The sequence below is a fragment of the Oncorhynchus keta genome, chromosome 32 (genome assembly GCF_023373465.1).
Source record: "Oncorhynchus keta strain PuntledgeMale-10-30-2019 chromosome 32, Oket_V2, whole genome shotgun sequence".
NCBI lineage: Eukaryota > Metazoa > Chordata > Actinopteri > Salmoniformes > Salmonidae > Oncorhynchus > Oncorhynchus keta.
In genome coordinates this window covers 10,547,322-10,600,899 of record NC_068452.1, presented here as the reverse complement: position 1 = coordinate 10,600,899, position 53,578 = coordinate 10,547,322, and the positions used below count along the sequence as shown (strand labels likewise).

Sequence of the window (53,578 nt, the reverse complement as noted above, 5' to 3'; positions counted from 1 at the left end):
CGGTAATGTGTAGCCGTACCAGGTTCCTATACAAGTGGATGGTTGATCATATGACTCTTCACGGTGCAGCGCGGGGAAGCAGAGAGGGGGCATGTTGTTTCATGACCCCCCCCATATATTATGGGAAGACTCAGTCATCCACATGAGATTGATGTTTGAAAAACATTGACAAGGCCGATTTGAGAGACACTGCCACGAGAGAAAGATAACCTCAACAAACTGGATTAAGCTCCATTTCATTCAAGTATTACAGATGTTGGATCTTTTTATTTTTTTTATTTCACATGTATTTAACCAGGTAGGCCAGTTGAGAATAGGTTCTTATTTACAACTGCGACCTGGCCAAGATAAAGCAAAGCAGTGCGACACAAACAACACATGGGTTACACATGGGATAAACAAACATACAGTCAATTACACAATAGAAAAGTCTATATAGTGTGTGCAAATTTAGTAAGATTAGGGAGGTAAGGCAATAAATGGCCATAGTGGTGAAATAATTACAATGAGCAATTAAACACTGGAGTGATAGATGTGCAGAAGATGAATGTGCAAGTAGAAATACTGGGGTGCAAAGGAGCAAAAAATAAATATGGGGATGAGGAAGTTGGGAGGGCTATTTATAGATGGGCTAGGTACAGGTGCAATGATCGGTAAGCTGCTCTGACAGCTGATGCTCAAAGTTAGTGAGGGACAAATAAGACTCCAGCTTCAGTGATTTTTGCAATTCATTCCAGTCATTGGAGGCAGAGAACTGGAAGGAAAGGAGAGCCAAAGGAGGAGTTGGCTTTGGTGATGACCAGTGAAATATACCTGCTGGAGCACATGCTATGGGTGGGTGCTGCAATGGTGACCAGTGAGCTGAGATAATGCGGGGCTTTACCTAGCAAAGACTTATAGATGACCTGAATACAGTGGGTTTGGCAATGAATATGAAGCGAGGGCCAGCCAACGAGAGCATACAGGTTTGCAGTGGTGGGTAGTATATGGGGCTTTGATGACAAAACGGATGGCACTGTGATAGACTACATCCAATTTGCTGAGTAGAGTGTTGGAGGCTATTTTTAAATGACATCGCCAAAGTCAAGGATGGCTAGGATAGTCCGTTTTTACGAGGGTATGTTTGGCAGCATGAGTGAAGGATGCTTTCTTGCGAAATAGGACGCTGATTCTAGATTTAATTTTGGATTGGAGAGCTTAATGTGAATCTAGTAGGATAGTTTACAGTCTAAACAGACACCTAGGTATTTATAGTTTTCCACATAAGTCAGAACCGTCCAGAGTAGTGATGCTAGACGGGCGGGCGGGTGCGGGCAGCGATCGGTTGAAGAGCATACATTTAGTTTTACTTGCATTTAAGAGCAGTTGGAGGCCACGGAAGGAGTGTTGTATGGCATTAAAGCTCGTCTGGAGGATTGTTAACACATGGTCCAAAGAAGGGCCAACTGTATACAAAATGGTGTCGTCTGCGTAGAGGTGGATCAGAGAATCACCAGCAGCAAGAGCAACATCATTGATGTATACATAGAAAAGAGTCGGCCCAAGAATTGAACCCTGTGGCACCCCCATAGAGACTGCCAGAGGTCCGGACAACAGGCCCTCCGATTTGAACTCTATCTGAGAAGTAGTTGGTGAACCAGGCGAGGCAGTCATTTGAGAAACCAAGGCTGTTGAGTCTGCTGATAAGAATGTGGTGATTGCCAGAGGCGAAAGCCTTGGCCAGGTCGATGAACACGGCTCCACAGTGCTGTCTTTTATCGATGGCAGTTATGATTTCGTTTAGCATGGCTGAGGTGCACCCATGGCCAGCTCGGGAACCAGATTGCATAGCGGAGAAGGTCCAGTGGGATTCGAAATGGTCGGTGATCTGTTTGTTAACTTTGCTTTCAAACATTTTAGAAAGGCAAAGTAGGATAGATATAAACTCAGCAAAAAAATAAATGTCCTCTCACTGTCAACTGCATTGGTTCTCAGCAAACTTAACATGTGTAAATATTTGTATGAACATTACAAGATTCAACAACAAGTTCCACAAACTTGCGACTAACAGAAATGGAATAATGTGTCCCTGAACAAAGGGGGGGACCAAATCAAAAGTAACAGTCAGTATTGGGTGTGGCCACCAGCTGCATTAAGTACTGCAGTGCATCTCCTCCTCATGGACTGCACCAGATTTGCCAGTTCTTGTTGTGAGATATTACCCCATTCTTCCACCAAGGCACCTGCAAGTTCCCGGACATTTCTGGGGGAATGGCCCATGCCCTCACCTTCCGATCCAACAGGTCCCAGACGTGCTCAATGGAATTGAGATCCGGGCTCTTCGCTGGCCATGGCAGACACTGCCATTCCTGTCTTGCAGGAAATCACGTACAAAATGAGCCTTATGGCTGGTGGCATTGTCATGCTGGAGGGTCATGTCAGGATGAGCCTGTAGGAAGGGTACCGCATGAGGGAGGAGGATGTCTTCCCTGTAACGCACAGTGTTGAGATTGCCTGCAATGACAACAAGCTCAGTCCGATGATGCTCTAACACACACTGCCCCAGACCATGACGGAACATCCACCTCCAAATCGATCCTGCTCAAGCCTCGGTGTAACGTTCATTCCTCCGATGATAAACGCAAATCCGACCATCACCCCTGGTGAGACAAAACTGCGACTCAGTGAAGAGCACTTTTTGGCAGTCCTGTCTGGTCCAGCGACAGTGGGTTTGTGCCCATAGGCGACGTTGTTGCCGGTGATGTCTGGTGAGGACCTGCCTTACAACAGGCCTACAAGCCCTCAGTCCAGCCTCTCTCACCCTATTGCGGACAGTCTGAGCACTGATGGAGGGATTGTGCGTTCCTGGTGTAACTCAGGCAGTTGTTGTTGCCATCCTGTATCGGTCCCGCAGGTGTGATGTTCAGATGTACTGATCCTGTGCATGTGTTGTTACACGTGGTCTGCCACGGTGAGGGAGATCAGCTGTCCACCCTGTCTCCCTGTAGCGCTGTCTTAGGCGTCTCACAGTACGGACATGGCAATTTATTGCCTTGGCCACATCTGCAGTCCTCATGCCTTCTTGCAGCATGCCCAAGGCATGTTCACGCAGATGAGCAGGGACCCTAGACATCTTTCATTTGGTGTTTTTCAGAGTCAGTAGAAAGGCCTCTTAGTGTCCTAGTTTTCATAACTGTGACCTTAATTGACTAAGCTGTTACTGTCTTAATGACCGTTCCACAGGTGCATATTCATGAATTGTTTAGGGTTCATTGAACAAGCATGGGAGACAGTGTTTATCTTTGAAAGACAGGGTCCTGATAAAGGGCCGTTTCTTTTTTTTGCTGAGCTTAGGTCTGCAACAGTTTGGGTCTGAGTGTCTCCCCCTTTGAAGAGGGGGATGAACGCGGCAGCATTCCAATCTTTGGGGATCTCACACGATACGAAAGAGAGGTTGAACAGGCTAGTAAATAGGGGTTGCAACAATTGCGGCGGATAATTTTAGAAAGAGACGGTTCAGATTGTCTAGCCCAGCAGATTTGTAGGGGTCCAGATTTTTCAGCTCTTTCAGAACATCAGCAATCTGGATTTGGGTAAAGGAGAAATGGTGAGGCTTGGGCAAGTTGCTGTGGGGTGTGCAGAGCTGTTGACCGGGGCAGGGGCAGCCAGGCGGAAAATGCTTATTGAAATTCTCTATTATCGTGGATTGCAAAATTGCAAATTTCTGTTTGAAAAAGCTAGCCTTTACTTTCCCAACTGCCTGTGTATTTTGGGTCCTAACTTCCCTGCAAAGCTGCATATCGCGGGCGCTATTCGATGCTAATGCATTACGCCACAGGATGTTTTTGTACTGGTGAAGGGCAGTCAGGTCTGGAGTGAACCAAGGGCTATATCTGTTCTTAGTTCAATTATTTTTGAATGGGGCATGCTTATTTAAGATGGTGTGGAATTCACTTTAGAAGAATAACCAGGCATCCTTTACTGATGGAATGAGGTCAATATCCTTCCAGGATACCCGGGCCAGGTCGATTAGAAAGGCCTGCTCGCTGAAGTCTTTTAGGGAGCGTTTGACGGTGATGAGGGGTGGTCGTTTGACAACGGAGCCATTACAGATGCAGGCAATGAGGCAGTGATCGCTGAGATCCTGGTTGATGACAGCAGAGGTGTATTTAGAGGGAAGGTTGGTCAGGATGATATCTATGAGGGTGCCCGTGTTTACGGATTTAGGGTTGTACCTGGTAGGTTCCATGATAATTTGTGTGAGATTGAGGGCATCTGGTTTAGATAGTGGGATGGCCGGGGTGTTAAGCATATCCCAGTTTAAGTCAACATACAGTGAGGGAAAAAAGTATTTGATCCCCTGCTGTTTTGTACACTGACAAAGAAATTATCAGTCTATAATTTTAATGGTAGGTTTATTTGAACAGTGAGGGACAGAATAACAACAAAATAATCCAGATTTTAATGAGGGAAATAAGTATTTGACCCCCTCTCAATCAGAAAGATTTTTGGCTCCCAGGTGTCTTTTATACAGGTAACGATCTGAGATTAGGAGCACACTCTTAAAGGGAGTGCTCCCAATCTCAGTTTGTTACCTGTATAAAAACACCTGTCCACAGAAGCAATCAATCAGATTCCAAACTGTCAACCATGGCCAAGACCAAAGATCTCTCCAAGGATGTCAGGGACAAGATTGTAGACCTATACAAGGCTGGAATGGGCTACAAGACCATCGCCAAGCAGCTTGGTGAGAAGGTGACAACAGTTGGTACGATTATTCGCAAATGGAAGAAACACAAATGAACTGTCATTCTCTCTCGGCCTGGGGCTCCATGCAAGATCTCACCTCGTGGAGTTGCAATGATCATGAGAACGGTGAGGAATCAGCCCAGAACTACACGGGAGGATCTTGTCAATGATCTCAAGGTAGCTGGGACCATAGTCACCAAGAAAACAATTGGTAACACACTACGCCGTGAAGGACTGAAATCCTGCAGCGCCCGTAATGTCCCCCTGCTCAAGAAAGCACATATACTTTCCGGTCTGAAGTTTGCCAATGAACATCTGAATGATTCAGAGGACAACTGGGTTAAAGTGTTGTGGTCAGATGAGACCACAATGGAGCTCTTTTGCATCAACTCAACTCGCTGTGTTTGGAGGAAGAGGAATGCTGCCTATGACGCCAAGAACACCATCCCCAAAGTCAAACATGGAGGTGGAAACATTATGCTTTGGGGGTTTTTCTGCTAAGGAGACAGAACAGCTTCACTGCATCAAAGGGACGATGGACGGGGCCATATACCGTCAAATCCAGCATGACAATGACCCAAAACACATGGTCAAGGCAACAAGGAGTGGCTCAAGAAGAAGCACATTAATGTCCTGGAGTGGCCTAGCCAGTCTCCAGACCTTAATCCCATAGAAAATCTGTGGAGGGAGCTGAAGGTTCGAGTTGCCAAATGTCAGCCTCGAAAACTTAATGACTTGGAGAAGATCTGCAAAGAGAAGTGGGACAAAATCCCTCCTGAGATGTGTGCAAACCTGGTGGCCAACTACAAGAAATGTCTTACCTCTGTGATTTCCAACAAGGGTTTCGCTACCAAGTACTAAGTCATGTTTTGCAGATGGGTCAAATACATATTTCCCTCATTAAAATGCAAATCAATTTATAACATTTCTGTATTTTTGTTGTTGGAGACCCATGCCGGTACCCCCTGTATACCCCCTGTATATAGCCTCGTTATTGTTCTGTAAATTTAAAGTGTTACTTTTGATTGATTCCCAAAAATATATATACAGTACTTTAGTTTATTTAGTAAATATTTTATTAACTCTATTTCTTGAATTGCATTGTTGGTTAAGGTCTCGTAAGTAAGCATTTCACTGTAAGATTCGACCTGTTGTATTCGGCGCATGTGACAAATAACCTTTACAGAGTTTAATGGCTGTGATTGGAGAAAACTGAGGATGGATCAACAACATTGTAGGTACTCCACAATATTAACCTAATTGACTGTGTGAAAAGAGGAAACCCTACAAAGAATACAAATATTCCAAAACATGCGTCCTGTTTGCAACAATGCACTCAAGTAATACTGTAAAACAATTGGCAAAGCAATACATTTTTTGTCCTGAATGCATAGTTTTATATTTGGGGCAAATCCAATCCACCAGATTACTGAGTACCAATCTACATATTTTCAAGCATAGTGGTGGCTGCACAATGTTATGGGTATGCTTGTAATCGTTAATGACTGGGGAGTTTTTCAGGATACAAAATAAACAGAATGGAGCTAAGCACAGGCAAAATCCTAGAGGAAAATCTAGTTCAGTCTGCTTTCCACCAGACCATGGGAGATGAATTCACATTTCAGCAGGATAATAATCTAAAACACAAAGACAAATCTAAACGGGAATTTCTTACCAAGAAGACAGTGAATGTTTCTGAGTGGCCGAGTTACCGTTTTGTCTTAAATCTACTTGAAAATCTATGGCAAGACCTGAAAATGGTTGTCTAGCAATGATCAACAACCGATTTGACAGAGCTTGAAGAATATTTTAAAGAACAGTGGTCAAATGTTGAACAATCCAGATGTGGAAAGCTCTTAGTGACTTACCCAGAAAGACTCACAGCTGTAATCACTGCCATTGGTGCTTCTACAAAGAATTGACCCAGGGGAGTGAATACTTATGTAAAATAGATATTTCTGTATTTCATTTTCCATAAATGTGCAAACATTTCTAAAAACATGTTTTCACTTTTGTTATTATGGGGTATTGCGTGTAGATGGGTGAGAAAAATAATCAACTTAATCCATTTTGAATTCAGGCTGTAACAAAACAAAATGTGGAATAAGTTAAGCGGTATGAATACTTTCTGAAGACATTGTAGCTAATTCAGGTGGCCCCAGGCACATTTGTCACCAGACATTCAAACAATCTCCCTCTGTTCATGAGCAAGCTAAACCAAGAGGGACTGATGTCACACACTATGAAACACACATGCTTGGGACAAGATGGCGCTGGAGGAGATGGCCGCCGTTTTACGGTCTCCTAACCAATGGTGCTTAGCACCATTGGTTAGAGCCTGTAAGTAAGCATTTCACTGTAAGGTTTACACCTGTTGTATTCGGAGCACGTGACAAATAATTTGATTTGATAGAATAACTTCCAGCGAATAAACCCTTTTGACAACATAAACATTCACATAATTACTCATCAATATTCGGAGATGTATTACTCTGTGTGTCATGAATTCTGCTCCATGCACAAATAAGGCTTTTACACGCCAGTGGCAAACAGTCATACAGCAGCTTAGTAGCGATTTCAGTGTTGTGAAATTTGCATATGACTAATTAATATTCATTATCTCATTTGGATCTCCTTTTGTCAGATGAGAGAAAATAACACAATGTAAGGTAAACTTCTTTGCACAATGAGTGTAACGTCTGCTTCCAACTCACAACCTCAAACATGTAGATCCCCTGAACGCAGCTCACTTTCCAGCCCACACTCTCAAACACCTAGATCTCTTGAACACAGCTCACTCTCCAGATCCCAGTCACCTGAATTCTAATCACCTGGTCACACACCTGTATGTCATTATCACACACTATTTAGTTCAGTTCTTTGCACCACATCAATGTGAGGTATTGTTTGTTTTGTGACACACGGCTTTCAGCGCGCTGGGTTTCCTGTGATTTTACTCCTCCCGTGTATGATAGTTTTTGCCGCCTATTCCCTGCCTGTACTTTAGCCTATTGGTCTTCCTGTTATCTACCTATTGCCGGATCTCCCGGACTACGTTACTAGCCTTTTCCCTGCCTGTACTGTTACCCTTTTGGACCCCCTGTGTACGACCTTCTGCCTGCCCCTGGACCCAGCCGCCTGCCTCCTCCTGTGGTCCTTTGCAATAAACACCTGCTGCACCCCCACGCTTGAAATCAGCTCTCTGTCTCCCTTCATGTTCATTACAATGAGAACAGAAAAGCTACAGAATACCTTCAATAAACTATTCTTCAAACCAACCAATTGAATCATCTGATCACTTTGCCACAATGCAAAATGGTTGCTGCTTAGCTCAACATTATGCAATGGCAGGTTTGTCAAAAATGTATGGAATTATAAACTGAGTTGAGCAGGGCAGTGGGAGATTGGACTCCAATGCCTAATACCTGAGATTTGAGGTATCTGATTATATGCAAATCTAGATTGGGGGTGGATTTGGTTTTATATTACATTTTGGGGGATGGATAGAGCAACTAACACTGGATTTCAATTCAAAAAATGTTCGGAGTCCCCTTGTTGGTAAATGGTCTATCTGGACCAAAGCAGAGTAAGACAACAGTGCTCGGAATGCCAGATGGGCCCCCACCCCCCCCGTACATGCCCTCATTAGTTACGTATTGGAGCCTATTGAGGTAGAGATCCAAACAAGGAGCATGTTAATGACTGTGTCATCTCTCAGAGCTGCGGGAACAAAGCATCAAAAGGGATGTCTTCCAAGGCCTGTAATGACTTTGTAACTCATTAAACGTAATTCATTCATACGGGGCTGGGTGATCGTTAATGAAGAGATATGGCTCATGTGCACTCACACCAGTGGAGGCTGCTGAGGGGAGGACAGCTCATAGTAATGCCTGGAATGGAGTCAATAACATAATATATAATAATATATGCCATTTAGCAGACGCTTTTATCCAAAGCGACTTACAGTCATGTGTGCATACATTCTACGTATGGGTGGTCCCGGGAATCGAACCCACTACCCTGGCGTTACAAGCACCATGCTCTACCAACTGAGCTACAGAAGGACCACATAACCCATAACAAAGGTGTATATTGTGTGGTTTATCTATAATGACCATGTTTTCATTCATGTTTATAATTAATTTGTTTAAATAATTAGTCAATTCATAAGAATTGCATACCAAGGAAACCCCTCCCTTGCCTCTTTTTATACTGTACCAATACAACCAGAAAAGGAGGGACTACGTCCCAAATAGCACCCTATTCTCTATACTGTATAGTGCACTACTTTTGACTAAAGCCCTTTGGGCCCTGGTCCAAAGTAGTGCACTATATATGGAATAGAGTGCCATTTGAGACGCATAGTGTTCTTTTATATGGAGTGTTGTCAGTAAACATACTTGCCTCTATTTATACTGCACCAATACAACCGTGAAACCAGAGTACTATGTTATACAAAGTTTTGTCATTAAACAGACAATTTTATATACATTATATGTGTTACATTGAGCCAGGTAGTTGACACCTCATTATTATTGAAGTCCTGGAATGCCCTGGCACCATTCTTTAGCTACCCACTATGATTCCTCAAATGAATACGATAAATCTAGAGTGAACCAAAAAGGGAAACCCTTTGTCATAAGAATGCTATTTACCGATGGGTGCTCCTGCCAAGCAACTTAATTTGACAAAACAAAGAAGGAGCTTAGTTTAATTGCATTCCTTTCAAACAGACTCTAGGGCTCTCTCTGCATTTGTCAGTAAACACTGGCATATTGGTTAGCCCTGCCAAAAAAGACAGAGCTTGAAGTTTTCTTCTAAAGGAGGGCTGGCTAGATTAACTTAGAACACACTATCTGAACTGAAACATTTTGGGGTCTCATTTTAGCATTGCAAATACACAGTACTACTGTTTTTATATGGGAAATTAAGCCTGGGTTGCCTAATGGGTTGCCTAAATTCCTGTTATATTGGATAGTAGGCCTGTCTGAGAAATGGCAGAATTATGTGACCTTTATCATCACATTGAGAGTGGACTGAAAAAGCCAATGACCCAAAGTCCTGTGCACAAAGAGACACCTTTCATCCCGCAACAGGCAGAGGTTAACCTGGGCAGTTCCAACAAAGTACCTAATGGTCAATCCAGATGAGCAGCCAGTGTCCCTGTCAGTAAACACACGACTCACAACATGTAATTGAAAGCAGATACTCTGAATGCCAATGCTAGCTAAACTAACATAACCCCCTTCAAGCATTGATAACATTTGAATTATCTAAAGATACGCTACTATGGTCAATAAAGTGTATCTAAAGTTGTTTGACTACTATACACCCTCTGGTCAATTCATGACTACTTGAATGACTACTTGAGGAATGTATTTGTTTTGACTTGCATGTGATGCACAACCTACATACTACAGTACTGACGACAGACCACATTAAGACTACACAATGATTTCCCAATGAAGTCAGCCATTCAGCTATCACCCCTGGCTTTCTTATTGGACAATCTGTCTGGCTATCCTGAGAAAGTGTGTTGGCTTCGTGAACCAGTAACCGAATGAATCATTGATGCGGTGCAGGCTGGAGCATTACATTGGTAGCTGATTAACCCACCTGTAGAGCCGCCGTTTCGCAACCAACAGCCACCTCCCTACGGGAGGGAGTGACACAGCCGTTGTGGGCAGAGAAGTGAAGTGGGAAAGCGTGGGAACTTTTCACGCAGCCAAAGTGTTTGACCTTAGTGTAGAGAGAATCAGTCATTTATTTATGGACAGAGCCGGCTGCGCTGCTCAGTTCTTAGAACGTAGCGCTGTCTCATCTGGGGGTGGGGTCGGAGGGAGGAGATAGAGAGAGACAGAGAGAGAGGAAAAAAATACAGTGTGGAAAACTGGGCCAAAATACAGAAAGCACTGGGCAGCAGAGAATTAGAAAGTAATAGACCTGATGTCAAAAACTTAAAAAAATGTGTGGCGGCCCACTTCACTGCAGATTTACAGAAAATGTCCACTCTGTTGCAACAAGGGCAACTGCAATGAAAACAAACTAAATCATGAAATTGGCAGGCCTAATGCCTAGTGGAAGAGACAAAAAGGACAGCATTCTTATTGACTGTTCATAAAAACGAGACCAGACACACACGGACATATTAAGAGTCAGCAATGGTGAATTCGTGACCTTTCAAATACAGTAAAACAACACTTGTTAATCCACCCTAAAGTGTGTAAGGAAGGGTGGGAGAGAGGGATGACTAAACAAAGAGGAAGGTGACCAATAGGACAGGCGGTTGCTACAAAGAGTGTGAGTCATCAGTAGGAGACTTGAGTTATGGGAGTGAGACTCTGTTTTCACGTTAGGCAGTTTGAAGTGACTCAAATCCTATTTGTATATCTGATTCAAATCTGTTATTCTTCCTGCAGTCTGAGCATCCAAAAAGCACATGGAATCTGATATTTCAAGCCACATTTCAAAGCACCTATAAAGGCGGTTTGAAGTCAGATAGAAATCTGATTCCTGACCATGTGACGGTCAAATCTGATTTATTTACCCTGAAGTGGTTTTTATACTGTTATTCGGCATATCTTGTTGCTTGCTAGCTCCTCTGTTGACAGTTTGACAAGAACATGACATTGTAGCTAACTAGCTTGTTAATTGTTTACAAACAAATTAGTGAATGTGCTAGAAAGCTAAACCCTCTACCTAGCTAGCTAGTTGACTGCTGTGGCTAGCTGAAAATTACTTGTTTTGAAAGTTGGATCATCTTATCCTTTAAGGCTTTCAAAGTGTTCTTACCCTATGATTTTGAACATTCAAAGCAACTAGGAAACGTCCATGACAGTCATTTTTGTCACCTTAGCTTGCCACATAACTTCTGAGTGATAGGAAGCACCACCACCAATCAGCCTACCCCACTGCACACACACCTGTCATTTCTATGACAACTAGCGTATCCGTGTCAGCAAATGACTGCTGTCTGAACACACACAAATCCGATTTGGCCACTTGTAACTGCTGTTTGGACAGTCAGTAGTCCCAAACAGATTTGAAGACAAAACTGATTTGAGCATTAAAGCCAGCAGTGGCAAGGCTTTAGTCGTTTGCAAAAGAAGAAAGCCCATCAATGATATTGTCCGTCTAGCGATGTATGACAATAAGGTATCTTTACACACCACCACCTGGGGGTGGTGTAAGTTAGGAGAATAGTTCAAAATAGACTTGAGGGTGTGCTCCCTCTCTTGAGATTACTTCTCTTGGGGGAGGTAGATATCTTTGACAATTTGGGAGGTGGCCAACAATGATTTAAATTGTTATGTGGGGGGTTGCTATGGGGGTGCCTAGCCCCCTTGTTATTTGAACCGTGGGGTAAGGAAGGTGAATAGAGAGCAATAGTAGTGGTGGATTTTTGTATGCTCTAACTCCACCATGGTTCGTTGGACAAAACTTATGTGGAAATGAATAGAGTTTATGGAGGGTTTTTGGAAAAATGCCAAAAACCAGGTCTTTGGTAAACACAGTCTTAAGAGATATTATACATGTTGTTCTATGAGATCATCTTAATCAACTAACTTCCCTTTTTGTGAATTCTGAAGCATTTATGTCTGCAGAAAAAGGACATAAAGCACATAAAGGCTTCATAACCCACTGATATTATCTCATAGAACAAAACATATCTCCTAAGCCTGTGTTAACCTCAGACCTTATTTTCGGCATTTATACCAAACCCTATTCTTTCCCCATTCATTTCCCCCATATAAATGGCTGAACAAACCAGAGGTAACTAATTTCCGTTTTTTTTACGACCACAAACTGGTGAGCTCTATATTGGACAGACAGCACATGAAACCCGAACATTTCGTAGGTCTGGGATTAGTGTGCTGTGGGTGGCAGGTAGCCTAGCAGTTAAGAATGTTGGGCCAGTAAACAAAAGATCTCTGGCTAGATTCCCTGAGCCGACGAGGTGAAAAATGTGTCTATGTGCCCTTGAGCAAGGCACTTAACCCTAATTGCTCCTGTAAGTCGCTCTGGATAAAGAGTGTCAGCTAAATTACGTAAATGTCATGTGGGAAGTAGCCCAAGCCATTTCTGAAGCTTATTGGTTGGTATATTTGGAATTGGCAAACCTTTTTGCACAATCCTGTACAATGTTATGATGAGACACCTTGACCGGAGAAGCATAAGTACGGTAACAAAGGGTTACACAACTTGTTTAACAACTGCTCAGAAAAAAATCTCCTCCTACACCATCCTGCCTTAGTCTCTCTCTAAGCTCGTAAAGCCACACACGTAATGGAGCCATCTAAAAGCAACCACAACTACCTTCCGCTCCCCTCTGTGCTACACACTGGCTGCATGCATCTCAATAGTCTGAAGTGGCATCCTCTCCTCGTCTCCTTTCTTTCATCATCACTAAGGGGAAATTGAGGGTAAATGAAAGGAACTACGTGAAAGTCACCCTCCATATTGTGGATGAAGTGCAGATTAAGAAGAGATGAGGAGAGCAAGCAACTTAACACTATTGAGGTGCATCCATTGTTTTATATAGAGCCACACAAGCTCAGGGAACGGGATCTCTGAGTGCTGAAGTGCGTAGCGCGTAAAAAATCGTCTGCAACACTCACTACCGAGTTCCAAACTGTCTCTGGAAGCAACTTCAGCACAAAAACTGTTAGTTGTGAGCTTCATGAAATGGGTTTCCATTGCCGGGCAGCCGCACACAAGCCTAAGATCACCATGCGCCATGCCAAGCGTCGGCTGGAGTGGTGTAAAGCTCGCCTCCATTCTACTCTGGAGCAGTTGAAACGATGAATCTCGATTCACCATCTGGCAGTCTGATGGACGTATGTGTGTTTGACAGATGCCAGGAGAATGCTACCTGCCCAAATGCATAGTGCCAATTGTAATGTTTGGTAGAGGAGAAATAATGGTCTGAGGCTGTTTTTCATGGTTCGGGCTAGGCTCCTTAGTTCCAGTGAAGGGAAATCGTAATGCTACAGCATACAATGGCATTCTAGACGAGACAGGCCTAATCGCCCACATCAGTGCCCGACCTCACTAAAGCTCTTGTGGCTGATTGGAAGCAAGTCCCTGCAGCAATGTTCCAACATCTAGTGGAAAGCCTTCCCAGAAGAGTGGAGGGAGGGTGTTATAGTAGCAAAAGGGGGACCAACTCTATATTAATGCCCATGATTTTGGAATGAGATGTTTAACGAGCAGGTGTCCACATACTTTTGGTCATGTAGTGTATATACACACACATACATACATATATATATATCAGTCAGTGTTTCAATTTATCCCAAAGGTGTTCGATGGAGTTAAGGTCAGGGCTCTGTGCAGGCCAGTCAACTTCTTCCACACCATTTCTGTATGGACCTCGCTTTGTGCACTGGGACATTGTCATGCTGAAACAGGAAAGGGCTTTCCCCAAACTGTTGCCACAAAGTTGGAAGCACAGAATCGTCTAAAATGTCATTGTATGTTGTAGCATTAAGATTTCCCTTCACTGGAACTAAGGGGCCTATCCCGAACCATGAAAAACAGCCGCAGACCATTACTCTTTCTCCACCAAACTTTACAGTTATTACGAAGCATTGGAGCAGGTAGCGTTCTCCTGGTATCCGCCAAACCAAGAGTAGTCCATTGGACTGCTAGATGGTGAAGCGTGATTAATCACTCCAGAAAATGCATTTCCACTGCTCCAGAGTCCAATGGCGGCGTGCTTTACACCACTCCAGCCGACACATGGCATTGCGCATGGTGATTTTAGGCTTGTGTGCGGCTGCACGGTCATGGAAACCCATTTCATGAAGCAGCTGACGGAACAGTTCTTGTGCTGACATTGCTTCCAGAGGTAGTTTGGAACTCGGTAGTAAGTGTTGCATCCAAGGACTGGCGATTTTTACGCGCTACGAGCTTCAGCACTCATTGGTCCCGTTCTCTGAGCTTGTGTGGCCTACCACTTCATTGCTGTGCCGTTGTTGCTCCTATATGATTCCACTTCACAATAACAGCACTTAGAGTTGACCGGGCAGTTCTAGCAGGGCAGAAAATGTAATAACTGACTTGTTGGAAATGTAGCATCTTATAATGGTGCCACGTTGAAAGCCATGTTTGAAAAATGCTAAATTCTCAAACCTCCGTACCACCCCACAACCATCCATACTTTGTGGCCTCTCGGATCTTTGGGATGTATGACGCCCGGGGACCTCAAATCCTCAACCTTATTGCACATAAGGTTGAGGATTTGAGGTCCCCAGGAGTCATGCACCCCAAAATTCTGAGGCACTCTATCTACATCATGGGTCATAATTATCTGGTTTGTAAAAGAATCCTGAAAACAAAAGAATCAATGGACATGTCATACAGTATATTCAGACTTCTGGTTGTAGCACATGCTTGCGTTGGATACAATTTTCTCATCGTGCTTTTGTTCGCACATTGACTAGACCGAAGGGGCACTGCAAGGCCCAAAGCACCAGATGCAAGTGGGCGCCATATCAGCTTAACCCCTAACCACTGGCTTTTGCTCCAATGAGCTTCTCTTTCTTCTTTGCCAGGAGCGAAGCAAAGCTTTCATCAGGATCATAGAGCGCATGCTGTCTCCTTTCCCTAAGTAGGATTGAGAACAGAGTGAATGGACGAACGACAACCGTCGCAGAGATTTGATCCCTGCGGGCGGCAGGCAGGCAGTAGCAGCCCACTTGCCTTTTCGGATTTAGCCGAATCACCGAGGCACGAGCAGAGAGGTTCGTCGTTCGGCCACAACCATCGACTTAATCCATTGAAAATATTTGGGGGCCTATCTTTGCCTCATTAAACTCTCCTTCTCTGTTGTTGTAGTCGGGTAAATGTCACGCAGTTATCCAGGCGACACTTTCCCCAATGCAAAGGGGGGTCTCTCTTTTGAAAAAAAGGGGGTTGTCTCTATTGAGTTAAGGGGCCATAATCTATTCATGGGGCTCTTTAAGGGGGAAGAGCCCAGCTGCTCTAATTTGAGAATAAAGACTGTCCCACCTTTGTCTCTATTTCATACAATGACCCCCCTACTACACCCCTTCACCCTCCCATCACTCTCCAGTGCACTCCCCATTATGTGATTATTTTCATGCTGAAATTTTGAACAGGGAGCGACTTCGTTGGAAAAAGGGCTCTCACAGTCACCGCAATAGGTGGACCCGGCGGTAAGTCTCCCCTTACCCTCACGGGTATCCTCCTGGTTTTTCAATCATCATTTGTGGGACAACCACAGAAAAACAGCAAATCTCCTTATACCACACAGCTGTCCGTTTGGGATTTGGAGACATAGCTCGGCTTTCTTTGTCACTGGGCTCCACAATGGCCGTGTCAGTGGGGTCAACTATAGGGGTATTCGCAACATAATACAATATTAATGTGGATCATATGGATCTCAGCTCACTGAAAATAGGCAGTAGATGTATGAGGATGCAGGCATGTTCCTTGTCAAACAAAACAATAAGACACACGATGATGATGGTTACATCATCAAATGGCTTTCCTGAAAATATGCATGAATTTTGTTGGACATATCTCATGTACTTGTCAGAGATATCAAGGGGTTTTATAATAAATAATAATAATAAATAATAATAATAATAAGATGATACATCATTGTATCATCTTGGTCAGGTTTAGTAGCTCCATTAGAATAAGTAAATGTTGACCAATAAAAGCAGAATAATTAACTATCTTGCTCATTACCACCAGATTGGTTTACACTACACGAGATCAATAAGCCCACTGCACAAGGCTTACTCTCAATGTATAATAATGAACAAAATGCTAAGTACTTTTCTGCGTGCTCTATGGACTTATTTGAAAATATGATGCATGATCGCACTTGCACAGTTGATTGTGAAGTAAACACACGATGCACGACATATTCAACATTAGGTGTGGCTTCGATCTCAGGGAATCTCTCCTACTTATGAATATTAAACAGCAACTTGATTTGCCCCCGCCCCCTCTTCCCCTGAACTTGCTGTAAAGTCTGGGACAGTCATTCGGACACAGACGGCGCTTTCTTAGCTCGTTGGTAATTGTTGTATCAGAGGCGATCAGAAATATATGAAGAAAAGGAACAATAGTCGAAAGGACAAAAAAGTGAGACAAGGGGGCAGGTCATTTTGCAGTGGAAATCTATGCTCTTTTCAAAAGGTGTTGTTCTCCACTCGTGCATGTTCAAATCGGAGGAGTATATAGAGCCGTAGTTCGGCCGGACTTTTAGTTTCGCAGCAAAACGGCACTATCAAACAGAAGGCATGATTTTGAGACCGAGTTCAAGCTGTGCTGCTTTTTCTATCCATGTCTTCTTGCAATGCATGTGGATTAAGGTAGGTTAATATTCAAGCCTATTTCTAACCTTTTGCCCATACAGTATTGCTCTAATTTGACAGTTTTCAACGTGCACATTTTCAAAAACTGGTTTGTGGGTTTCGGAGGATGCACTAGAAAACTTAAGCATGTCTTCATGTCACCATCAATTTGATTTTCCAAAGTTCCAAAATAAGCAGTAACGCGTGCCTCTGTAAAATAACAAACAGTAAGGGGGTTTATTTGCAATAGTTTGTTGCAAGTTAGTAACTACAAATCACACACTTAACTAATGTCGATATTAGCTTGCTAACAAACGATAACGTTTAACGTTATCTACCTACTTTAGCTTGATACGATTTGTTGCAGCTATCTACTTCTATTTAGCTGTTAGCTAACGTTACTTCTACAGTTGGAAATGTTCACGCTTGCGTAGATGTTGATTGACAGTTTGAAAGGAAGGTATCAAAAGGCAAGACTCATTCAAATGAAGTAATGTTGCACATTTCTTTCCAAAAAAAACAGGTGGCTGTGGCATCAGGACACTTCGAATTGCAAATTGTGTCGATGCAGAACGTGAATGGCGAACTGCAGACTGGCGTGTGCTGCGATGGATCTCGGAATGCCGTAGATCGCAGATGCACGATGGATGAGTGTGCTACCTATTTCAAAGTGTGTCTAAAGGAGTACCAGTTGAAGGTCTCTTCGGCGGGCCCATGCAGTTTCGGGACGGCTTCAACACCCGTGGTCGGAGGGAATACTTTTTCTTTGCGGAACACGAGGAGTGACAAGTCGAGGATTGTGTTACCTTTCAGCTTCGCTTGGCCGGTGAGTTGATTGTGTCGTTATGTTTATATAACACGTTCTCCCGCTCGAGTTTGCTGAGAACTTGAACCCTCAAATATTTTGTCTCAGCAAAGTGCGATTTAGATGAGTAGACTACAAAAAAGGATGGGCAAATTAAGTAACTTTTGGATATGTCAATGTCAGCATGTGAAGCAGGCAAGGCTACACAATGCAAGTTCATGGGCCACAAGACACGGTAAAGTTTTTTTAGGGGGTAACCTTATTATTACAAAAACAGTATATTATTGTTCAGTCAGATTGGCAGAGAATAAAGTGAGGTGGTCCATAAGCTTGCGCTGTCTGAATACTCATCACTAGTGTTCATGCGATAGTTATTGGGAATAGGCTGAAATGTTAAACCGAAATGGGCAAGTCCAAAGAGGTTTAATCGTATTTCGAAGAGCTGTAGCGTCGCATCATTCTACCAGTGACGCGCTGCCTAAACGGGATTCATTCCCCACTGTCTTTTCCTAAAGAGCGCGACCAGTAGCCGAGCCTCAAACAATGGCTTGTGCAAGAATAGGCAATAAAACAGCTGGGTTATCTAGCCACGGCGTTTACACACAGTGCGCTCCCAGGAAGCAGAGACTTCACTCACTTAACTATCTATACACATTCCTCTGGTTGACTGTTCTCGTGTACGTGTGTACGTTCTTTCTTTCTTTTTTTACCATGCCACAATTTTCATGAAATGAAGCCATCCATGTTTTGAGCTCATTTTTTTTCTGTGGCTCTGTGAGATTATACTGTAGTTTTTGAGAATTGAGAGGAATCATCTTGAATGAGGTAGGCTAGTTGTACCCAGCAATTATTGTCAAGGATTAGGCTATAGTTGACCTAAGAACATGACCACCAAAGTGGACTGATGCTATTTCAATGCAGATAAGTTGCCCTGGCAGCATCAAAATGTGTTTTGGACACAGAAGGATGTCTAGACATGCTCCAATATCACTATGAAAAGACCTAGCTAAGAAGCCATTGTCCTATTGCATATTTTCTTTTCCATCTAATTTCTACCTAGCAATTTGGTTAATTACTCAAGATTGTTTGCCCAGAAATACAACAAAGACAAGCTCAGGGGCAAACTTAATGAAATATTGAATGGGGAATTGGCTTCTTCTTTTTTTCACACTTAAATTCGTGGTCGTACAATAACCCCTGTTTTGTATGAATTGTAAATCTGTGCCTCATCAGCATTCAATGAAGAGGTGCCAGGTCATCAATGGGATGAAGTGATTGGATGTTTTGAGGGAGTTGCTAGGTAACGAGGCCTCCCACTGGGAGAAATGGAACTGGGAGCAAGAGGGAGGAGAGCATCTGCAAGGGGGGCATGGTTGATGGAGACAGCTTTTTATCCCCCCTCCAAACCCTTTACTTACAGTGTTCTCCGTGGCTAGACCTAATGGGTGAAAAATTGTGTGTTGTGGAAGGGCGATGTTGGATTTATATTGATTTTCATATAGGATCTGGATTAAAAACATTTTTAAAATTCTAAGTCAATTGTAAAGAGTATATTCCTAGAAATAGGGGGCTTTTGGAACTATGCCAGCATTTTGTTCTGTTTATCACAGGTGTGGACACTTGAGATTCCAGAGTATGGAATATTCCCAAATATTTCATAAACTGAACAGTCAGCCAGCGTTTAGGACACGATGCCACTACTGTATAGGGGCAGTCGACATGGCCTAAGTCAAAGGTCTGGGCGTGTACCTTCGCCCCTGACCTTAACACAGGCAGTATAAAGGCCTCTTGTTCCCCCACCGCCCTTTGTCAAACCTGGGCGGTTGCGCATGACTGGTCCCAAGACATTCCATCTTTTTAACCCTGCCACCCTATAGTAACTGGTGTGTTAAATGAAGCAGTCACCGTCCCCTTACTTCGAAGAAGCAGGGGTGTATTCATTAGTGCACACCATAGAAAAACATTTAACTACGGAAAACATTTTGCAACAAAAATGAGTTTCTTATTGAATGATTTTAGGTATGTCCCTCCCCACGTTGGTCCGTTTGCTTCTGTTAGTTCCTAGTGAAAAATACACCCCAGGCTTGGCTAGGCTAGAGTGGCCCTGGGTCTGTTTTTATATGTCCACAACCCCGACCCCAAATTGGCACTGGCAAACCAAGACAACCTCACTCTGCGTCAGTCTGTTTATTGGGCCCTCAAATGGCAGCCTCTTGCCATGGCCAAAACTATCGCCAACAACATCTTACTTGCGGTTGTTGAACTTTCATTCCCCCTATTTCCCCCCTCTCCTTTTTGAACTCTCACATGTGACACAGGCAACTGTTCTCCTCTCGTTCTTTTTAGAGCTTGGCGAGAGGAGCTCTCTACTCTCTCTCTCCTCTCTCTCGGCCCCTGGCTTGACGACCCTAGCCAGACAGAAGCAGTGACAGCTTATATTAACAGGAGGGGGGCTGAACAATGGCCTCGGGCTGGCAGCGAGGATTATGGGAGATAATGGGAGGCCAGGATGGGAATAATGTGGCTGGGGGTAAGCAACAGGATGCAGCAGTAGACTCAGCAGTGCCGCGGTTCGTTCGGCGGCTCCCAGACTAAACCGTTGTGCTGAAGTTGCCATTATTTTGAAGTTCGGCCCCTATGGCCCATCGGTTGCCTTACTCGCGTAATGCCGGTGGGCCTATTATTCTACCAGCCAGCAGCCCCCAGAGCCAAAGCCTAGAGAAGGATAGAGGCCAGTGGGGATAGACCCCCCCCCCCCCCATGGTCAAACAGCGGGCCGGAGTTCAGCCAGAGTGACAACATTGATGCTTGGCTTTTCTTTCTCTGTTCATTTTGGGGTTTTTTTCGCTCTCACTTCTCAGCAAGGATTATTATACTAGTCTCGCTCATCTCTCGTTCTCTTATATCTCTCCAATCCATCTGTCTGCCTCTGTTTCCCCATCTCTTTCTGTTTCTCTCCATCCCTCTCTCCCATCTCCCTTACTGCTGTAAAAGGTGTGTGTGTGTGTGTGTGTGTGTGTGTGTGTGTGTGTGTGTGTGTGTGTGTGTGTGTGTGTGTGTGTGTGTGTGTGTGTGTGTGTGTCAGGGGGAATGCCTAATAAAGGGGGAGAGGTCCGACAGTACAAAACTGAAAAGCACACAGTGATTTATGAGGTGAGGGTAATCCGAACAGCCTGCTTGTATCTTCAGCACAACACGTCCAGGTAGAAGTTTCATTTTAGTGTTTGTCAAACTGGACATTTTTATGTTTGAGAAGCATTGAAAGCTTGTAAATGTCAAAACACTGGTTTCCTAGACACTGATTTTAAGTAGTCCTGGACCAAAAAAAAGATTGCAATGCAGAATTTCCATTAAATGTGTTTTTAGTCCAGGACTAGGCTTAATCCGTGTCTGTGAAACTGGCCCCGTATCAGTTGACCTTTGATAAAGGGCTTCCGGGGTGTTGAATAGAGCATGATTTTAAAGAATCCACAATTGTGGTTTCATTCAATGTGGGCAACGATGACTTTATCCTTCGCCCAAAAGTTCCCCTTTATAGGTAGAGGCCAATCAGGCCACTATAGCGTGAGCCTTGCTCCTACTGCTCTGCAAAACACAGGCACTTATTCACCCTGCCGACTCCCTTCCTGGACGTGCCCAGGCTTGTCTGCTCATTTCACTTGCTTTTTCCCACACTTATCTCAGCCTAACGAATGCGCCCGGCCGTGCCTCTGTCCTCAACCAAAACTGGGTACGGAACATGTAGTTGGGCACCGTTCCAAAATTACTCAATCGTGTTGAAGGAGGGAGTGACGTAGGGGAGAAAGTGGGCAAGGCACCACTAGTCTGGGGAAAGAAGGGATGGTGTGCTTTGCTTTCTTACCTGGCTGCTATTTACCGTTTTGGTAAACATTACTTTGGCACAGTCGACCGGTGGCATGTACTAACCGACTGGGTTTGGCAGGGGGAAATGTTTTGAATGAATTTTTCTTTGATATTTGTGAGGAAATAACAGATTTGACTGGAGTTTAAGGACAGTGCTTTTTAAATTGTGAAATTCCCAAGCTTTGGATAGTTTAACAAAGTTGAGTTGACTTGGCTACCACTGTTTAGCACGTCTCTCCATTTCAATGGTTATGATCACGAATCATGATATGCAAAATGGCTGCACACACAGTTGGTTACTACTGTGTGGTTTTCCCCAAATCTTGACATCATCTGGATTTCCTGGGAGTAATAACCAGTAATTAGACTGACATCCATATAAGATAACGATCAGTGATTCAATGGAACAATGTAGCTAGCTGCTAGGCTGTGCAGGGCTATGTGTGCCAGTGAACCAGCGTTGTGTTTGTTTAAATGGGACAAAGTGGCAAGGCCATAAGCCCCCCACAAGAGGCCGGGCATGCCTCCAAGGGAGAGGGAGGGAAAGAACAAGCTGTCTGCCCCGACCACCCCAACCCCCTCATCACCCCCTGTTTCCACCACCACACACTCTTTCCTCCCCCCTCTCATATTTTTGGAGCTTCATTGACAAGTGATACAAGGAGTGCTCATGTGAATGTTGGCAAGTGAGTGTCGTGAGTGGAGAGAGGCCCTCTGACTGGAGCCAAGTATGGACCCACACACACACACACTTGCATTCGGCACGCACTTACACTTATTAGCTCACACATACACACAATTGCGCGTGCACACAAACCGATATATGATGCACCCAGATGAAAATTCATGATACTGTACACAACAGTCTCAAATGAATGAAGGCCCGCATACACACACTCTTGGCACACACACTTCCCCCCTCAGCCCAGCCCTCCACGGCTCTCCGCTGTCTGTTATCCGATACCGGTGAGAGCGATGGGGGCCTTAAGAGAGACAGTTTCAAAGAGGTGCCGAAATAATGGACCCCCGTCCCCATGACGCACACACAGGTATACACACACTGAAATTGCCTCACACACACACACTGCAGAGATGCAAACCCACTACCTCAACCATTCTATTCTATCTATTACAGCGCCCTCAAGTCGCTCCACACAACTACTCACAGTGCACTGAAAGGGGAAAATAAAGGAAAGGAACCCAGGATGTTTTTTAAACAATGCCAGCGGTTTGCTCTATCGCCACTCTTGATCTCTCTCTATCCGGGGAGGAGAAAGCAGTGGGTTAATTTTGGGGTGTGTTGCTGGAAGGGAGAGTGGCTTAGCCCGCCCGGATCAGAGGGCTGCTGGCGCCTCGGGGGGGATAGCTGCGCTCTCTCTAATCTGCAACATATGGAGAGCGGCCAATGGACAGACACGGCGTTAAACGCCACCATACCCACTCGCTTGCGGCTCTCTGGTGTGTGTGTGCTCACGAATGGGAAGGAGTTTGGCTGTATTTACCCTATTCCCTGTGAATGTGTGCCTATAATGAAATGTTTTCTTTTATTGATAAAGGTACATGCTGCATTAATGTTATACCAAATCTAACAACAGTTATTACCTCAGATGGGACTTTCTCTTCCCCAATTCTTTAGATTTTTGCCAATATGTTATGTCCATTCAAACAGTAGGCTAAATAAGAAGTAGCCTATAGCCAACTCTGTTAACAGGAACTATGCAGAAAGCAATCTAAAAGTAAACCTGTATCAGCCAGGGGTGAAATGATTAACACAGCTGTGGCTTTATTTTATCTGACACCTCTCTCTGTCTTATCAATCTTCTCTCTCTCCAGAGGTCCTATACGTTGATCGTGGAGGCCTTGGACTTCAACAACGACTCTTCTACAGGCAGTGAGTATTATCCCCCACCATTATGTTATATATATATATATATATATATATATTCAGTTTCACATTACAAAAGCAACATGAGTGGTGATCCCAGGACAAAATTGGGTGGGGGGCTTAATTTATTGTTAAGGGACATTTTGGGGGAGGGACATTTTACTTGTGCTTATAAAAATGTTTTTAAATGCTGATGGCAGGCAATGGTCATGCCACCATTCTGTGTGTGGGGTACACACTCACACATTGGCCTTTATGATACTCACATTCACCCCCCTCCCCCATTTGAAAAGCCATTGGTTGGCATTACTGACCAACGTTGGGCAGAAAACTATCAAGCATAAATAACCTGGAGTCTTTCCCTCTGCCTCTCGTACTCCCCTACCATCCATATAGCTCTCAACTGTCATTTTACACAATACTCTCATTCAGAAAACAGTGACGGTAGTATAGACTGGAAAGGGAGAGCGTGAGGAGGAGATGGAGAGAGATCACACTACAGATTTGAGCGTTGTTTGTTTTCAGCCCGACCGTTAGGCAGTCAGTGGGAGTTAAGGCTGTGTGTTGCATTTGGCATTCCTCAGGGAACCATTATAGTTCCAGTGTTAAATCGGCCCCAGGGTACGCTGACCCCTGTCCAGGTGTGCTTTGGCCCAGAAGGAGGGCCGGGCAGTAGTTCCACCACAGCCAAGTCTACACTGAGCATGAAACTAATCATCGCATTCGGGCCAATAAAGCCCAAATGCAGAAAGGTTAGTGTGCGGTTGAAGACTTGTATTTTTCGAAAGCCCTCCCGCCGACAAGCACACACAACAAGCCAGCTAGATCAATGAAAATGTCTGCCAAGGAAGAGGGCCAAGTGAGGACAGGCCAAATATTGGCCGTCTCACTTAGCGTCAACAAGCTAAGTGCCCTGGGCACGTGGCCAGTTAGCCTCCAATAAGCAGACACATTAAAAGCCTATCACAGTTGTGCTGCTAATGCTATCCAGATACACTGCTACGGCTAACCTTAGTCTAGAGTTAGCGTCTCTAAATTGTGCTTACATAAGCTTAAATTACAAGTTACCGTGGTAACTATCATGTCGGTGCCAACTCATTGCCCCGAGCGGTATTCACCACAGAACTGAGAGGTTTAAATGTTTGGTCAAATCACCAGGACAGTACAGTTTCTTGGGGTTGGCTGTTTCTCACACCGTCAACCGTCCCAGGGCTTTCCTGTTTGATATGGTGGGTCACAGTTTGCTTCCAGGTCTTTTTTTCTTTTTTTTCTCAAGGACCCTGGGTTAATTTTGTCCGTTTTGCCAAACCACAACCCCCTCGCCGTCAAACTATTCCCGGGCCTCAGGTAGTGAGAGGGCGTCACCTCACCCCGACCACACTTTGCATTCCACTGGCGAAATACCACATTGGCGCTCAGGGTTCTAGAACGGCATGGAATCTTACTACTACGGCCCACCGCTACAACTGCCGTAACAAAGCAGCTTTCCCTCCAAGAAAAGAGTAAACAAACTCAACGCTTAAGTTTTTGTTAATTTTCGCGCACCCTTGTCAAAGCTCGCAGAGGCTGAACGGAATTTAAGTGGGCAGACTGTTATGGACAGTTAAAAGATAAAAATAAAATAGTGTCGTTTGCATTACTGCCTTTCTGTATTTCTTGACTACCAGAGGACTTCTTCATGGAAAATGGGATTAGGAGGCAGTGACTGCCCTAACATAGTGACATGGCAGCGCTGGCATGGGAGGGATGCCGTTCTCTTTCCCTCGAGGGCTGACCCTGGTGAAGTCGAGTTTGTTTGGGTGCAAGGGTAGCAGAGGGTGGCGAAGTGGGCAGGGACAGAAGGGAGGCATCACCTCTTATGTCTGTTGGCCTGCTGTAGCCTTGGCTGGCAATTCATATTTGGGCATTTACCCAGTGATATTTGGAGACCCTGTACTAGCAAAGTCCGAGAAGTGGCATTAAAATGACCCAAAGCAAGACGCTTGGTCTCGCTGAATGGGCATTCACATCATGCGTTGACTTCTGTGTATGTATAGTATGACTGCACATGTGTTTCCTACCAGTCCCTCTGAGTCCTCTCTCTCCGCAATCCATTTCCCTCCATCAGGCGTGGGAGGCGAGAGGATCGAGAAGGCTGTTCAGTCGGGCATGATCAACCCCAGCCGCCAGTGGCAGAGCCTGAAGCACAACGGGCCGGTGGGCCAGTTTGAGTACCAGATTCGGGTCAGCTGCGACGAGCACTACTATGGTTTCGGCTGCAACAAGTTCTGCCGTCCGCGCAACGACTTTTTTGGCCACTACAACTGCGACCACAACGGCAACAAGACCTGCCTCGAAGGGTGGTCTGGACCAGAATGCAGCACGGGTAAGCGGGAGGGATTTTAACCAAAGCAGTTGTCTGTAATTTTACAGCAACGTGAAGTCAAGCTAAAGAAGTTATTTTTTTTCCATGAGGTTAGACATTTGAACAAAGCTCAAAAGGCATTCATCAAGTGACATTCAACAATCAATTGGAATATATAATTCAAATGATTAATTAATAACAGTGGGCCTTTAAGGGCAACTTGTGCTTTAGCGACTTGGCCCACAATTGACAGCAATTGTGTTGAGGTGAAACTGACCAGAGAGAGAAGGAACACTAGGCTAAATTATATAATTTAGGGGTGGGGTCAAGCTGGCCTCTTCAACCATTGACACGAGGGCATATTGTCTTAACGCAGCAGACTTTGGCCACGGCTGGCCCGGCAGGCTTTAACAAATAGTTAGCGTTGCCGTTTGGAATTTGGGCTGTTTGCAATGCACCAGCGCACCCCCCCAGGCCTTAGTATCCTAGCGGGGAGCAATGGCAGGGCTCTGGGATAAGTCTTGGATTTTGTAGGATTACTGCCCCGGTTGGAGCTTAGGACATTCCCACGAGTTTGGAGATGAGATGGGGGGATGGGGAGCTGTCTGACATCATCATGCTGACTCTTTGTGGGGTTTTTTTCTGTCACTCTTACTCCCCCCTGTGAATTTCTTGCTGACTTCTCACCATCACAACACTTTCTTTCTCTCCCCCTCTCCGCTCTCTCCTTTACTTCCTCCCTCCATTCTCTTACTATCTCTCTCAGCTATTTGCAGGCAAGGCTGCAGCACTGAACACGGTTCCTGTAAATTGCCCGGAGATTGCAAGTAAGCACCCCTTTTCCCAACACAACCATTTTCAGCTAACCTAAGTTAGTAAAAAAAAAAAAAAAAAAAAAACTCTGAAAAGAGCCAGACTCAAAATCTCACTCCCGACTTGTTGTCACTCAGTAGCACCCTTGTTCCACATGGAAATAACACCATTGGCAGGGGGAATTCCCAATACCATGCGTTCTGCCCACTTTGGATTGGCATCAGACTCAATGGAGACATAGTCATTTCTGGCAGTGTCTTAGATGACACTATACGATACACATGTTACTATACGTGGCAATCAAACTCGCAACCCTTGATTGTGATGTGTTCGTTAGGCACCAAACAGAAGAAAACCGACTGAAGCAGGAAGTGACTGTTTTACATTGCGTGCCCTAATGAGCACAACCCAATGAATCCCCCCCTCCCATCATCCAGAGCTGTGAAGGGCCTGAACCTTTGCATGTTTTGGGAAGGGGCCCCCAGTGTGGTGAGAGCTTAATGGCGGCGGTGGTGGAATCTGGTCTCGAAGACCGCTGTCAAATTCAAAGGGTTTTTTTCCCCCCTTTTTTTCACCTGTCTGTTTCCCCACCCTCTTTTCACATCCCTTCAGCGCAATGCTTTGATTTAGCCCTTTAGTCTCGCAGCCAAGAACCAATCGGAAGTGGCGGTAGGAGAAGTTAGCATGTTTTTGGCGATTCTGGAGACGCTTCTATGGCTTCTTCTGAACTCAAACACACATCTGATTCTTACGGGAGGCTGCAGTGAAATGTGTACTTTTGATGGCTTCATATTTTTTGCAGCTTTCATTCAAGCCTTTCAGTGGGTAGGAGGTGTATATATTGGGTATCTGGGATAGTTATCCAATGCATGTAGCAAAGGTGGGCTGGGCATGGATACCAGGAATGAATGTGGGGGGGGGGGTGTATACGATTCGCTCTGTTATCCTAATGACTTTAGGATGAAAAGTTTACCCCTGCTAGTGCCCTGTCCAGACAAGCACTTTTACTTACTCAAGGAGCAAGCCTTGGCCCAGCCCAACCCATTCGTGTGTGTTTTAAGCGGGATAGTGTCGAGATCGGTTGTCCCCTGCATTGAATACTTATCGAGTGCGTGTGTGTCCTGCAGGTGTCTGTACGGCTGGCAGGGTGAGTACTGTGATAAGTGCATCCCTCACCCGGGCTGTGTGCATGGAAGCTGCGTGGAACCGTGGCAGTGCCTCTGTGACACAAACTTTGGCGGCCAGCTCTGCGACAAAGGTAAGCATACACATGCACGCATGCAAATACACACCAGAGAGGTACACTACAAAGCATGGTCATTGAGTTGGCCAGCTAACTTTGATAACAACCATAAATAGGCCTACTGATTTTCTGGTTTAGCTTAAACTTAGATGTTTTTGGTTGTTGAGTCAATTACAGTGTGTGTGTGTGTGTGTGATAAATATAGATATATTTAGGCAAGTTAGCTGGCTAACTCATTGATCCTGCTTAGTGGTATACCCCTCTGCTCTGTAGATATACAGCTGATAACTGGTGCCCTCACAAACACACTCATCCATTTGCTGTGAAATACCAACACACTCATACTTTTCCCTCCCTGTCTTCCAGACCTGAACACATGTGGTACGTTCCAGCCCTGTCTGAACATGGGGACCTGCAGCAACACTGGACCTGACAAGTACCACTGTGCCTGTCCTGACGGCTACTCTGGTGTCAACTGCGAGAAAGGTGAGTCACCTGACGAGACACGTACGTGTGTGTGTAAATAGGTAAGTCGCTTGTAGTGTCTAGGGTTTGGTTCCACTCCATGTTTATTTTCCTTATGAGAGTGAAATTGGAGTAGAAGATAAGATTAACTGTATTGTCCCAGAGTGAAATTAGTCTTGGACACTCAAGCGCAGCAAATCTACTATGTTGGAGAATCCCTCTCCTGTCTCCCACTCAACTTTTTTCATTTTCTGGTGACGATTGAGAGAGAAAAAGGTATTTGTTTTCTCAAGACTGGTCGGTGAGATCTGAGTCATGTGGTGCGACGGGGTGGGAAGTCGAGGGGTCATGGTTCAGGGGTTAGGGGGGGTCAGCCCCATGCTTAACCCCATCCAGGGAGATTCCGTTTGTGGGGCGGTCTCACGCGTCACTCCGGCCAGGAGGTGACGACCTCATTAAGGTATCATCAAGGGAAACGGGAACGGAAGGAGACTCAGTAACGGAGCTAACCTTTCTGAGGGTGGATTGTAATTTCAGCTTCATCAACAAATCTAACAGTTACCTCACGTCTTCAAGTTGTTTAAAATGTGTCAATTGTTAGAATCAAGGTTGGTTTCTATAAAGTTTGAGTTTTGATCATAGGGATGTCAGAGTTGTATGTCTTTTCTTTTTCTTTAGTTGAGGATGTTTCAATGAAGTTGGGTTGAATTTGATCATTAGGATAAGTAGATGGCCCTTGTTTTGTATGGGGGTCGATGGAGGCATGACTCAGCTAATTGAGGGGAAAGCTCCCTGTAGGCGTTGGCAGTCAAACACGCCCGCTCTGTGTTTGTCTGGGACAGTTGCCACTCTGTTTGTAGCGAGGGTTTGAAAACTATCGCCGGTCATCTTGAGAGGGAGGGAGGGAGGGAACGAGGGAGAGAACGAGGAAAAGAAGAGGGGGATTCCAGCTTCCAGCCAAGCCAGAATTCTCCTTTTCTTTTTCTCTCCCAGCCAGACCAACAACATTAAACCCCCTCCTGTGCTCCTTCTCTCCCTCCCTATATCCCCCTCTATTCCTCCCGTGCCCCTAGCCCGCTGACACCAATCAAGTCATCTCCCTCTCGCCCCCCCGGGTGGGAGTCCCAAATGGCACCCTATTCAGTGCACTACTTTTGACCAGGCATTATATAGAGAATAGGTTGCCATCTGGGACGCTACCTCGATCTGCCAGCCAAAGAATGCAGAGCATTAATTGATTTGAGCGGAGGAATCCGTCGTGACTTGAGTTTGCTATTCTCTTCTCTCGTCCTCCCGCGACGGGATGGACAATGATTTACGCTGGGGTGGAAGTCACGGCGCGTCGCTCGGCGGGGTCAGCATGCCATGACAGACGATTTCCTGCTAGCTGGCTAGAGTAAACGCTAAGGCTATAGGGCTAGGGCCCTGGGGGGCTAGTGAGAGTGAAACGGGAGAGGGGATGTTTTTTTTTTTCTAACGACGTAGGCCTAGTGGGAGATCGGACCCTCTGTCTTTCTCTTTCTGTCTCTTGCTTTCTTTCTGTCTTTTTCTCATTGAGAAATGTTGTTCTTTCTCTTGTTCTGTTTATTTCTCTTGCACTCAGCACTCTTTATCTTTTCCCATCTCTCCTTCCCCCTCTCGCTCCTCGTCTTGCGGTGTGGTCCAGAGCTGGTTAGTGAGAGGTCAAAGGGGCTTTCCACTCCACTGGCTGTAGCCTAGCTGGGCCAGAGAAAGCTGCTGGGAACCGACTGCAGCGAGGGGGGAAAACCCACCCCACCCTCCTGCAGTGTGAGAACTGAGTTTGGGAGTTTAACTCTCTATCTGTTCTCCACCTTTCCCCTCTCTCCCGTCTCTTTCTCTCCCTTCTCACTCCCATCCCTCTCCCTTTTACCCGCTCGATCTACCTCTTGCTCTGTCTCTCGGTCCGTAGCAGAGCATGCCTGTCTGTCGGAGCCCTGTTTTAACGGAGGGAGCTGTTTGGAGACCAGTCAGGGCTTCGAGTGCCAGTGTGCCCCCGGCTGGAGTGGCCCCTCCTGCAGCATCAGTAAGTAATACATTCTAGTATGTAATACCTGAGGTTTGGGTCATTTTAAATTCAATATTATACTGGCCTTGTTTGTGCCCATTGACGCATCTTTTGGACGTCAACATTCTAACAGTCAAATATATTTCATATATGCTATCGTAAAAATAATTATCTTGTTGTGTTTATGAAGGTCTTAGGCAACATTAAAAATGAAAATATGATGTTCTTTCCCCCCCTCAAAATATTTTATTAGTGTATGGTACTGGTATAGAAAAATCACTAAACATAGTTTTAACAAAGGCACTTCACAAATAAAAGCGATATTTTTTTTTTTTTTTTTAAATGTTTGGCACCATTTTGTGCTAGATAAATAGTGAAAATCGGCACAAAAGCCAGAATGGCATTATAATGAATGTGTCGCTTTTTAAAACCGCAGTCAAAAATAGTCCATTATTGTCAGTTATTAAACACATTATTTGTGGCCCTGCTCGTGCTTACAGTTTGTTGTGCATCTTCACCTAAATGGCATCAGTTGGATCTTTTATTTAGGTGTCATCCCTTGTTCTTAACTGTCATCACACATTTTTGTCGCTTGCAACACTTCGCACGAACAAGTCCCTTGCTCGCAGCTGAAACGGGTTTTGTTTGTTTGTTTTTGCGAGTACATCTGCCCACCTGGCAGTTTCTACTTGGCTTTGCGCAATTGCTCGCGTGGAATCTTTCCCTCCTGCCTTGGTCCTCGTATGTCTCTCACTTAGCCCCGTGTGCTTAGACTCATGATGAAGTCTCTCCGGCTCGTGGGGTTCATGCACTTGCGTAAGAAACACGTGTGTTGATAGCAGCCAAGTCGAGCATGTTTGTAGAACCGTGACAGGCCAGCAGCGAGTTCCTCCTTTCACTGTACAGCTGTGCCATCTGATCCAAAAGATCAACAACCTATAGAATGAAGTAGACGACATTCGGGTTATTTTCTCATAGGAAAAACTCATTGTATAAGTTGATCTATCTATATATGGCGACGCGTACAGTGGTGGCGTGGGGAAAAAATACCACTTGTCATACTTGAGTAATTATCTATTTTTAAGGTCTCAAAGTATATTTAATATACTTAAGTATCAAAAGTAAATGCTATAAATCCTCTCAAATTCCTTCTGTTGAAGCAAACGAGACGGCATGATGTTCTTTTTAGGGGAGGTAGCCCGGGGAACAATCTAACACTCCGACATAATTCACAAAACGAAGCATTTTGTGTTTAGAGAGACCGCCAGATCCGAGGCAGTAGGGAAGACCACATGTTCTCTCTTGCTAAATGCGTGAATTAGACCATGTTGCTGTCCTGCTAAGCATTCAAAATGTACGGGCGTGAAAAAGCACATGTTTTCTTTAGGAATGTAGTGGTAAATCCCCAAATATTTAAGTAGTACTTCAAAGTAGTTTTACTTAACTTTACACCACTGGATGCATATTCTGATGAAATGTCTTTGTTCGGTATTAGTTCAGAGTAGTTTTCTCTGTGTGTCCTTGCCGCTGGTGCTCATGATGCAAACGGTATTTCTTGCCATGCGTTGGTAAAGTGTGACGACAACTCATTCTTCAGCGCCGTTGTAGAGTACTGCTGATGTGCAGGTGCCTTATTTTGCACAGAGGGAGGGAGCTCCATTCTCGCTTTTGTTAATGGTGCCAACCAGGCTCGTTTTCTTTGCAAGCAACTTGTTTGCCAATGACTGACGTGAAGAAATTGTCCGTGTTGACATTTCTCCGCTACCGTTTTGAGATTATAAATTGACTAGATGAATGACATGCCCTCGTTAAACTGGTTATAACTCCGGTTGTGTTTGTGATATTAATAGGGGTTAAGATTTGAACAACCCACAGTGTGTTTTATATAGACTTATTCAGGAATAGACGAGGATGGCGGGGACTTTAAAAACGTAAATGTATTTTGTGTCATTATGACGCCATCAGCCTTTCAAGCGCAAGAGACCTAGCCATTGTCATGGACTTTTGATTTGACAGTCCACATTTAGTCGTAAAACACTCTTCTCCCCCCCCGCCCCCCCCAGATGTGGACGAGTGTTTCCCCAACCCCTGTGGCCATGGGGGCACCTGCCAGGACCAGGTCAACGGCTTCAAGTGCACCTGTCCCTTCCAGTGGAGCGGCAAGACCTGCCTCATCGGTCAGTCAGTCCTCTATCCCATAACACCCTGCACCTCCTCTATCATACGGTCGTCACTATTTGGCCAAGTTGCAAAGTCTGACTTTGCGTCTTGGCCATCTCGCTTGAACCCTATCATATAACCACTGAGCTCTCATTCATCGTCTATATTCCCCCCTCCCTTAAAAACTACTCCTCTATCCCACAAATTCCGGCACCTCTATCATTCAACCACCAGGTTTGCGGTCATCCTCTATCCAATTTTTGTTTTACCTCCTATATCCCACAATCCCCATGCAACTCCTCTACCTATATCCCCTCTATCACAGAAACAATTGTACTCTTATATCCTACAAACCTCTATCTTCTATCTCACAACAACAACTTAGTCCTTCTCTATCCCACTACCACCTATATATCCTATTACCATAGAGAGAGTATTGATCTCTATGCCCACTATGGAGTATGTAGATTATATACTTTATTTGGCCCACTGATACAGGATCAAATATCTCTTGTCTCACTAATGGTTGAAGTTAGTTTCCTAGATCTGTGGTTGAGGGCAACTTCTAACCACCTTGCTACAATTAGAGGATTTCCTTAGGACACAGATCTAGGACCAGCTTACACTCTCCAAATCTGAACCTTAACCATTAGGGGGGGTGGGGGGGAATCTCCAAACTGACATTAGTTAAGCTTCTAAGTGCAAATTCATCATACCACCCTTGTCTTTTGGTGGCGCTCTATAGTGTGAAGATTTAGAAACGGCGTGCCAGGATGGGGAAAGTTCCTTCGGCATTCCATTCCATGGCTGTTTTTTGGGATTCCTCTGGGGGGCGGAGATAATGTGGGGTTTCCTAAGCCGGGTTGATCATCCTTTGAGGAATGGCCGTGTGTGTTTTTAAAGTGCTTAGAATGAGGAGTGAGAGGATGGGTGTCTTCACTGCTACCTTGATCCACAATCCTTCACCCCACCTGGCACATTTTGTGTTTGTCCCCAATTGCCTTTCACCATGGGGACCGGCTCTGGTGCGGGTTTGAATGCAGACCACCAGAAAAGACCCTAGAAATATAATTCCTAGAATAGGCATCCCCTTAGTCAATGGTTGGGTGACGGGGGAAACTATTCTATTCCTATGGCTGCCGACACTTCGCAGTTGCATGCCGAATGCCCTGTAAAGAGGAATGAAGGAATGAAATGTTTTGTGGGTTTCAGACGCCAATGAGTGCGAAGGCGACCCCTGCCTGAATGCCAACTCCTGCCGGAACCTGATTGGAGGGTACTTCTGCGAGTGCCTCCCTGGTTGGATGGGCCAGAACTGCGACACCAGTGAGTTATTTTTTCTCTCTCTCTCAATGAAAAGGCCTGTCGCTTGTTCTAATGCAGAGGTGGGCAAGTCTGGTTCCAGGGAGCAGCAGGGGAAACTGGCTTTTGTTCCAGCCCAGCACTAACATGGGTAATTCACCTAATCATGGTTGGCAATTGAAAGCCTGATTAGTTGGAAGTGTGTTCGTGCCAGGGTAGAACAAAAGCCTGCTCACCCTGCCATTCAATCTCCAGAGTCTAAAGTTGCACACCCTTGTTCTAAAATGAAGCAATGTTACGTCAAGTGCCAGTAGCAACTTTAAACAACTGTTCTGGGGCCAGTTTTGGAAGTGAGTTTATGACTGATGGTTAGGACTGAGGCTGGCTCAGTGTTTTTTTTTTTTGTCCTGGACTAATAGTTCTGGAGTGGTCTGTCTGAAATTGGACGACAGAAAAAAAACAAATACAAATAAATAATAATGCACGTTTTTATCTTGAGTCATTGTCTGCTTGCACAGCCGGTAACGTCCAAATAACATGGGCGCTCAAACAATCGCGTGAAGCCCCAGCGCACCGAGGCCCCGCACGAATCGCACCCTTTATTTTTACCACCTATTCTCACGAGGCTTATCTTGAGGAAAGCTTGTGGGAAATCTTCTATCAAGGCCTCTCCTCGGCGGAGCTCAAATTGTATACGTTTATTTATTTTTATTTGATTGTTACAAATTGTTTCCACAGATATTAATGACTGTCGGGACCAGTGTCAAAATGGGGGAACCTGCAAGGTAGGTTTATTGGGTTTCTCCCTAAAGGCATCCTATTCCCTATATAGTGCACTACTTTTGACCAGAACCATATCATGAGGAATAGGGTGCCATTTGGGACATAGATGTGTTCTTATTTTTCTGGAATGTACCGGTCCTGGTCGATTGACATATTTCGGATACTTCCTGGCATATTGGAGTTGTTTTTGGCTGCTTTCTCTCCCCTTCCCCTCTTCCTCCCCCTTTTTTTCCCCTTTATGGCAGGTTTAAAAATGGCAAACTGCTGAGACATGCTTTCAGAACACAGACATGAGTTGCTCGGGCAATGCTAACAAAGAGTGGGGCAGAAGACATGAATGCTTGTGGAGGAGGGCAGAATGGGAGAGGGGGGGGGGGGTAGGCGGAAGGTCTTCATGACTACAATAGATCAGATTACCATAAACATTCTCGTCCCCTGCCAGGAAAAATAAACGTCTAAATTATTTTCCAACCCTTTCACAATGGCTTGTTTTCCTTACCGTTCTGTACCTCACACACTCACTTATTATTTTTGATTTTTTTTCTCCCTTTCTCCGTTTTCTTCCCCTCCTCCCTAGGACATGGTGAACGGGTACCGCTGTGTTTGTCCGTCGGGCTTCGGCGGTGAGCACTGCGAGACGGATGTAGATGAGTGTGCCAGTGGCCCGTGCCTGAACGGCGGCAGTTGCAAGGACGACGTCAACGGCTTCCAGTGCCTGTGCCTGCCCGGTTTCTCTGGCAACTTCTGTCAGGTGAGCAGAGATTGGCACCACACTCACTCACTGTGCCCAGAAGCCTACCCAGAGTTGGTTCAAGTCACCTCAAACCATAACATATTGCTGCATCCTGGTAATGGTTTATGGTTAGGATTGGAGGTAAGCATAAGCTGATCCTAGATCTGTGGTTAGGGCCAACTTATCTTGAATAAATCCAGAGTAAGTTGCAGTCACCTCAAACCACTGATCCACAGTCAGATACTGTATTTCCCCATACCTTTTAATTGTTAAGGTTAGGATTGGAGATCCTAGATTGGTGGTTAGGGCCAACTTTCCTTGACTACCTGCCTCTCTCCTGCATGAATCTTCTCACCATGATCTGTTTTCATTTGATATCCTCTTCAATAGTTTTTTTTTTTTTGTGCCACCTTTCCATCCACCCCACTGTAGTCGCACCTGCGTTTCTCTCTGCAATCGTTTCTCTTTGCAACTTAAAACCGGAGCTTTGTCGCGCTTGTTAACACTTGTGAACCTTCCGTCTGGGCTAAGTCTGTCTTCTCTTTTCCCGCCTCCTCCAACTCCCCATCGCTAAGCGTTTGTTTATGGGTCTTTAGCAGGTTTCTGTGGGGAAGTCTACAATGGGTTATTATGGAAAAGGTCAAATGGCACGTATTACTTTACATGGCTTATGTCTAAACCATTCTCTGTTTTTGTTCTCGCCTTCTCAGCTGGACATCGACTACTGCATGCCGAACCCATGTCAAAACGGGGCCCAGTGTTTCAACCTGGCTACCGACTACTTCTGCAAATGTCCCGAAGACTATGAGGGCAAGAACTGTTCCCATTTGAAGGACCACTGTCGTACCACACCCTGCAAAGGTTCATATTTGCTTTTTTGGATCAGCCTTGTGCAGTTTTTACATTGCTGTAAAAGTCTGTTGGTTTTCAGTGTTAGCCTAGCCAGTTTTGTCTGGCTTGGCTAATACTAATGAAGGCTAACCCAAACAAATGTAGGTCACTCATCTCCCTTTGCTTTTTTTTTACTGTAAATCTGAGAGGGGGGGGGGCTTTTTAACCTGCAGAGTCTGTAATCTAATCTGCTAACTTGAGGCCATTGTGCTGGGTGTGTGTCACACCAGTGTGTGAAGACCTAAGGTGAGCAAGCCCGCGCGGCACAAACCCGTTCTCCGCCGGTCCCCCAGGGCCTCGTTACCATGGGAAGAGTTGAGATTTGGTTTCATGTTTTCGAGCCGCTACTGCTGTCAGACTACTTTTTTGACAGGACACTCCCTTTTAAGAACCCCTCCATTCCTCCTTCTGACAAATTGCCTCTGCTTCTTAAATTTTTCCTCTCCTCCCTTCTAGACTGTGTTTGTCTCCAAAACGCCCCAGACAAATCTGGCAAACTGAAGTGCCCTGTGTGTGTTCTTCCTGCTAAAAACACAATAGACCCCCATCATTTTCTCTCTCTCTCTGTCTCTCTGTCTCTCTGTCTCTCTGTCTCTCTGTCTCTCTGTCTCTCTGTCTCTGTCTCTGTGTGTGTGCTCGCGCACATTTTTTAGAGTAATTACGACAGGCTGATAAGGGTTTATACGCTTGGACTACTTTTATCTAAACACACACCACAGATTGAAGAAGTTAGGAGGACTTTGGCATGTGTTGAATATTTATTTATTCGAAGCTTTAGCACCCAAAGTGCTTGTGAAGGTTTATACGATGTGTGGCAATGTCAGTTCTGTGCAATACATAATCAACATTTGTGATTGCCATATATGCACACTGTCCTGACCTCACCCTCTCTCCCTCAGTGATTGACAGCTGCACAGTTGCTGTGGCATCCAACAGCACCCCTGGGGGCATGCGTCTGATTTCGTCCAATGTGTGCGGGCCCCACGGGCGCTGCCGGAGCCAGGCTGGGGGCCAGTTCAGCTGCGAGTGCCAGGAGGGCTTCACTGGGACATACTGCCATGAGAGTAAGTGACTCCCCCAGTTCCAATGGGTGAAGAACAGTGGATGAATGGCTGACTGGAGGATGGCTAGATGTTGGATGGCTAATGTGTGAATTAAGGGATCAATGTGGGGGTGTGATGGAGGCATGGATAGAAGAGAAAATGTGGCAGACTTATGAGGTGGATAGGGCAGAGCATGGATGGAGAATGGTATTGCAGGGGTGGTAGAGGACAGGATGGGCCCTTCTTGAGAAGCGGATCTTCTTTAAAAACCCTGCTTCGTTCCGACCACAAGTACACCACAAGAATTTCCCTCCCCGTTATAACGATTGTTCCTGGCGCTTGACAAGATCTCTCTCTCTCTCTCTCTCTCTCTCTCTCTCTGTCACTACACACGCATCCTTGGGTTCAAAGCGTGCTCTCGCTCCCTCCAAACCTGGCGACTTTGTTCTCACCAACACTTCTTTCAGGGGAGAGTGGTGACCCCCCTTGACGATAATTATTAGCTCCCTGTTTGATGGATGGCCGTTTTAGCTGCCAGCTCCCTAGCCCAGAGAGGTCAGGCGGGCTAGACCTGGCCCTGCCAGTCACTGGGTTATCAGCTCTAATGGAGGACTGGAGGCCCCAGGCGAGGCCTATTCTGTCTCTCAGACACAGTCCTTGATTAATGACCCTGTCCAGCCTTCGCTAGCCTGTCAAGGAGTGGGGAAGTTGTTAAATGAGGGGGGGGGGTTCCATGCCTCCCCACCCCTAACTCTCATTTTCTTAAGCCAGGAAGTCTGCCTGTTCTTGCCTGGCCTTGTCTCTCCCACGCACTCACACACCCAACACCAAGCTCTCTGTTGTGGTTTTGGGTGACAGAAGAGGGAGTTTTGGTGCGAGGTTACTTGAACGGAGACGACAGCTAAAATAAACTGGGCACTCGGGGAAACGGCAAGGCCTCCGTTGGATGTGTAATGTGGAAACAATGTGAATTGTTCATGTGTTCTAAGAAACTGTATTAAAAACAGAAATGGTAAATAAGTCCTTGAAGGGATTTCATGGTGCACGCCTTGATGGCGTGGCTTGATATTGTGCATATTCCTCAGTCTTTTGCTCATGTTTCCTCTTTCTTTCACACGCTCTCAGATATAAACGACTGTGAAAGCGGCCCGTGTCAGAACGGGGGAACGTGTATCGACAAAGTCAGCCTGTACCAGTGCATCTGTGCCGAGGGTTGGGAGGGACCCAACTGCGACGACAGTAAGTTAATTTTCCTCTCACCGCACTGTTATGTAGTCCATGTTTGTTTATATGAATGAATGAATGGATTTCACTTTCTTTGACCCACCGGTGGATGATACATTGTTATTGAAGTTGTATACAAGTTGCCTACAATCACCCCACAACGTGGTACAAGTGTTCGTTAAAGCTCATGGTTCTTTTTGTTTGTATTATTACAAAGGTATTCATACAGTGGTACACAAGTCTATACATGTGCTTATGCATATTACATGCAGGTGGAACAGTGCATTGACTTCATCTTTCTTGCTTCTTAATATTGAAGACTTGTTATCAGCATTATAACGTTTGGTAGGCTAAACATAACACTTTCATATTGCATTCCTAATGCATAGGCAACACACAGTGCTACCAAATAATCCTGCTTGTTTCAAGCCTTCAAGTGACTGGGGATATGGATGATCGTTAGGCCCATGTTGAAACTTTTCTGTTTAAAAAAAAAAAAAAAAAAGGATTAGGTGTTGGGGGTGGCAATGAGTGACGGCAGCTGTCGGCGCAGCTACAATTTAGGGAAAATTGTAGAGGCATTTTAGAATTTAAGCCAATTTGCTGCAATTCTACACATTTCTCCATGGAGCTGAGATTCTTTTTTTTTTTTTTTTTTTTTTTTGCAGTTTTAAAGCTAATTTATTGGAATTCTAACATTTTTGCCATACAGTTGAGAGAGAATGTTTCAGTTTTAAAGCTAGTTTCCTGCAATTCTATGCATTTTGCCATGGATAATGCGGTGTTCTTTTGCGCAAACATAATAAGTTAATTTCCAAAATAATGTTCTATTCACCCTGACTGTCTAGCTTTTATTTTGGTGATTTGAGAACTAGCAAAGATAACGTTATGAAAAAAATGTATAAGTCCATTATCTTTTATACGCACTTCAAAACCAGATGTTGTCATTGAATTTTACACTTAGTGTTTTTCCATTCTGAAAATTTGACTTATGCGACCTGAAAAAAAAAAACAGCGTTTTTAGGCAGGATTAAAATGGCAGAACAATCCCTGCATGTTTTTCTTTCTCTGTGAAAGCTGAACAGGCAGTTTTTTACTTTTGGCATTTCATGTTTGTCTCTGTCTTGTCTCCTCAGACATCGACGACTGCAACACCAACCCCTGTCGTAACCGCGGCACGTGCCGGGACCTGGTGAACGACTTCTACTGTGAGTGTAAGAACGGATGGAAGGGCAAGACATGTCACTCAAGTAAGCCCCCCCCTTACTACAGTATCGCACTTTTCCCCCCCTTTTTTTTTCACCCTGGGGTTGCCGTGTGTTGTGATGTAAGCATGTGTGCATGCTTGTACCTGTTCGAAAGGGTGTGTTTGTGCATAAATGAAACCTATATATGCAGGTATGTGTTAGGGCCTAATGGTTTCCTGACATTGACTATGAACAGTTGCTAACGTGTAGTCTTTTTTTGCTTCCAGGGGAGAGCCAGTGTGACGAGGCGACGTGCAACAATGGCGGAACGTGCTACGATGAAGGGGACACCTTCAAATGCATGTGTGCCGCCGGATGGGAGGGTTCCACCTGTAATATAGGTATGTAAGCACAGCCAGCAGTGCTAAATGATTGCAGCTAGCTCTGTAGCATTTTCCAGCTAGCTAGCATGTTGGCTAAAGGTTGTGTTTGCTTCTCCAGCTAAGAACAGCAGCTGTCTGCCTAGCCCTTGTGAGAACGGAGGCACCTGTGTGGTCAGTGGAGACTCTTTCACCTGTGTCTGCAAAGAGGGCTGGGAGGGCCTGACCTGCAACCAAAGTGAGTGATCCCAGAGTGTGTCCTCCCTTGTCCCAGGGACTTGGGTAGATAATACATCTTTAGTAGAGAATTGTAGTTTTTTTTGCACTATTAGTTGTTCATAACAACTTGATGGTGTAATATTCAGTTGCACTACATTTTAATCTGCCATAGTAGATGAGTACAGTCTGGCCTTCGTCCATTGTAAAGACTGTATCTAGCTAAATCTTAACAATAAATGTTTTATATAGTCTTTTTTTTTTTTCTTAGATTAATGGTATGTGGCCTCAGCTAGCCACACACTCATCTTGAGTTAATATTCAAACATTCACGGTGTTAGAGGTCGAGCGACTATAGTTTTTCGATACTGATTATTGGAGGACTAAAAAAAACACTGTCGGTTAATCGGACAATTTATATATATATATATTACTGCTCAAAAAAATAAAGGGAACACTAAAATAACATATCCGAGATCTGAATGAATGAAATATTCTTATTAAATACTTTTTTCTTTACATAGTTGAATGTGCTAACAACAAAATCACACAAATAATCAATGGAAATTAAATTTATCAACCCATGGAGGTCTGCATTTGGAGTCACACTCAAAATTAAAGTGGAAAACCACACTACAGGCTGATCCAACTTTGATGTAATGTCCTTAAAACAAGTCAAAATGAGGCTCAGTAGTGTGTGTGGTCTCCACGTGCCTGTATGACCTCCCTACAACGCCTGGGCATGCTCTTGATGAGGTGGCGGATGGTCTCTTGAGGAATCTCCTCCCAGACCTGGAATAAAGCATCTGCCAACTCCTGGACAGTCTGTGGTGTAACGTGGTGTTGGTGGATGGAGCGAGACATGATGTCCCAGATGTGCTCAATTGGATTCAGGTCTGGGGAACGGGCAGGCCAGTCCATAGCATCAATGCCTTCCTCTTGCAGGAACTGCTGACACACTCCAGCCACATGAGGTCTAGCATTGTCTTGCATAAGGAGGAACCTAGGGCCAACTGCACCAGCATATGGTCTCACAAGGGGTCTGAGGATCTCCTCTCGGTACCTAATGGCAGTCAGGCTACCTCTGGCGAGCACATGGAGGGCTGTGCGGCCCCCCCAAAGAAATGCCACCCCACACCATGACTGACCCACCGCCAAACCGGTCATGCTGGAAGATGTTGCAGGCAGCAGAACGTTCTCCACGGTGTCTCCAGACTGTCACGTCTGTCACATGTGCTCAGTGTGAACCTGCTTTCATTTGTGAAGAGCACAGGGTGCCAGTGGCAAATTTGCCAATCTTGTTGTTCTCTGGCAAATGCCAAACGTCCTGCACGGTGTTGGGCTGTAAGCACAACCCCCACATGTGGACGTCGGGCCCTCATACCACCCTGATGGAGTCTGTTTCTGACCGTTTGAGCAAACACATGCACATTTGTGGACTGCTGGAGGTCATTTTGCAGGGATCTGGCAGTGTTCCTCCTTGCACAAAGGCGGAGGTAGCGGTCCTGCTGCTGGCTTGTTGCCCTCCTACGGCCTCCTCCACGGTCTCCTGGTAGTGCCTCCATGCTCTGGACACTACGCTGACAGACACATGATGATGTGCCATCCTGGATGAGCTGCAATACCTGAGCCACTTGTGTGTGTTGTAGACTCTGTCTCATGCTACCAATAGAGTGAAAGCACTGCCAGCATTCAAAAGTGACCAAAACATCAGCCAGAAAGCATTGGAACTGAGAAGTGGTCTGTGGTTATCACCTGCAGAACCACTCCTTTATTTGGGGTGTCTTGCTAATTGCCTATAATTTCCACCTGTTGTCTATTCCATTTGCACAACAGCATGTGAAATGTATTGTCAATCAGTGTTTCTTCCTAAGTGGACAGTTTGATTTCACAGAGGTGTGATTGACCTGGAGTTACATTGTGGTGTTCAAGTGTTCCCTTTATTTTTTTGAGCAGTTTATATATTTGTAATAATGACAATTACAACTGCAACAATACTGAATGAATAATGAACACTTATTTGAATTTAATACAATACATAAATAATGAAACATGTTCAATTTGGTTTAAATAATGCAAAAACAGTGTTTGAGAAGTAAAAGTGCAATATGTACCATGTAAAAAAAGCCAACATTTTAAGTTCCTTGCTCAGAACATGAGAACATATGCAAGTTGGTGGTTCCTTTTAACATGAGTCTTCAATATTCCCAGTTGAGAAGTTTTAGGTTGTAGTTAGTCATATAATATTTCTCTCTATACCATTTGTACCTTATACCTTTGACTATTGGATGTTCTTATAGGCACTTTAGTATTGTCAGCCTTATCTCGGGAGTTTTTGATAGGCTTGACGTCATAAACATTTCTGTGTCTCAAGCATTGCTAAGAGCTGCTGGTGTAACGGATGTGAAATAACTAGCTAGTTAGCAGTGGTGCGCGCTAAATAGCGTTTCAATCGGTGACATCACTTGCTCTGAGACCTTGAAGTAGTGGTTCCCCTTGCTCTGCACGGGCCGCGGCTTTTGTGGCGCGATGGGTAACAATGCTTCGTTGTCGACGTGTGCAGAGGGTCCCTGGTTCGCGCCCGGGTATGGGCGAGGGGACGGCCTAAAGTTATACTGTTACACTGGCAAACGCAGTAAAGCGCTGTTTGAATGAATGCTTACAAGCCTGCTGCTGCCTACCACCGCTCAGACTAGTCTATCAAATCATAGACTTAATTATAATAAACACACAAATACGAGCCTTTGGTCATTAATATGGTCAAAACCGGAAATGATCATTTCGAAAACAAAATGTTTATTCTTTCAGTTGAAATACGGAACCGTTCCATATTTAATCGAATGCGTGGAACCCTAAGTCTAAATATTGCTGTTACATTGCACAACCTTCAATGTTATAATTATGGCAAATTCTGGCAAATTAATTACGGTCGTTACACAGTTCCTTAGTTAATATTGCCTGCTAACATTAATTTATTTTAACTACAAATACAGGTAAAAACACAATATACTTGTATATTGATTTTAAGAAAGGCATTGATGTTTATGGTTACGTACATTAGTGCAACGATCGTGCTTTTTCCGCGAATGCGCTTTCGTTACATCACCGGTTTTGGGAAAGTTGAAGTAGGCTGTGATTCAATGATTTAACAGGCACCGCAAAACAAGTTAGTTAACCTAGTAATATCATCCATGTGTAGTTAACTGGTGATTATGTAAAGCTTGATTGCTTTTTTTATAAGGTAAGTTTAAAGCTAGCGAGCAACTTACCTTGGCTCCTTGCAGCCACAAGGTCCTTTTGATGCTGTACCTCCGTAACAGGTGGTCAGCCTGCCACCCGTTCTCCTCGTGGATTGCAATGTAATCGTCCAAAAAGGCCGATTACCGATTTTGTTATATGAACTTGAAATCGTCCCTAATTAATTGGCCCGATTTTTAAATCAGTCAACCTCTACTGTGTCTAACACAATTTTCTTATGTTTCTCATTTTACAGACTCCAACGACTGCAATCCCCACCCTTGGTAAGTCAATCCCAAGCCAAGTTAGACCCAGTAAACATATCTGCCCTCAGGAATGTCCTGTTGCTGATAACACACATACACTCATCGTCAACAAAGAGCCACAAACAACTCACGTAACCCTGTTTGCTCAAGCCTTCACAATCAGACATTGTACCTTGATCCACTTCCTCTTCGACCCAACGCCATTTTTAAAAATAATATAAATGTACCTGTTAAACTGTTTTTATGGTGAAATCATTTAATGCGGAGGGCATTCTTGAGTGATGCTTATTTAGATGCTTCCTAAGACATGGCATTATATTTCCAACCCGTTTAGTAAATTCTTATTGGTTAAGAGCTATGGCCCCCTGACCTCTGTCTCTATCCTTTTCTCTGCAGCTATAACAGTGGAACCTGTGTGGACGGAGATAACTGGTACCGGTGTGAGTGTGCCGCAGGATTCGCAGGACCAGACTGCAGGATTAGTGAGTGTTAACCCTTTGCGTCCCCCCCCCACCCCACTTACTATTCTTAAGCTGTGACAAACGTCAGTTAAGTCGGGGCAAAATCAGGTTTGCCTTTTGGATTTGGTGGTGCTTGTAGGACAACACAATGGAGGACGAGTCTTATGAGATGGCTAGAAAAGTTGACGCTGCGGTTAACCCTTTGATCCAGTTAGAGAGAGCTCAGATGGAGAAGTTGATCACCTGCACTCATTCCCAATGATAACTTGACCACCACAGAGTTAGTCCAACTGTTAACTAGGAATGAAACTAGGGTAGAGTTTGAAAGTATTTGATCTTCAAATGTTTTTTTTTTGTTACGAAGTTATACTACTTTGTAATTAGCACAGTTTGCTCTGTGGCTCTGGGAGAAAAATATCAGTCTAAGGAAAAATGTTTCCAAGACGTAAATGACTTAAATGTTAAATGTATCGTGTTTTCATTTGGAAGTCTGACTTGTAGTCACTGTCTGTTAGTCAGTAGGCTAGATGGACTGATGCATATAGATTGATTGAAGTGACAGAAATAGAGTAGTACCCTAACAGTTGCCAATCTGGTCCCCTCAGACATCAACGAGTGCCAGTCGTCGCCTTGTGCGTTCGGTTCCACCTGCGTCGACGAGATCAACGGCTACCGCTGCCTGTGTCCACCAGGGATGGCCGGCCCCAGATGCCAAGAAGGTAAGACCTATACCCCTCCATGTGTTCCTTTGGCAGCTCATACTGGCTTCAATAAATATATTTTCCATCATGAGCAGCAGTGTAATTATCCCTGTTGGATTTTGCCATGACCTTGGACTGTAATTTTAGTTGGAAACTTTTAGTTGGAATTTTTGTTCCTTGTGCTGTAGCTCTTTAGGTGGTGTTTACCGAACGATAAACAGGACGTCAGATTAACATTGTATAAGTGTACGGTACAATAGCTTTATTAACATCACAAGAACCTAAGTCTTAAGAAGAGTCACTGTTGGTGTAAACAGTCAACCTGAATACAACACAGTACATCTAGGATTTTGGGCATCTATAGCAAATGTTAAGGTTCAATCTTGATGAGACTAAAATCGCCACCTCCTGCTTTGCAGTTGCTGGGAGATCCTGTGTTGTCAGTGGTCTGGTGGTCGTGGACGGGACCAAATGGGACGACGATTGCAACACCTGCCAGTGCCACAATGGGAAGGTCACCTGTACAATGGTACGAAACCACAGGTTTTACGACAAGCTGTCTTTTTTGTGTTTTGTTGGTACTATATTCAATCCCCATAGTGATGTAAGCTAGCTATGCATTGAAGGACCACAAATTATCACCACCACTAACCACATTCCTGTCCCCCTCCAGATCTGGTGCGGTCCCAAATCCTGCCGGGTCCACAGTAAAAGCCACAGCGGTGGCGAGTGCCCGGCCGGTCAGATGTGTGTGCCCGTCCGGGACGAGTGCTGTTTTGTCAAGCCATGCCCCAGCCAGGGCGAGTGCTGGTCGGCCTCCCACAGTCCCAAGCCCCACGCGAAGTGCCACCCCGAGAGCAACTGTGCCAACGTCACCTTCACCTTCAACAAGGACACCATGCCACAGGTGAGTTGGCGCAAGCCACATCATAAAAACCATTTGTTCAAACTTAAACTAGGAAGTCAATTTAACCAATGGCAAAACCATTGTCACATTCAGTTTGGCAGCATTTCATATTCCTTTGTAAGACTAGGAGCAGTTTGCAGTTTTTGATTAACTGTGATGCTGATACTTTTAATACTTGTGAACTTATACATTGAACCTTTTGACCTCTGTGTGTGGCAGGGCTTGACTGTTGAGAACATCTGCAGCGAGCTAAGGAGTCTGTATGTGGTGAGGAACCTCTCGTCAGAGTACTCGGTGTCCATGACATGCGAGCCATCGGCCACAGCCAACAACAAGATCCATGTAGCCATCGTAAGTACCGCTTGGCCAAAAATTTTGCCCTCAATTCCATGATTGTCAAGAATAAGCAAATGACCATTTTGAAACATACATTAGTCATTTAGCAGACAGTCTTATCCTAAGAATAACTACATTCGCATAAGGATTCATTTGTCCTGTTTCTCACAATATACGCAATATTCTTTCAAATGCGATATATGGAATTTACAAGTTTCTTGTACGAAGACTTAACTCTATTAGTTCTTTTTTTTTTTTTTTTTTTTTTTTTTTTTTTTTTAGTCGACGGAGGACCCCAGAAGAGGCAAGGCCCCTATCAAGGAAATCACGGACAAGTTCATAGACCTGGTCAGCAAGCGAAACGGCAACAGCACTATCACCACAGCCGTCATCGAGGTCCGCGTCCAGAGGAGGCAGAGCCACAACCCCAATGGTGAGCGCACAGGCAGCCATTTTTTTTTCTGCAAGGACCTTCACTAGTAGTGGGATGGTTTTATGTACCTAGGTTTGAAAAATTCCTCAGCATTTCCCATGTTTTCCAGAAATCCCGGTTGAAGTATTTTGCAGTTAAATTTTTTTAATTGGAAGAGGGACAAGATCATATTTCTGCTGCTGTCAACTTCTGCTTAAACTATAGTCTTCGATAACTAACGACTTCCCTCCCTTTCTCCTTCCAGCAGACTACCTGGTCCCCCTGCTGGTGTCCGTAGTCATCGTCATCTGGCTCCTGGCTGTGGTCTCTGCTTTTATCTGGTGCCTCAAGCGGCGCCGAAAGCCCAGCACCCACACGGGTGTCAACACCCAGTCGTCGTCCCCGGCGACGACAGCCGAAGACACCAACAACGCAGTCAACAACGTGCGCGAGCAGCTCAACCAGATCAAGAACCCCATCGATAAACACGGTCTGACCAATGGCCTACCCCCAGTTAAAGAACACCCCAACCACCACCACTATCACTACGAGGACAAGAACTCTCTTATCAACGCCAAAATTAGAACAAACAACTCAGACGTGGGTAGCCACCATTCGGATGACGAGGAGTCTGAGAAGAGGTTTCCGAAGGCTAGGTTCCCAAGGCATACGCCATATACGTTAGTGGACCGGGAGGAGCGGAGCCCACAGCCGCTCGGCACGGCCGGCAAACACCCCAACTGGATTAACAAACAGGACAACAGAGACTTGGAGTCAGCGCAGAGCTTAAACCGAATGGAATTCATTGTATAGCGCACAGCTTGGTGACCTTGGCCTGGCCACTTCAACTGGTTTCTCATCGTTGGAAGGTCAGCTGAGGGGCGCTCCAAAGTTGTTGGATGCTGTTGTCATATTTTTGAATCAAAAAGTTGTGATTTACCCTTCACAAAGAAGACAAATTTTCCATGTGTTTAATTTATGTTTCGACAAGCTGGCTCACACTGGCAATAACGGTTGGCTGTGGTTTGGCTGGATTTCCGGGTGCTGCGTTTGCGTTTTTTTTTTTTTTTTTAAACCTAGTTAACTTCGAGACGGCACTTCTGTAAATGGAAATTTCGATGTATGTGTAAGAACATCTCTACGTTGTTCGGTAAGCTGCTGTCGAAGGCTTATTACAGGCTTTTACCCGGTAGTCATACGAAGTGTACAATTTAATATTAATGTGGGTTTAGCCTCTAACTGGTTTTGTATATGTACGCGCTTCCGCAGCACCATACCACAGCAACTATCAAAACATATTATTTATTTTTGTTTGGGGCAGGTTGAGTCTGTCAGCAGTTGCTGCCGATATGAAGAATTTGTGTCGATGTAGAATGATGTATAGATCTGTAAATATTTTTTTTTATTAATCATTGTGTATATTTGATTTATTAACTTAATAATCAAGAGCCTTAATATCATTCCTTTTATTTATATGCATTGTTTAGATTTGAAGGTTTGACAGCTTTGTAAGCTTATAACTTCCTTATTTTTGAAAATATTGTTTCAATATATACAGACATTGACCGTTTTTTTGTTTTGGCTCTGTACTACAGTAATTAGGATTTTAAATGATACAATGACTGAGGTTCAAGTGCAGACGGTCAACTTTACTTTGAGGGTATTTTCATCCATATCGTGTGAACTTTAGAAATATTTTTTTATAAACTTTTTCTACATGGTCTACGCATTTCAAGGAACCAAAAGCATTTGACAAATTCACTGTGTGTTTAAGTTTAGTATTTAGTCCCATATTCCTAGCACGCAATGACTACATCAAGCTTGTGACTCTACAAACATGTTGGATGCAGTTTCTGTTTGTTTCAGATTATTTGCTGCCCAATAGAGTTGAATGGTAAATAATGTCCCATGTGTATGGCAAAATGTACTCACTACTGTAAGTCGCTAAATATGAATATAACACTTCTACATTAATGTGGATGCTACTATGATTACATAGAATTGTGAATGATGAGTGAGAAAGTTGGAAGCACAAAGATTATACCAAGAACATGCTAACCTCTCACCCTTAACAATAACGTGAGCAAAGCATATTTTGTGGAGGGTGTGAGATATGCCTCAACTTTCTCACACATAATTATTCATGTTTTTCTGTAATCATGGTAGCATCCACATGAATCAATGAAAATACCCTCAAATTAAAGCTGACAGTCAGCAATTTAACTTCAGTCATTGTATAATTTCAAATCTAAAGTGCTGGAGTACAGAACCAAAACAAAATGTTTCACTGTCCAAATACTTTTGAACCTCACTTTGTTTCATAAATGCCAAAAGTGTTCTTGAAAGAATAGTTTATTTTTGAACAATTAGATGGCCATTTTTGTCCACTCAAAAAAAAAAAAAAAAAAAAAAAAAAAAATGTTTGTACGATGTCTGTTTGAAACCATTTCTATGGTATATTTGCCAGGACTCTTTTGTAAGTACTTAAATGTAAATGGAATGGCAGGGGAAAGGATAAAATAACACTGAGGGTCATTTGAAACAACGCAATGTGGCAGACACATTGCTTGCCAATTAAATACTTTTAGGGGAACTTTTTTTTTTTTTTTTTTTTGTAGCCTGATGTTTGAATGTACAGCATAACAAGTGTCAAGAACAGGAAAAATGTCCTTAGATCCTTTGTAAAAAATAATAATAACTTTCGGTGTATGTGATTACTTTGCATATATGGTAATGAACTCTAATAAATGGTGGAATTCGTTTTGCATGGCCCGGTGCCCCAGGTGGGTGGAGATTTCACTTAAGGACCAATGGAATGGTCTTCAATGAGCAAATTCTGGTCACCGGGCCATGCAAAACTTACTCGACCATTGAGATACTTGAAGAGAGGAGATCCAATGAGAACACTGTAGAACTGTCATGTGACACATAGCCTTTCTGGATTGGACGGAGACCACAAGGCTGTAAACATTTTTATTTATTTTTTTGTTTGCCCTGAAAATCATGATATGAGAAAGTATGTGTACATTTCACTTTAGTGTGTTAAGAACTTGATAATTAAAGTATTTTTGGGGGGAGGTTGTTCCTGGCAAGTCTTTGTTTTGTTTTGGAAAGTAATATTTATTAAAATATTTTGTACAAAAACAGCTTAGTCTTTGTTTTCCATTGCTTTCTGGGGCAAATGGTCTGCCTGGTGGCGTAAGTTTGCGGGTGTAGACTAGACGACATGGCGGATTTGCAGCATTTGCTGTTGAGTGTTGAACAATGACGAGCCTTTGAGCCTCGACTATCCCTGTCCTCTCCCACACATGCACTAACAGTCTCAGCAGAAACGTGAGAGTTTAAAAGGCCTGTACACCGCCCTAACCTGCGTGGGAACAAGCCTGTCTTTCACCTAAATAAACAGAATGAGACACTTGCAAATGCATTTATAGAGGAATTGCTCCAAATGGAAAAAACAAGCAATATTTTTCCTCCCGCTTGACTTGACCCTGACTGAGATATTTCATTTTATATTGAACTTGATTTCTCCCTACTTATGCTGGGATTGAAAAACGGGAAAGTAGCATTTGTGTGTTTTAGGCACAAAGGGGTGTGGTATATTGGCAATATACCACGGCTGAGGGCTGTTCATATGAGCAACGCGGAGTGCCTTGATACAGCCTTCGGCCATATACCAAAAACCCCCGAGTTACCTTATTACTATTATAAAAATGTTTTGTCATACCCGTGGTATACGGTCTGATATACCACGGCTGTCAGCCAATCGGCATTCAGGGCTCGAACCACCAAGTTTATTGCAATTATACAAATTACACAAACTTTGTAATTGGGAGGAGAATGATAGCCTACTTCTCATGTAAAATGGAGTCTGATAAGTAGTGAAAGTCTTCATGATCTAGTGATTATTTGAGGTATAATCAGAGGATGTGGGAGTTTAGTCGTCTTTTTGGGATTGCGGCCTCGCCTCCCCTGTTTTTATTATTTTGGGATGCAAAAATTCAGAGATCATCGTTCCCAACTCTCAAGCTATGTCCCAAATGACACCATATTCCTTATTTAGTGCACTAAAGTTTTTATTGCCTTGGTCTACTTAAGTAGTGCGCTTTATAGGGAACAAGGTACCATTTTGGACACACTCCACCACTGTGGTCTCTCAGCTGACTCCTAGCCAACGAATAGCCAACCAATTCCTCTCTTCTTGGTTTCTCAGCAAAATATGCTTTTATTTCCCCAGTCTTACTTTAAGGGAGATGAGGTTTGTGGGTGGTTAGGTGTGTATGTGTGTCTTTGTTTATGCATAGCACTCTGTGCACTTTCCGCGGGGCCGGAAGAAAGCGGATGTTTCCAGATTTCAAAGCTAGTATTTTCAATCTATGTGGGGACTCCGCTCAGGTGTCTTTTTATGCTTGCTACATTAGGTTACACCGGGGGAGGCGAACTCAATATACTTTTGAATGAAATCAAAAAATAAAATCGAAACTGTGTATAAATGATGGGCCTATATTCATACAGTTTTTTTTGTCTATGTCCAGCTTGCTAAAAATCACCAAAATGAAAGCTAGACAGTCCGGTATAATAGAAAGTAAATATGGATCGATTTCGACAAGGAAATATAACCCATTTTCAATACAGCCCTCCAGACCTCACTGAAGAATGCGTCCCCCGGGGCAAAATTAGACACCCTGCGTTTCCCAAGGTAAAATAGGTTTTATATCAGACATTCACCGTTAGCCTATTTAAAAGTTGACAACTATTTTCATTCCTCTCTGATTACTATGAAGGATATTTCACGGACAAATGTGTTTTATATATATATATAAAATGTATTGACTGGGGTCAAAGTGCAATTGCTATAAGGGCCCTTGAATCAAATCAAATGTTATTTGTCGCATGTGCCGAATACAACAGATGTAGACCTTAACGTGAAATGCTTACTTACAAGTCCTTAACCAACAATACAGTTAAGGAAAATAAGAGTTTAGTTTTTTTTATTAAATAAATATTTATAAAAAATAAGAGCAAAAGTAACAATAATAAGGCTATATACAGGGGGTACCACTGATTCAATGTGCGGGGGCACAGGTTAATTGAGGTAATATGTACATGTAGGTTTGTTCAGCAGTCTTATGGCTTGGTGGTAGAAGCTGTTCAGAAGCCTTTTGGACCTAAATTTGGCGCTCCAGTACCGCTTGCCGTGCGGTAGCAGAGAGAACAGTCTATGACTATGGTGGCTGGAGTCTTTGACAATGTTTAGGGCCTTCCTCTGACACCGACTGGTATAGATGTCCTGGATGGCAGAAAGCTTGGCCCCAAGCTGGGCCGTGCGCACTAGCCTCTGTAGCGCCTTGCAGTCGGAGGCCAAGCAGTTGCTATAACAGGCAGTGATGCAACCAGTTGATGCCCTCGATGGTTCAGCTGTAGAACTTTTTGAGGATCCGAGGACCCATGCCAAATATTTTTAGTCTCCTGAGGGGGAATAGGGGTTGTCATTCCCTCTTCAATTTTGGACCATGATATTTTGTTGATGATGTGGACACCAAGGAACTTAACGGTCTCAACCTGCACAACTACAGCCCGTCGATGAGAATGGAGGAATCATGCTCATCCCTCCTTTTCCCGTAGTCCACGATCATCTCATTTGATCACGTTGAGGGAGAGGTTGTTGTACTGGCACCACACTTACAGGTCTTTGACCTCCTCCCTACAGGTTGTCTCATCATTGTCGGTGATCAGACCTACCACTGCTGTGTCGTCAGCAAACTTAATGATGGTGTTAGAGTCGTGCTTGGCCACGCAGTCATGGGTGAACAGTGATTACAGGAGGGGACTAAGCACATACCCCTGGGGGCCCCCGTGTTCAGGATCAAGGTGGCAGATGTGATGTTTGCCTACCCTTACCACCTGGGGGCGGCCCGTCAGGAAGTCCAGAATCCAATTTCAGAGTGAGGTGTTTAGTCCCAAGGTCCTTAGCTTAGTGATGGGTTTGAGGGCACTATGGTGTTGAACGCTGAGGTTTAGTTAATGAACAGCATACTCGCGTAGGTGTTCCTTTTGTCCATGTGGGAATGGGCAGTGTTGAGTGCAATAGAGATTGTGTAATCTGTAGATCTGTATGGGCGGTATGCAAATTTGGGTGGGTGTAAGGTTTATGGGATTGATGGTGTTGATGTGAGCCATGACCAGCCTTTCAAAGCCCTTCATGGCTACAGACGTGAGTGCTATGGGTCTGTAGTAATTTAGGCAGGTTACCTTAGTATTCTTGAGCACAGGGACTATGGTGGTCTGCTTGAAACATGTTGGTATTACAGACTCGGCCAAGGAGAGGTTGAAAATGTCAGTGGAGACACTTGCCTGTTGGTCAGCTCATGCTCGGAGTACAAGTCCTGGTAATCCGTCTGGCCCTGTAGCCTTGTGAATGTTGACCTGTTTAAAGGACTTACTCAAATTGACTATGGCGAGCATGATCACACAGTCGTCCTGAACAGCTGGTGCTCTCATGCATGCTTCAGTGTTGCTTGCCTCGAAGCGTGCATAGAAGTAATTTAGCTTGTCTGGTTGTCATTGGGCAGCTCGCTGCTGGGCTTCCCTTTGTCCGTAGTAGTTTGCAAGCCCTGCCACATCCGACAAGCATCGGAGCCAGTGTAGTAGGATTCAATCTTAGTCCTGTATTTACACTTTGCCTGTTTTATGGTTTGTCCGAGGACATAGGAGGATTTATTTTAAGCATCCGGGTTAGAGTCCCGCTCCTGGAAAGTGGCAGCTCTACCTTTTAGCTCAGTGAGGATGTTGTCTGTAATCCATGGTTTCTGGTTTGGGCATGTACGGTCACTG

General features: G+C 44.4%; 1 protein-coding gene across 4 annotated transcripts; it reads left to right on the top strand.

Moving 5' to 3' along the window:
• The first annotated feature begins 16,739 nt into the window (after positions 1-16,739).
• LOC118365050 (protein jagged-1b-like) lies at positions 16,740-49,890 on the top strand. 4 transcript variants are annotated; one of them, XM_052490187.1, is made up of 26 exons: positions 16,740-17,078; positions 17,584-17,886; positions 23,563-23,620; positions 25,722-25,979; positions 26,725-26,785; positions 27,899-28,029; positions 28,381-28,500; positions 30,413-30,523; positions 32,569-32,682; positions 33,878-33,991; positions 34,706-34,752; positions 35,328-35,501; positions 36,194-36,344; positions 37,274-37,438; positions 38,543-38,656; positions 39,778-39,891; positions 40,116-40,229; positions 40,330-40,446; positions 43,918-43,945; positions 44,324-44,409; positions 44,994-45,107; positions 45,509-45,618; positions 45,763-45,996; positions 46,216-46,347; positions 46,615-46,765; positions 47,010-49,890. In XM_052490187.1, exons 1-26 carry the CDS (start codon positions 17,007-17,009, stop codon positions 47,555-47,557), a joined length of 3,741 nt encoding a protein of 1,246 aa, XP_052346147.1. In that variant the 5' UTR covers positions 16,740-17,006; the 3' UTR covers positions 47,558-49,890. The 4 variants fall into 4 exon arrangements, with proteins under 4 accessions (XP_052346147.1, XP_052346146.1, XP_052346144.1 ...); XM_052490186.1 differs by having other exon boundaries at positions 30,410-30,523; positions 47,013-49,890; XM_052490184.1 differs by having other exon boundaries at positions 30,410-30,523.
• Positions 49,891-53,578: the final 3,688 nt, after the last annotated feature.

Coding starts and splice junctions, on each gene's coding strand:
- LOC118365050 (XM_052490184.1), top strand. CDS start 17,007: ATGATTTTGAGACCGAGTTCAAGCTGTGCTGCTTTTTCTATCCATGTC. Junction 33,992..34,705: donor GGGCCAGAACTGCGACACCA/GTGAGTTATTTT, acceptor TTGTTTCCACAG/ATATTAATGACTGTCGGGAC. Junction 45,619..45,762: donor GGAAGGTCACCTGTACAATG/GTACGAAACCAC, acceptor GTCCCCCTCCAG/ATCTGGTGCGGTCCCAAATC.